Source organism: Zeus faber (genome assembly GCF_960531495.2).
Source record: "Zeus faber genome assembly, chromosome: 16".
NCBI lineage: Eukaryota > Metazoa > Chordata > Actinopteri > Zeiformes > Zeidae > Zeus > Zeus faber.
This window is the reverse complement of record NC_137202.1, coordinates 15,728,565-15,799,811: the sequence shown is the minus strand read 5'-3', so window position 1 is coordinate 15,799,811 and position 71,247 is coordinate 15,728,565. Positions and strand designations below refer to the sequence as shown.

Genomic DNA, 71,247 nt, shown 5'->3' with positions numbered 1-71,247 from the left:
TGGGATTGGAGGTATCGATATACCGGGATCAGAAATATAGATACTTCGGGGAGGGAAGTATCGATATACCGGGATCTGAAATATTGATACATCGGGATCAGAAATATTGATACCTCTGGATCGGAAATATCGATACTTCGGTCTCGGAAGTATCGATATACCGGGATCAGAAATATTGATACCTTGGGATCAGAGGTATCGCTATATCAGAAATATCGATAATTCAGGATTGGAAGTATTGATACTTCGGGATCGGAAATATTGATACTTTGGGGTCGAAAGTATAGATACTTCAGGATCGGAAATGTCGATACTTCGGGGATCGGAAATATCGATACTTCGGGATCGGAGGTATCGATATACCGGGATCGGAAATATCGATATTTCAGGATTGGAAGTATAGTGACTTCGGGATCGGAAATATCAATACTTCAGGATTGGAAGTATAGTTACTTCGGGATCGGAAATATCGATACTTCAGGATTGGAAGTATAGTTACTTCGGGATCGGAAATATCGATACCTCGGGATCGGAAATATCAATACTTCGGGATCGGAAGTACTGATACTTACAGCAGCAGAAGTATCAATATTTCCGAATCTGAAATATCGCCATCTTTCTCTGGAAGGAACAAAGATGGCGCTAAAATCCACGATTCTAGCGGCTCCCGCGGCAGCTGGGCCCGGCTTAAGTGGCGAAAGTCGAATAAACTCCTCAAAATGCTTTCTTCCCGCGCCCCGTTTGTAATTAAAAACGTTCTTGTCGTTTGGAGTGCGACCTCATTTCCCGAGCAGCCATGTCTCTTGTAACCCCCCAACACTCTATAATGGAGCTGGGTAGCTTTTGAGGCAAACCCCGAGGGAATTTTACTTCTTTTTTTTTTCCGCGACTGCTACCGCCGCCGCTGCACTGATATCTTTTTGACGGCAACAGATGGAAGCAGACTTAATTCACCGTACACGGGTCGGGCCCGGTAAACAACGGTGTAACCGTGATTAGGCTTTGATTGCTTTCATCCCGTAACAGACTGAATTACACCCTGTACATCTGAAAGAACATCTGAAGGGGGGGGGGGGACATGCATTGTTTGGCCCTGAGATGAGTCACGGGCGGGATGAAACATATTTTTATTTTTCGGTCTTAAAAGACAGGGGTGAGCCGGATTCGACACTAAGACGTGTTGGAAAATGCAAATTACAAATTGCGAGGCGGGGGGGAAACGAATCGCGCCCGGCTCAGGTTCAACTGCCTTAACATGGTTTTCAAACAGAATTTCCCTTAATCTCTCGAGTCAACCCCGGCCTCAGAGCCGCGGTGGAACCGTACAGTAACCAGCTGTCATGTTTGGTTTTTGGTTTGACAAGCGAGAGGCCAACAAACCCAACAACCCCTCGCTTGATAATGGGAGACACGCAATAAATGAGACGGAGTAAAAAATAGCGCCCGGCGGAGCACAACAACGCGGAACATGACGAACACGAGACAGGACAGAAGATGCATAATAATGGGCTCCACATTATTCAAAAAAAATACTACTCAGCTAACTATAACACAGACAGAGATGCAGTTTTTTCCGCTGCGTAGTATTACATACCCTGGAAAAAAAATGGAACTGTTTTGTGTCAAAATTGAACGAGGGAGAGGGGGTGAAAGAGGGAGGGGTGAGAGAGAAAGAGGGAGGGGTGAGAGAGGAAGGGGGGGGTGAGAGAGGAAGAGGGGATGGAAGAGGAAGAGGGGGTGAACGAGGGAGAGGTGTTCAGAGATGCTTTCCGAAAGATACAGTCTGATGGTGTAATCTATCCGTTTCATCCGGGCGCGGGTTGGGGCGTGGTTAACTCTTCATGAGCCAACAATTTGTGTGTTTGGACGCGGGGAATGGATCTCGTGTCATGTCTTTCATGTTTTGAGAGTTTTGGTAACATTTTTTCTGCAAATGTAAAATGTCACTTTGGCCAACGCGTTGGAAGTTCTGGCCTGTGCGTTTAATTGTTTTGAAAAGCTGGAACAGCATTTCCCTCTCTTTCTTGCTGGAAAAAAAACACTGTTTTGACAGTTCCTTGTCACATCAAATGTTGCACAGGTATTTATGCAAGTTCTGATGAAAAAAAGCGAAGAAGACTTCCCATTTATTTGAAAGAATACATGCATATATCAATGTGGTGTGTGTGGTCTAGGTGATTGGGCCCGGAATCAGGGTGGCTGTACTCCTGTTGCTCGTCAGAGCAATCAACAAGCAACAGGTAAATCACCCATCCCCAAAACACACGCATGACCATCTGCTCCCGGCTTGTTCCACCTTGCCCGCCCTCTACAATGAACCGGTGTGTTTGCAACATCTCTGCCCCTGTCGCGGTGCTGGAGGACCCTGAAAACACCACCCGGTCGGAGGTGTTGCAGGTGGAAGTGTCACAGTCAATATTGTGCCCTTGGAAGATCACACATGTGATATGCCCCAGCGTTCCCGCCACTTTGGGGAGCAGTGCTGGAACTCCACAACAGTTATAATCACGTCTCAGGTTTCATTCTCATTTGGATTTCTATGGACGACAAGAGGGTAAATACTTTCCCATTTTTCTTCCGCCAACGATCCATCAATGGAGGAATTAGCTTCGTCCTGCGGACAAATTCAGAGCAATTTACTCCACTTTCTAACTTTCTTTCTTCTTTCCGTTTCCCTCTCGTCTGCTCATCGTCCCGGTGGGTAAACCTCGGTTCACCTCCCATCTCTCTCTCTCTCTCTCTCTCTCTCTCTCTCTCTCTACTTCTCCCCGTCCCCTCCCACAGCCCCCCCCCCCTCTTTTTTTTTTTTGCCCAAAAGATGAAATGCAAACTTGGCTCCTTGATATCATTTGTTATCTGCGCACCACACATTTCTGCCTCTTTGACGTCAATTTCTTTTTTGATCCCCCTCCGTTTGATTCGCGCCATATTCTACCTTTGTTGCCCCCGTCGCCTCGCTCCTTTTTCCCGCCTGTTTGTGTCTATCTGTGCCGCTCCCCCCTTCTTCTTTTATTTTGTGAACAACTGATCTGTTGTTTGCTTGTTTGTTTTCCCGACTCTGACAGCACACTTATCACTTTCTCTGTTTGTTTCCCCCATTTCTTGTTAGTTTTTGATTTTTTTTTTTTTTCCGGGGGTGGGGTTGACCATATCTATTTGTTGCTCTCTTTTTTCTCCCGTTCTTACTTTTATGTCTACGCTCTGCTCTCTCCCACATTCTCTCTCCCTCTCTCTCTCCCTCAGACGAATAGGCTGTTCTCTCGCTCTCCTCTGTGCCTCTGAGACTTTTCTTCTCGCCCGCCGCCACGTCTCCGACGGCTCGGGGTCAAACGTGCCGACCTGCCGCGCACGGCCGACGCCCCTCCTGAGGGGCCCCGCCCCGCCCCGCCGCAAAGTGCCTCCAAGGTCGCGTCGTCTTCATCCCCGGCGGATTCCCCGCTGTTAACATTGTTTCTGCCTGCCGACAAACACCCGCTTGGCCCCGAGCCCGAACAGCTTCCCCTGACGTGGCTGACACATCGGATCAGCCAAGTTGTCCATCAGAGGCTTCTTTAGAAGGTGGAGAAAATCACAAGGTTTAATGGTGAGTTCATCCTGATGGAGAATGTGGCGTCGTAGGTTTGATGGGTAGAGAATACGCCGAGTGGACAACACGAACAAAATGAACAAGACAAAACAAGCAAAATGAACAAAACAAACAAAACTTGAGTTGCGGCAACTGTATTATCTGACTCCCAACACTCAATGGTGACTTAACTTAAGTCACTGTCACACCATGTGTAAAAAATTTTCATGGAAAGAGATGGCTGGATGGATGGATGGATGGATGGATGGACGGATGGATGGATGGACGGCTGGATGGATGGCTGGATGGATGGATGGACAGATGGACAGATAGATAGATGGATGGATGGACGGCTGGATGGACAGACGGGTGGACAAATGGATGGATGGATGGATGGACAGATGGACGGATGGATGGATGGATGGATGGACAGATAGATAGATGGATGGACAGACGGATGGATGGACGGCTGGATGGACAGATGAGTGGACAAATGGATGGACGGATGGATGGATGGATTGATGGATGGATGGATGGTTGGATGGATGGATGGACGGACGGACGGATGGACGGACGGACGGAAGGACGGATGGATGGATGGATGGATGGATGGATGGATGGATTGACGGACGGACGGACGGGTAGATGGACAGATATATGGATGGATGGATGGATGGATGGATGAATAGATGGATGGGCGGATGGACGGATGGATGTGAATATGGATGGATGGACGGATGGATGGATGGATGGATGGATGGATGGATGGATGGATGGATGAATGGATGGATGGATGGATGGATATATGGACGGTGGATGGGCGGATGAATGGATACATAGACAGATAGATGGACGGATGGACAGATGGATGGGTGGATGGATGTACGGATGGGTGGGTGGATGGATGACGGGTGGACAGATGGATGGATGAATGGATGGTCAGATAGATGGACGGATGGATGGACGCTGGACAATGGAAGTTCCTGTTCCACTGTCCGGCTTTTCCAACTCTGCAGAATCATCTGGCGATGCCATATGACCGCGGTTCCCAACGGGCGGTTCCCGATCCGAAACTGGGTCCGGCATCCATTTTCCAGCGGACAGCGGGTGCATCCACTCTGTCAAACTTCAGCAATTAAGTGGTTTAACCAGTTATTGTTATGATTATAATATAGTTGTATTTTACTGCTTTTTGGATAAAACTGTGTTTTGGGAGCACAGGAAATTAGTTGATATTCATTTACAGTATTTGTGTTTTCATCACATTGTTGTACTATTTCTTTGTTTGCTCGTGGATCACCAAACTATATATACTTTTTATACACATTTGAATGGTTCAACTCTTACATGGTGTTGGGGTCGTGACTTCATTATCCCAAGGCCAGGCCCAGAACCACCGGAATACGACATGTTGAAGTTTGGAAAAAACGTCAAATTTGGCTCAAAAACAAATGACTGCACCTCCGTGAGGGAGTTTCCTTCTCCTTTTCCTGCAGTACCTCCCTCATTCCCTCTTGCGCCGGTCCTCTCTTCCAGTCCCTCCTCTTTTGTCTTCTTTGCTCTAATCCCCTTTCTCCTGCTCCCTCTCTCTCTCTCTCTCTCTCTCTCTCTCTCTCTCTCTCTCTCTCTCTCTCTCTCTCTCTCTCTCTCTCTCTCTCCGCCGCTCCACATTGACCATCTGAGCAGCGGCCGTGTTGCCAGGTTTGTTTCTCTCGCTCGCGCAGCTGTCATTTCAGCCAGAACGTCACGATGTCGCCGAGCGATGTTCTGCCTAATTCAGGACCAGTGCTTTTTCGGCTCGGGCGAAAAATAATAAAAAGGTTCATTCGTCAACAATTTGATTGTTTTTGACGTCGACACGATGACGGTATTAAAGAGGGAATCCACTGTTTGTGTGTTAAGCCGCTGCAACGTAGATATTTCATCGCTTTATTTCCAAGTGAGCAAACAAGACGTGTACGTCAGTCACTCTGGCACAATGAGGTCTGGGTCCACGAAATAACCCAAATAAAAGTGCTGCGTTGACAGTTATTGACACAATAAACCGATCCGAATATAGAAGAACGTCATTTCAACAACATGTTCTCTCCGAATATGCGTAGTACGAGAACTGATCAGTAGTCGCCGTAAACATGATAGTTCTCAAATGTTTAAAGCTTATGAGGGACCGGTCGCGTCGTTGCTGATTTGCTGTTGTCACTGGCCCGCCCTCGTCAGTGGGAGGTGGGCCATCTCTCTCGTCGCCCGTCTGGAAATTTTGGAAAGCAAACACCCATACTTTAAAAAGTCTTTGTCGGAGGTCCTTGTCGTTTCTCCGGTGAAAGATCCTCCGTGGCTGTTCCGTTCATCTCAGGGATCCACGTTGCGCCGTCGAGCGGCGCTCAGAGATATCGCCGGGCCCTCGCGTTCATGCGGCGCGTCCACGTGTTTGCGCATGCCTGAGTTATTCCCGCGACGCCGGTCAGATCTGGCATCGGTGACCGTCCACTGCAGTTCCGCCGGTAACCGAGCGCTTGTCTCGGCGTGCTCCGTTCGGCGTAAGCCACGCTACGCAGTTAACAAAAAATAAAAATGGATAAAAATCGGAAAACGCCTCATTCAAGAAAAACGCCGTCGCAGAAAAAAACGCCGCATCGGCGATTCACATTTATTCCCCTCGATCCCCGAGAGAGGGAACGCGGGGATCAGGAGCGGCGATGTTTTCACCCGGGTCCCCACACATGGCGCCTCTACATAGAAGATGTGAAATGATGTCAGCCCGCTTCGGTTTCGACGCCTTTCAAAGCCTTTTAATTTCGCACAATGTACTACCTGCGGCATGTCCGAGGAAATGGGAGGGCTGTATTTTTTTTCCAGTAAAAACATCAACAATTTTGGTTTCTTTGCTCATCTGCACATGTACCGTTGTCCACGAATGAGCATTTAAAACCCTCTTTATAGAGGAAACAAAATACAAGTAAAATCTGTCTTTACGTTTAATCCAAGGTGAAAGGGAATCGGCCTCCCTTCTGCTTCCCCCCCCCAGGAATCCAAACGGGATCCACGTCCGGATTTTCCGCCTGGGATGGAATGGAACCGGCTCACAACTTTGTCTTTGTGTCCCTCCAACTCCTGTCATTATATTACATTCCGTGTGAATTCTTATGTGTCGCCGTGTAAAAAAACAAGACCTTAAACCGCGCCGCTCCGGCCCCGGGGCCGACAGCGGCGGTATCCGGCCGACCCCCCGCGCTCGGACCAGATGGCGGAGCCCGGAATCCGCCCCCCTACTCGGGACGTGGCTTTGCCAAATCCACCCAAGTTTGCCACATTCCGGTCCGTGTGGAAGTTGACCTGGAGCAGTTCAGCTGCGTCACAACGGTAAAGAGAAAGGGGAATCCCACTTCTGTCGCTCCCCGAACGCAGCTCGAAGCCAAAGGGAGCTGTTCAAAGCGTTCCGAGACCACCGACTCTCCAGCTTCCCTGCACCGCCAGCGACCACCGCCCAGGGCGCTCTGCCGCTGTCTGGAGGTTCGTGCTGAACAATTTGGCTCTTTTTTTTTTTTTTTTTTTTTTTTGGGAGATTCTGCACTTTCAACGAGTGACCCTTGAGTTGTGAATGGAATCCCGCAAAGGATCCTTTCGTGTCATCCCACACCAAATTATTCATTTCGGTGGAGAGCGTGAGTGTCCAATGGCCGCCACGCATCGGTCGCCTTCCAGGCAAATGACGCCAAAACGCCTTCGGCGCTTTTTTCCCCCCGCCATTCGGCCAAATCCTCGCGAAGAGAGAGATTTCATCCTCGGCAGCGTCTGGCCGCGGCGATCGGGCGACCCCCGACCCCCGATTCATTTAAGAGATTTGTTCGGTGCAAACGACTTTTGTCCCGCACCGCCGCTGGAAATGTCACCCGGCAGCCGCGGTTCTTCTTAACTCCGTGGAGGCAGAGGGATTTGTCGAGATGGCACCTCCACCAAACGGGCTAGACCGCTGGCCGGCTGCGCGACGTGGCTAAACCGGCTAATCCGCCACGTCCAGTCAGTTTAATGTGGCTTTGTGGTGGAATTCACCTTTTAAATGCAACGCGGGAAGAGGATGAGCGTTGGTCTGGCAACCAGAGGGCTGCCATGTTTGATCAGGCAGCGAGAGGCCTGGGCCCCCTGAGGTGACGCCGGCTATCGCCATCTGCGAGCGATTCCGAATGTATATGCATGACCAGGAGAGCGGGCGAGGGATTCATTCCGGCGCACTTTGAGTGCGAGTGCCGGGAGAAAGCAATATATGCAAACTCCGCTTTCGGGTTGGGTTTCTGTCCGTAACGCCGCGTTGCATTTTACTCATCTTGGAGGCGAGAGGCAGAGCCAAATCAGACCGGTGCCGCAGCGTGTGGTGAATGATTGACCTCGCTGCCGCCACAGCGGGCGTTTTCATTAACATGCATGTGGAAAGGTTCCGCGGAAGGAGACGCTCTACTGACGTGACACCTTTAAAGTGGAGGCACCACAACTCATAGCGTCGCTAAAGGTCCCCAAACGTCTTTTACGTGAACTACAAATTAAACACGTACAACGTTTACAACGTGTTTACAACGCTCCCTGCTAGTCTGCTAGTCTGTTAGTCTGTTAGTCTGCTAGTCTGTTAGTCTGTTAGTCTGCTAGTCTGCTAGTCCGCTAGTCTAGTAGTCTGTTAGTCAGCTAGTCTACTAGTCTAGTAGTCTGCTAGTCTAGTAGTCTGCTAGTCTAGTAGTCTGCTAGTCTGCTAGTCTAGTAGTCAGCTAGTCTGGTAGTCTGGTAGTCTGTTAGTCTGTTAGTCTGCTAGTCTGTTAGTCAGCTAGTCTACTAGTCTAGTAGTCTGCTAGTCTGCTAGTCTAGTAGTCTGCTAGTCTGCTAGTCTAGTAGTCTGTTGGTCAGCTAGTCTGCTAGTCTAGTAGTCTAGTAGTCTGCTAGTCTAGTAGTCTGCTAGTCTAGTAGTCTGCTAGTCTGCTAGTCTAGTAGTCTGTTAGTCTGCTAGTCTAGTAGTCTGCTAGTCTAGTAGTCTGCTAGTCTAGTAGTCTGCTAGTCTGCTAGTCTAGTAGTCTGTTGGTCAGCTAGTCTGCTAGTCTAGTAGTCTAGTAGTCTGCTAGTCTAGTAGTCTGCTAGTCTAGTAGTCTAGTAGTCTGCTAGTCTAGTAGTCTGCTAGTCTAGTAGTCTGCTAGTCTAGTAGTCTGCTAGTCTGCTAGTCTAGTAGTCTGTTAGTCTGCTAGTCTAGTAGTCTGCTAGTCTAGTAGTCTGCTAGTCTGCTAGTCTAGTAGTCTGTTAGTCTGCTAGTCTAGTAGTCTGCTAGTCTAGTAGTCTGCTAGTCTGCTAGTCTGCTAGTCTAGTAGTCTGCTAGTCTGCTAGTCTGCTAGTCTACTAGTCTGTTAGTCTGCTAGTCTACTAGTCTAGTAGTCTGCTACTCTGCTAGTCTGTTAATCTGCTAGTCGTCTAGTAGTCTGCTAGTCTGCTAGTCTGCTAGTCTAGTAGTCTGCTAGTCTAGTAGTCTGCTAGTCTAGTAGTCTTTCTAGTCTTCTAGTTTAGTAGTCTGTTAGTCTGCTAGTCTGCTAGTCTGCTAGTCTGCTAGTCTAGTAGTCTGCTAGTCTAGTAGTCTGCTAGTCTGCTAGTCTAGTAGTCTGTTGGTCAGCTAGTCTGCTAGTCTAGTAGTCTAGTAGTCTGCTAGTCTAGTAGTCTGCTAGTCTAGTAGTCTAGTAGTCTGCTAGTCTAGTAGTCTGCTAGTCTAGTAGTCTGCTAGTCTAGTAGTCTGCTAGTCTGCTAGTCTAGTAGTCTGTTAGTCTGCTAGTCTAGTAGTCTGCTAGTCTAGTAGTCTGCTAGTCTGCTAGTCTAGTAGTCTGTTAGTCTGCTAGTCTAGTAGTCTGCTAGTCTAGTAGTCTGCTAGTCTGCTAGTCTGCTAGTCTAGTAGTCTGCTAGTCTGCTAGTCTGCTAGTCTACTAGTCTGTTAGTCTGCTAGTCTACTAGTCTAGTAGTCTGCTACTCTGCTAGTCTGTTAATCTGCTAGTCGTCTAGTAGTCTGCTAGTCTGCTAGTCTGCTAGTCTAGTAGTCTGCTAGTCTAGTAGTCTGCTAGTCTAGTAGTCTTTCTAGTCTTCTAGTTTAGTAGTCTGTTAGTCTGCTAGTCTGCTAGTCTGCTAGTCTGGTAGTCTGGTAGTCTAGTAGTCTAGTAGTCTTTCTAGTCTTCTAGTTTAGTAGTCTGCTAGTCTGCTAGTCTGTTAGTCTGTTAGTCTGTTAGTCTGTTAGTCTGCTAGTCTGCTAGTCTGGTAGTGTAAATCCTATTCGATGTGAGCAGTGGTTATTTGTCACAAACAGCCCAAAGTACAATGTAAATAGAGTTTTGATCCAGGGCTTTCTTAGCGGCTAAATTTGCTTCTATTCGACAAACAACCAAGATGGTTTATCCCCCCCGAGTACCTCTCCTACTTCATTTATTCATCCTTCATTTCACTATTAATTTGACGGTTGTTAAATATTGAATCCCGTGTCTTTATTTGCATGTATATTTCATGTAAAGCACATTGTACCTTGCAGCAGGATGAAAGGTGCTCTGTAAAGAGCGCCGCTCCGGGCGCTGACATTCATTTCTCCCGCTTAATGAAAATGAAAAAAGACCCCGCCAGCCGCCTAATGGAAGAGAGTACATTAGCTCCGTCCGAGCTCCCGCTTTGGCAAGAGCGCCGCCGCCGCGGACTCCATAGGTGCGGTTACTAGGTGGCGCTGGCGTCGTCGGGGGTGCTTCAACCCGAGCCCCCTTTCCGCCAAGAAAATGCCCCTTTCCTTAGAAATAAAGTAAATAAAAACATAGTGTTTTTATTTTGGATATTGTCGGTCATTTTATTTGAGGGTTGGGGTTCCCTCTGTTTCCTTATTGAAAGGAACAAAAAAGTACCACGCGTTATGGGAACAGACCCCCCCCCTCCAACAAAACCGAGGCCTCACTTGGGCTTAGCCCCTGATGTATTCGAAGCCTACACTGTTTTTACACCAAAATCTTTCCAAAGTGTGTAAAATTGTAGCTTGCGTACCAGGGTTTGGTTTTTTTTTTTTTTAAACGTGGGTAAAACCGCTCAAGTAGGCGGCGGTGGCCCTTCTCACCGCCAGGAGAGGTGCGGCGGGTTAGGGTTAGGGTTAGGGTCAGCGCCACGACGACGCGTTGGTGCGTCCAGCGCGATCGGGGGAAAGAAAAACAGGAGAGAGGGGGGGGGGCGGCAACCTAAGCAGACGCCGACACGACACTGTAGACTCATCGCCAAGCGAGTGAAGAGCCGCATCCAAAGAACGGGATGGTGCAGTGTGCAGTATATCTCCGCTTCGGTAAAAAAGTGAATAACTTGTGATTTTGGTGTTCGGATTCTAAACGGGATGTGAAGTGATGGAATGATACGCGGATATTCCTGTCCAGTAACGCGCCGACGACCGGAACTTCAACGCGCGTCACCTCGTGCAGGTCGTCGTTGAAAACCCGTGTCTATTGCACGGTCATTGGACCCGGGACTGAAACCCGGGTTTTTCCTTTCCCACTAATGACAAATGCCGGATGTTGGCGTTGGGTTTTGGACGCAGTGGGAAAGGGGTATTAGGAACGCCTAATCTATTATCTTTCAAGCGTTCCGCCCGGAGTTTAGAGAACGTCGTCATCGTCCCCGTCATGTCATCGCCACCACCTTCTCAACTACTTTTCTGCGTGAGACTCTTTTCAGGTCAATCCCTTTTTTAAGGAAAACTTCACTGAAACGGTTAAGCCCCAAAAAAAAAAAGGGCACTTTCAAAGTGAAACATTATGAAGGAACGTAAATAGCAAATTCTAAACAGTGTAATTCTGCCACCCAGTGGAATGATTTAACGGCGTCCATGAATGGAACGTCTCAGTTTTAAACCACAGGTTAGAAGCCAACATAGAACTGATCGTCATTATTGAACTGGCCATCATGTAATTAATATCATGATTATAGGATATGTATTATTTTATGATTTCATGAGCATAATTCGCGCCCATGTGGTTATACATAGCACAATACAAAATAAATATGTTGTTATTATTATTATTATTATTATTATTATTATTATTATTATTATTATTATTATTATTATTATTATTATTATACAAGACAGCAGAAATTTAATAATGAGAGTTATGTTATATGATCATGATAGAGGAACTACTGAAGAAATAGCATAAAAAAGCGTATAAAATTGCATATAAAATTGAAGTGTTTTATTCTACAGGTCAGTACATGCTGTGGACAACTAAGGAGCAATACTTATTTTATTATTATCATCAATTATTATTATCATCCATCACCCAGCATGGTATCACCATGAATATTGTGACACAGTATGTCTATAACATACACACATCAGCAATATGAGCTCAAATATTTCATAATATTGATATTTAGAAAAACTGCTGTAGTCGGATATTTTAGTTTCCGTAACCAAACGCTGTAGTTTGATGGAATAAACATCAGCTGGATCCTTTATGTTGAATAAACATCTATAATTATGCTTTTTTTAAATTATTATTAAATGAAACCTTTGATTCCAAACATATTGTTTGTGATATCTAAGGAGGAAGAAGAGGAAGAATCTTTATTTGTCACATGACGGATGAGTTCTGGAGGTGGCTTTACTAAATTGCGTTTTAAAGAATGACTCTGCCTGTTGTACCAGCTGGTCTTCATATTCCATACATATTGGAATATATATGGAATATTTATTGGAATATTGTGAAAACTTTAATACTTTTTTCACATCTTAAATTGAAGGATCTTAGTCGTTCTCTTTTGTTGAAACGGTCATTTACTGCCATCTGCTGGACAGAATGTGCAGGACACTTTAAAAAGGGTTTTGTTTGGGTTTTGTTTTTTTTAAATCGTTGATGGAAGAACACAAGTCATTTCTATCTCCACTGTGGAAAACAAACAGCATTAAACTAAACCAAGCTAAACTCAAGAGGCAGACGTACGCGCATAACACAAATACATTGAATGGTTGTTTCTGGGGAAAAAGTGCCAGCAAAATAAATACATGTATTGATAGGGGTAAATATATCTTTTTTTTCTTCTTTTTTTGTTTTACTTTACTTTTTCATTTGTTTCTGCCAATTGTGAAGCTCTTTGTGACAGTGCGCTTTTAAAGTGGCGTCACGCTTTTCGTACTTATTTGGTTATTTACCTAGTCTGTGTACGATCATGTCTACATTTACTTATTTCATCCGAAGTTATTGTTATAGTTGTCACCTGTAGTCACAGCAACTGTAATAAGTTGCTGATCAGTTGGAATGAGAGCTTCACAGTTATATTGCCGGTAGATTATGTGGCTAAAATCATATGGTCTGAGACAATGCCACACACACACACACACACACACACACACACACACACACACACACACACACACACACACACACACACACACACACACACACACACACACACACACACACACACACAGCCCTTCCTCACCACCCTGGGAAGGCACCAGCATGTGTCTGTGTGTCTGTGTGTGTGTGTGTGTGTGTGTGTGTGTGTGTGTGTGTGTGTGTGTGTGTGTGTGTGTGTGTGTGTGTGTGTGTGTGTGTGTGTGTCGCAGCACGTGTGGCCATGCTTCTCATTCCACCTAAGACAGCTCTCAGCTGTCTCCCACGTCTGTCTGCCCCCTATCCTCTTTCTCTCTCTCTCTCTCTCTCTCTCTCTGATACCATTCTGTCTGTCTCACACTCAGAAATAGAGTGAGCAGACTGGTTATGAAACTTTTCTAGACTTTCTACATATTTAAAAAAAATATGTACCTTTCTTTGTGTAAAAAAAAAATTTGGGCAACTTATTGGGCGTCCTGGTGGCCCGGGGTGTGTCGTGTACAAAGATGACACAGACCTCAGGCATAATGACTGTGACATTTTGGCACCGACTTCAGCCGGATATAATGGATATAATGACACTGTGTCCATGCCCTTCATTCTCACCAGCCCCCGTCCAGCCCGTGCAGCTGTCCCCCCCCCCCCCCCCACCTTTTCTGCACACACACACACATACACACACACACAACACACCTATGTGCACACACACACACACACACAAACACACACACACACCTAAGGGACATCAGGGTTCTGTTTTTGGGGTGGGGTCGTTGCCTGGCACACAGACACAGACACACACACACACACACACACACACAGGCACACACACACACACACACACACACACACACACACACACACACACACACACACACCAGGGACACCAGGGTTCTGTTTTTGGGGCTGGGTCGCTGCCACGAGAGACCGCGAGAGGAGAGTTCATTTGCCAGATCACTTAGCACAGCGCTCGGCCTCCCCTTCCCCTCACATACAGGAGACTGTGTGGGTGAGTGAGTGTGTGCGCATGGACCCATGTGCGTGTGTGTGTGTGTGTGAGTAAATTCAGTTGAAAAGCTATATCGCTAAACTGCTGAACGGTTGGATGCTGTGGTCGTTTTAGGTTTTTCAGCTTAAAGTCTCTTTGCCGGGGACATGAAACCTCACCAGGTCCCAATATCGCTGCCTCTGGTTCTGTATGCACTGGCTGGTAAGTTTTCTTGAGTGTGTGTGTGTGTGTGTGTGTGTGTGTGTGTGTGTGTGTGTGTGTGTGTGTGTGTGTGTGTGTGTGTGTGTGTGTGTGTGTGTGTGTGTGTGTGTGTGTGTGTGTGTGTGTGTGTGTGTGTGTGTGTGTGTGTGTGTTGTCGCTCTTGATATCGGTGTATACTTTGGTGTGTGTTTGACTCCCCGACAGCGGAAGGAGCTTGAAAACCATCCGAGCTCTGAGAACCAAGCTCAAGAGAAGGTCACTCGTCTCATAGGAGACTAAAACGATATCCCATAATATAAAGATCTGAAGTGGATCTGAAGCAGCTTCTTTTTTTTTACACTATTTTACTTGAGCCAAATTGTCTGAAGGCAAAGCCTGTGTGAACTGAGGGGAATTTGAAGGAGCTTTTTCAGCTGATGAGGGTTAGAGTCAACTTCATGGGTTCCAGGTTCCAGCGGTTGGTGATATATTGATATAATATCAATTTATTACTGATATCATGATGGAAGACCATCGTCTGGGTTTTTGGTTATTGTGATATCGTGATATAATAAAATGTTGTCTTCAGAAGCAGATTATTTTGCCAGGCACATTTACATATACAAGGAATTTGTCACGGTGAGGATTTCTCTACAGACGATAAGCATTTAAAAAAAAAACAAGCTTTACAGACTGATCAAATAAAAATAAATAATAACAACTAAAATATTTACATAAAAAAAGCTTTACAGTATGATAATAAAAAAAACAAAAAAAAATAAATAAAAAAGCTTTACAGTCTGATCAAATCAAAAATAAATAATACAAATAAATTTCAATAAACAAAAATGCTTTACAGTCTGATGAAATCAAAAATAAATAATAATAATAATAATAATAATAATAATAATAATAATAATAATAATAAAGTTAAATAAATAAATAAAAGTTAATAAATATTAAAAATCAAATTAAAATACATTCATATTTCTAATAGTGAATTTACAGAAATGGCCAAAACGTCTTTAAATCTGCATTAGAGTAAACCAATGCAATTTTCTGAACTTCACATACTCTTCTAGATGATCAAATATAATAATCCACGTTACTAATGATTGTTTCTCAAATATTTGTTGTGTGTATATTCTTAAGAAAGCACTGACAGTCATCCCCAAATATCATCAAATTTTCAAAAATATATTGTATGATTATCGTATATGTATATATATAGTATATTGATATTTGATTTTGTCACTGTCACCCAGAGCCAAGGTCCAGACAAGCATGGTTACCATTCATTAACTTTTTGACTTCAAGGGCTCCCTGAAAGAAACGTAAAATGTCCTTCCCCTGTAGCATTTGACTTTTCTCTCCTTCGCAGTCCATCATTTAATTCACACTTAAGGTGGAATCGAGCCGACGGCCTCAATGCAAACCGATTTACAGTGGATGCACAAAATCGTCCGGCTCAAGGACGCTTTTTGGCCGAGGGCTCGGCCAACGCGCAGCTGTTCTGTCGGGATCAAATGTGCGTCTTTGAAAGTGTGTGCGAGAAAAAAAACGGCGTCGGAGGGAGAGTAAGGAGGTTCACGTGGAGGGCAAGCGTGGTCTTGGGGTGAAAACTTCAAGAAGAGCATTTTTACACTTTTACATGGCACCGAGGCCTGTGGCTCTGGGGGGCACATGTTAAATAGGTTCTTGAACGTTTCTCTGTATTTTCTACCGGCAGCCATTGTCCTTTTTTGGCACAGCCCCGAAACCCAAGCCCTTCGCCGGCCACGTCCGGCGATGCCTCCATCACCGAAACAGTGCATTGATAACCGCGCAAGTGAGGACGACGTGCAGAAAATTATTTTTTATTAATTGTTACAGGAAGGCATCTACACTTTGTTTGGGGGACGCCTGGACCTGACACAACCGTCAACACAATTTGCCTTATCCGCTACGAGTGCCTGCATATGTTCAAACTCCACAGAATACAATATTTGTGGATATAAGCGCATGTGTTGCAAGATAAAAATTGCAATTAATTATCTAGAGCTCTAGTATCAGTTCCAGCCAGAAGAGCAGCCCCGTGTTCATCAGAACGAGTTTCCCCCTGAAAGTGACGACTAGATGCCTTTTTAACTTAGTCCTCTATGATTATTATCACTTTGTGGGTTAAAGGTTCCCTCGCTCGCATTCTCTTTGGTGACTCCCGATTCCTGAGTCATTTAAAAGATTTGTTCACGGTAAATGAATCGTTCAGGAGCCTTGCATTACTAACTGCAAGTAGGCCGTAATAATAAGCACAGTTATACCTGTTTCCGACATTTTTAGTGGATAATACTGTAGGATGGTGGTGTCGGTGCCGTGGGATTATTTATGTGATGGGTTGGACAACCAGCATTTGTCCGTAGGCAACGGATTTCTACTTTAAAAGGTATTCTGAAATGTACCCTGCTACGTGTATGGGCACCTGGCACTCACGCCGGATGGGGCGGGCCTCCCCCTTGTGCGGGGCGTGGCTGGGCCTGGGGGTCCTGCCGGCTTGCCCGTGGGGCGGGCAGCTTGGACGGTGTGTCGATCTATCGCCGCGGGGCCAGGATCCGGGCCCGCTGTCCGTGTCTTGCGCCCGTTCCCCGGGTTCTGTGCCCGCGGCTGTGTCTTGTGCCTGCACCCGGGGGTTGCTTGTATGCGTGCGCCCCTGGGGTGCAGGGTCTCCTCGTGCTCCCTGGGACTGGGTCATGCTCCTCGGGGCTGGGCTGGGGGTTGCTCCACGGCCCTCCGGCTTCTCTGGGGGCCCGGGGGTCTTCTGTGACCGCAGGGCAGGGTACTCTGGGCTTTTCTGCAGCCGTAGGGTGTCCACAGGGCTGCGGAGTTCGGGGGGCTTCAGGGCCCCTTCCGCTGCTTGGAGGCGCCGCGACGTATTACCGACCTTCTACACCAGTACCAATGGGGATAAGTCATGTACACTCGCCGTTGGACATCTTACACACACACACCACCACCACCACCACCACCACCACCACCACCACCACACCCGCTTCAAGTGCACCCCAGCACCCTCCTGGTTGCATTCCTCTCCTTTCCTCCCTCATTTGCTGCCATAACTATGACAGGAAGAGGCCACGGTACCAGTTGTAGTTCCAGTTTTCCTGGACCCAATTCATTGTTTTTCAATACATGTTGTCATCCAGTGTTCATGTTTTTGTGTACATTTTTTGTTTCTATGTTTATTTGTCTCACCGTGGTGATTCTCCCCCCCTTGGAGTACTGATCAGTTGTTAATAGATCCAAACATGATAAATAGTTCTCCAAAGAGTGGGGTTGGCGGTGGTTCTCCATAACCAGAACCTGTGCTCTTGTCATCCCGAAGATCGTCCACGAGACAGAATTATTGCAGCATTTCTTGATGATATAAGAAGGAATAAAGAGTTGCATTGCAGGTTGAGAACTTGAACTCCACTTGCACTTGCAGACAAACTCTGTCCTGAATGCAACGCCGTACAAATACTCTGTGTTGTATGCCCAGCATGCTGACAGCAGGGGTTAAAATAAAAAATTATAAATAAATAAATAAAAAGAAATTGAAATTTTTCCAGCATCAAAGTTATCGCCGCAGGTATATTTTTCACACTAATAAAATCGAAAAACTTGTTATAAGTGACACTTGTAGGTGTAGAACCAGGATGAAGTTATCTGGGAAAACAAACCCAAAAGATTGTTATTTTCTTCCCGAATTGCCGACCTCCGACTGAAATATTTAGCATGTGGTTGAAAGCAACATTTTTTTGAAGTGCTCTGGGTTTGCTATATTATTAAATGTGGATCTCATTTACAGTGCAGGTAAATGTATTTGAATTTTGATGAGAACAAGACTATTGGTGTGATACTTCCAATAATCAACCAAACATTGACATGCTGAAGACGTTATGCCGAAAAGTCGGCTGCCTCTTTTTATCCTATGAATTCAATTATCTGTCCCCGATGGTAACAATAATAACATTTTTTTTATTCATACGTTTCTATACTTTTATAGGCCGGGTTTTAAAGATTATGAGAATGGGACAATACAAAAACACAACCAGCATATTTTTTTATTGGTTATAGTCCCTATAGGGATATTGTCAATTTATAAATATAATAGTTAAGTTAGATTATTATTGTCCATAAATAAATTATTAAATGTCCATAAAAAAAATCAACTGGTACCCTTCCAGGGGACCTAGTTCCCCGGAACACCACGGTCGACCAGCTTCCTTCCCCCAGGGCGACACCAGTTTATTGTAGAGAGTGGGCCAGTTGAAATACGCCCAGGAGCGGAAAGACATGTGTCCTGACAGGGGCTCCTCTCTCCTGAGTGTGTGTGGGGATGGGGGTTTTACCTGTTGCTCGTTGGACCAACCACTGAGCAACAGGTATGGAGCCACTCTGATCCTGGATCCACCTACATCCAGGTCAGGTGTGGCTACTCAAACTACACCATCACCACACATATTATCCATAGCGTTCGCCTGCCACATCTCCATAGTGACGTAGGGATGTAGGGATGTAGTGTTAAGCTCAGAAACACCTCAATAGGGCAAGAGTTGGGTATGTTAGGGTACAAACCCTGTGCTATTCTGTACAGCCTGAAGTTGATTGATAGTCATGTGACTCTGGGTGCACAGGCATACTAATTTACTATTACTTTACTTTACTTTTTCTACTTATATTGTTATTTATCTATTTTACTAATTCTCTAATCATTGTACGTATACATCAGTTATTTAATAGGTTTAATTCCAAAAACTGGGGAAAATTGGGAATCTACGATTTAGCTTTCAGTGTAGTCGTGAATATCAGGTCAGAGCAGGAAGAGTTGAAATAAATGAAATGTCACACCTGGTCACATATTTTTCTGAATAGATCCACAGTCCTCATGCAAACACACTTCACAAAAATCACTTTTTACACGAATGAATTGTGGGCATTAGTTTTTGTTTGTTTTGCACTTTAACACGATATAAAGAACATTTTAAACTGTCATCGATGGAACATGGTGAACGTCCAGCTGAGAAAATGGCTGCTGTTGTACTGGAGAACACCGAGCTCTCCCATTTCCTATGACGTATGTTTTGATGCAAAAAATCTAGACGCAGGTACAACAGAAACCCCCAGGGTTGGGGAGTCTGGCAGTCGGATTCCGTTTTCGGATTTAGTGTGAAGCCAGCTTTACACTATTGCAAATGTGCTGCATGATGTTGTGTGTTATTTTTGCGGCTTTTCTTTACATTTTTATTCTTGTTTAATTCTCTCTGGTTTTATTTGTACAGCTATATTGCGATGCTCCTCGTGTGAAATATGTATGTCGTTTCTACTATGAAGGGTGACTTGATGGATGAGGTAATTCATCTACTGTTTACCCAATATCCACCCGGCACCCTCCTGTGAAAAATGAAGACTATTCATTTTGTTTCATTTTGTGCTCGTTGCCTTTTACGGGAAGAGGGCAAAGTTGGGAGTGGGGAGTGATTGACGGCTCCAAGTGTTGTCATTTGTCCCGTCGCTTTTCTATTTTAGTCCGGGTCCAGATCAAAGTGTGCTAGCAGGACAACAGACACACCGGCACAGAGGGGCCAAGGCGAGGCCGTGACATAAGTTCAGGGAAAAAAACATCCTTAACAAACAAACATACACGCACACACACACGCACACACACACACACACACACACGCACGCACGCACGCACGCACACACACTCACACACACACACACACACACACACACACACACACACACACACACACACACACACACGCACTGTATATACACACAGAGCTTTCATGTCAGGAGCTTGTTGATATCAAATATAAAATAATCAACTTGTGTGTGTGTGTGTGTGTGTGTGTGTGTGTGTGTGTGTGTGTGTGTGTGTGTGTGTGTGTGTGTGTGTGTGTGTGTGTGTGTGTGTGTGTGTGTGCGTGCGTGCGTGTGTGTGTGCGTGCATGCGTGTTTGTGTGTGGGCCACGCTCTGCTCAGCTGGCTAACTGAAACCAGATACCGGCCGACTCATTTAAGGCCTAGGTGTAAATAGACAGATTCCAGTCATGTCGACATGTCATACAGCCTGGCCAGTGGCCACATGCCAACCTGCTGAGTCAGAACACATTAATACCACCTGGAAGTCAGTGCTTGAGTATGACCAAGGACTTTTTTTTACACTATTTGAGATTATTTCTACTAATTCAACTCATTATATGTTGATTGCCATCATTTATAACAGCTTGACAGCTTGTCTCACTATTGAGATTAGATTGCAACATAGTCCCTGACTGTATTTTATAATGTATCGTACGCCCAAAAGAACCTGCTTGGTTTTCAGTCTAACTTCGTTTTACTTCCGAGTTGTCTGTATTTGTATCCTACTGGCGCTCTTCACGTGAGGTATTTTATCATCCTTCTTCCTCAACTCCTCCGGGTCTCTGTGATCTGCGGTTAAGTCGTGATCCTCCTTAAGGTCTCCTGCTGAAAGAAAAGTTCCTTATTGGTGTAGGCTGATAGTCAAACAGCTGAGAAACAACCTTCTGTGTGTAGAAATGGGTGCATCCCTTTGAGAGGACCGTCATTACAGGTATTGTCATTTTTCTGACGAGGTATTGGGTGGATGTGTAGAGGATACTTTGATGCGGTGTGATTATTTGCTACTTCACCACTTCAAGCCCCCTTTCAAATCGCTTGAAATTCTTCTTACCTCTCTTCTGGAGAACAGAGCATATGGAAAAGCAACATCTGGTCGCTGGTTGCGAGAGACTCTTCACATCGGCGGCAGCGGCACAGATGCCCAGGGAACAGCCACAAAATAAAGAATGTCCCCGAGCGTAAAGGTTTATGCGGCGCCGTAAAGTTTACACCTGATGTTATATGAGCATAAAAACGGCATGTTCTTTGTTTATCACGACTATTAGAAAGCTATTGACATCAGAAAGATTTGAGGACTTGGCCTACGTGTACCATTTATCTAAGTGTGTGTGTGTGTGTGTGTGTGTGTGTGTGTGTGTGTGTGTGTGTGTGCGTGCGTGCGTGCGTGTGTCCTCTTTTGACAATTCACGTCTGGGTGTGATTTACAGGCTCGTGAAGCATAGTTGGAGTTCCTATAAGACCGCCGAGCCGGAGGTATGTTTTGCATGATGAAAAGGTGTTAAAAGCAGGTCAACGCTCCTGATCCCCTCTTTGAGTTCAAGCCTCACCCCGGCAGAGCCGTCGCTCCCAAACAGACTCTCGGCGCTTTGTTTCTAAGCATGCCGCCTTAATCGCCCCCCCTTAATGGCTTAGTGCGGCAGCTTTTCACCAATATGGAGCCTTAGTCACTTGATCTCTCTCTCCCTCTCTCTTTCTCGCCATCTCTGCCTCTCTCTCGCTGACGGCCGGTCCGCTGCCGGTTCCCGAGTGACCACGTTTTCCTCCATACCTCTGTCCATGACCGCTTTTGTACCCCAACCTCGGCCGTTTGCTCTCCCTTCCTCAGAGAGCGCTTGGACCGTCCGTCGGTTTGGGTTTCGGGTTGCTAAGCTAGCGAAATGTTTGGCGCGTGCATCGCGGTTTATCACTGATAGGCCTCCGCCGCCGCTCGCTTCAGCTGTTGACTCTGGTTCTGGTGTAGAAACATTTGGGGGGTTGAATAAGATGACAGGAATCCTTGGGAAGCTTGACAGTGCAGTATTTCCTCCTTGCATTAAGATGACTCAGCACAACGGTTCCAAACAAACACGTTTACATGGTTGATACAGGCCAGGCAAAACAACAGTGTTTTTTGAGGTAAACAGGATGTAATAAAGTTGCTGGCTGGATGTGTCTGTTATTTATGGAAAGTGCCTTTTTGTCCAATGTTGATAATTGACTTGTTTCAGGCCTTTGACTTGCTTTGTTTGGGGATCCTTACTGTATGTTCCCTCACCCTACGTTTCTCTCACTCCTCTGTTCCCATCATCTCTATGTTCCCCTTATCCCTGCTGTGTTTTCCACTCATCCAAATGTTTCTTTAGCCCTATGTTCCCTCAGCCCTACACTATCGTCCATTCATCCCTACTGTATGTTCAGTCATCCCAATGTTTTTTCGGCCCTATGTTCCCCTCATCCTTATGTTCCCCTCATCCCAATGTTTTTTCAGCCCTATGTTCCCCTCATCCTTATGTTCCCCTCATCCCTCTGTTCCACTCATCCCTATGTTCCCACAGCCCTATGTTCCCCTTATCCCTATGTTCCCCTCATCCCTATGTTCCCACAGCCCTATGTTCCCCCTATCCCTATGTTCCCCTCATCTCTATGTTCCCACAGCCCTATGTTCCCCTTATCCCTATGTTCCCTTCATCTCTATGTTCCCACAGCCCTATGTTCCCCTTATCCCTATGTTCCCTTCATCTCTATGTTCCCACAGCCCTATGTTCCCCTTATCCCTATGTTCCCCTCATCCCTATGTTCCCCTCATCTCTATTTTCCCACAGCCCTATGTTCCCCTCATCCCTATGTTCCCACAGCCCGATGTTCCACTCATCTCTATGTACGACTCATCCCTATGTTCCCTCAGCCCTATGTTCTCCTTATCACTATGTTCCTACAGCCCTATGTTCCCCCCATCCCTATGTTCCACTCATCCTTATGTTCCCTCAGCCCTATGTTCCCCCCATACCTATGTTCCACTCATCCCTATGTTCCACTCATCCCTACTGTATGTTCACTCATCCCAATGTTTCTTCAATAGAAATGGAGGACCAACAGTATGTTCCCTCAACCTGTATAGTACATATAGCATTGTCCAGTGACAGCCACGCACGCATTTGACCAATAGATGTAGAAAAGTTAGTCAGTTCTTCATTGGCCCATAATAAACCCTCCGACCAAATTTGGTGCAAATTCAGGATTAACTTTTTGAGATATCATGCTGAGAGGCAAACGAAGGGAATCAGGCAAGCCCTAGTTAACGTCAGACCGTTGCGTATACTTTTAACACTGACGTTTCAACAATGATTAGTCACTGATTACATTGACTCATATAGTACCACCATCTAGGCGTTCCTAGCAGAATACAATAATGAAACAGGCATGAGGGAGCATAAGGATGACGCCCTTTGTTTGTTCACTGTTCATTTAGAAAATACACAAGACCGAGACTAAATGTCGGCCTCTGACAGCTGGATTTTGAAACACCTCCAGCTCTGGTACCTCTGGTGTCGCATGGTTGAAGACGAGAGATGAAACAATTGTTTGACAAAATGAAGACACGAAACATGTGCATGAGCAAAGTTCCCCAAAAAAAAAAAAATGATGGAACGACTCACTTCAGTTCAATAAGACACTTTATAAAGGAACGCAGACTGACTGATTGACTGATTGATTACTGTATCTTGAGCTGTATGGAGAATATTGTTCCGTGGCAAAAATTGTCCTTTAAGTACAGCCATGAATATGCACAGGGAAATTGATTTATCACTGTGTGTGTGTGTGTGTGTGTGTGTGTGCACGCGCATGGGTGCGTGCATGTGTGTGTGTGTCCCAGGCCAGGCATTATGTTCAGCCGATGAGACTCGCCTTGTGAAGAACCTGTTCACCGGTTACAACAAGATAGTGCGTCCCGTCAACCACTTCCGAGACGCCGTGGTGGTCACCGTGGGCCTGCAGCTCATCCAGCTCATCAGCGTGGTAAGAGACACTCACCCAAAAGTCTGTCGACGGTGACGTAGCTGAGAAAGTTGAGTTTAGAGATTCTTATCGTTAAGTTCAGAATAAAATCACCCTTTGAACCCGTCGATTTGTGGCTGAGAAAGGGCCTTTCCCCTCTTCCCATGCTTTCATGGCAGCATTCAACGATTTCCCCCACCCAAGGAATTGCTTTTCGAGAAAAATATATTATTGTTATATTTAAAAGAAAAATAGAAGAAAAGGCTGAAGACGTGTCTCACCAATCGTAAAAAAAACAAACTGGGATTTTCATTAAGACTCATAACACCTGCTTCTCCACAACATTCAAGCCATGGCTGCCATGGCCCCTCGGGGGCCCAAATTCAAATACATGTGAGAGGCCAACGGACAGAAAGTGAGACAACAGCGGCCTGACACTGTAACTACAACGTTTCTTTGTCAAGTTGTAAAGATCCTTTGGTGTCATCTTTTGTTGTCGCCCCGTCAGGATGAAGTCAACCAGATTGTCACCAGCAACGTCCGTCTAAAACAGGTGAGAGCTCTGGTTCGACGAGAGCCCCCGGCGCTGAGCACCGTTATATCTTGTCGTTGATATCGCCGGTGTTGTCGTTAGGTGTGGCGTCCTCGTTTTTTATTTTTATACCTTACAATCACTTCACACAGAAGTGGACGGATGTGAACCTGAAGTGGAATCCCGGTGATTATGGCGGAATTAAGAAGATCAGGGTTCCATCCACTGATATATGGAGACCTGACCTGGTGTTATATAACAAGTAAGCACACACACTCACACACACTCACACACACACACACACACACACACACACACACACACACACACACGCACAATATAGTATCTTTCTCCCTCCACGCTTGTAGGACACCCCTACACCCACAAACACGTGCATTGTCCCATGAAGACATTTATATAGATGAAGATATCACTGAGTTGACTTTGCATTACTACTATAGAAACTTTTACAGTGAATAAACACATCAAATAGGAAGGAACTCTGACGTTTACTCAACTTGTGGAATTCTCTTATTTTAGGCAGACTGACCTGCGTTTCGTGTGGCCTCAAGCATCCGCAAAAAGCATTGGTTCATCCTTCCCCGATTATACATTGTTTTGGGGGTTTTTATCAGCGTTACTATCCCTAATCCTCCTCCAATGCTCTCTTCCTATGTTTCTCCACGCACCGCAGCGCCGACGGTGACTTCGCCATCATCCACGAGACCAAGGTGTTGCTGGAGCACACGGGAATGATAACGTGGAACCCCCCGGCCATCTTCAAGAGTTACTGCGAAATCATTGTCCTGCACTTCCCCTTCGACCTGCAGAACTGCAGCATGAAGCTGGGAACCTGGACCTACGACGGGCTGCTGGTGGTCATAAACCCGGTATGTGTTTAAGGTTGTTATTCTTTTGCGTTCATGAAACATTTTTACTTCAACCCAATTGAAATGTTGATTTTTTTTTTTTCACAAGCGCACCTCATTTTCACTGTTCGTCCTTTCATGTGGCAATCCATAAGATTGTCCGTGATGGTTTACACTGGTCTTCGCTCTGAGACAGGCCCTTAAAATACATTCAAGAAATTCATTATGACCTCTTCCCATGGATTGATTTTTATTTATTTTTTCTTGGTACTTGAGGTGGTTAGGGGTTTGCCGCCACCAACAAAGCACACAGTATAAGGGGAGTACCCGCATAACAGAAACACATTGAAAGGCTGTTTCTTAAAAAAAAAAAAAAAAAAAAAAAAAAAAAAAAGCCAGTTAAAAAAAAAAGGAGCCAATGAGATTTTTTTACAAAATTATCTACAAAATAATCTTATGGATTACCACTTTAAAATATGTGTGATGTATCTCTTTGTGTGTGTATGTGTGTGTGTGTGTGTGTGTGTGTGTATGGGCCGTGTATTACATTTCATTTAGCAGACGCTTTTATCCAAAGCGACTTACAATTATTCAAACACCGACGGACACAGCCATCCGGAGCAACTAGGGGTTAAGTGTCTTGCTCAAGGACACTACAGCGTGCTAGCAGGAGGAGCCTGGGATCGAACCAGCAGCCTCTAGATCACTAGACCACCAGCTCTACCAGCTCTACCTCCTGAGCCACCATCCCCTATTAGACAGTAGATTCCGATGCTGCTAAGTGTTTTTGTTTTTCTTCCTGGGTGAAGTTGTCACCTCCGGTCCACTCACCGGTGGAACAGCGATGCTCACAACAGACTTTCACCTTTCTTTCCGTTCTGCTCTTCCTTCCTTCTCCAGGACAGCGATCGGCCGGACCTCAGCAACTTCATGGATTCGGGCGAGTGGGTCCTGAAGGACTACAGGAGCTGGAAACACTGGGTGTTCTACTCGTGCTGCTCGGACACGCCCTACCTGGACATAACCTACCACTTCCTCATGCTGCGGCTGCCGCTCTACTTCATCGTCAACGTCATCATACCCTGCATGCTCTTCTCCTTCCTCACCGGGCTGGTCTTCTACCTGCCCACCGACTCGGGTAAAGCCACGGTCACATTGTGGTTCACAGTCTGAATCAGAATCCTGGCCAAGTCTAGTCACCCGGACTTCAGTTGTGCACTCCGTTACCAAGGTTACAGCCTCTTTGTAGTCTCCTTCAAAGGACAGTTTGGCACTCGACTTGAGCCCATTACAAAGTTATGTCTTCAAAAGCTGGGTGGAGGGATATTGCTGTATGGATGGATGGATGGATGGATGGATGGATGGATGACTGGATGGGTGGATGGATGGGTGAATAGATGGATGTGTGGAGGAATGGGTAATGGATGGGTGGATAGATGATGGATGGATGGATAGATGGATAGGTGGGTGGATTTATGGATGATGGGTGGATGGATAGATGATGGATAGATGGATAGGTGGGTGGATTGATGGATGATGGATGGATAGATGATGGATGGATGGATGAATGGATGATGGATGGATGGGTGGATGGATGGATGGTTGGATGGAGAGGTGGGTGGATGGATGATAGATGGTCGAATGGGTCGATGGATGGATAGGTGGGTGGATTAATGAATGGGTGGATAGATGATGGATGAATGGATGGGTGGATAGGTGGATGGGTTGGATGGATGGGTGGATGGATGGACGAGGGATGGGTGGGTGGATGGATGCGTGGAGGGATGGGTGGATGGATGGGTGGATAGATGATGGATGGATGGATGGATAGGCGGGTGGATGGATGGATGGATGATAGACGGTGGAATGGGTCGATGGATGGCGGGGTGGGTGGATTAATGAATGGGTGGATAGATGATGGATGGGTGGATAGGTGGATGGATGATGGATGGGTGGATAGGTGGATGGATGGTTGGATGGGTGGGTGGATGACGGATGGGTGGGTGGGTGGATGGATGGATGGATGGATGGATGACAGATGGTCGAATGGGTCGATGGATGGCGGGTGGGTGAATTAATGGATGGAGGGATGGGTGAATGGATGAATGGATGGATGGATGGATGGACGTTTGGATGGAGGGATGGGTGGATGGATGGAGGGATGGGTGGGTGGATGGATGGATGGATGGATGAATGGAGGGATGGGTGGATGGATGGATGGAGGAATGGGTGGGTGGATGGATGGATGGATAGCAAACAATTTGTCTGAGAATCTTAACCATGTGTTGGAATGAAGCTTAAAATTCTTGTGCAACTTCTCCCTCTTCATCCTCTCTTCCTCCCTTCCTCTCCCCCCCCCTCCCTCCCTCTCTCTCTCTCTCCCTCAGGGGAGAAGATGACCCTGTCCATCTCTGTCCTGCTGTCCCTGACTGTCTTCCTGCTGGTCATCGTGGAGCTGATCCCCTCCACGTCCAGCGCCGTCCCGCTGATCGGGAAGTACATGCTCTTCACCATGGTCTTCGTCATCGCCTCCATCGTCATCACCGTCATCGTCATCAACACCCACCACCGCTCGCCCAGCACACACACCATGCCCGACTGGGTCCGCAAGGTAGCGCATGCGCACACACACACACACACACACACACACACACACACACACACACACACACCCTCTACCCAGCCCCGCAGCTCACCCATTCTCAATCTCTCTCTCTCTCTCTCTCTCTCTTCCCTGGTATGTATTTCGTCTCCGTCAGATCTTCATTCACACTATTCCCAACATGATGTTCTTCTCCACCATGAAGAGGCCGAGCCAGGAGCTGCAGCAGAGGAGGCTGTTCCCCATCGAGATGGACATCTCCGACATCTCGGGTGAGAAACCGGACCGCAAACCAGCCAGGGGCAGGACGACGGGAAGCTCCGGTGGGTTGGAGACAGTTTGGGAACATGGGAGCTGCTCCAGGTGATTTGAGGGCCCCCTCCCCGCGCTCCGCTAGATGCCACTCAATTGCTCCCGCAGGTATATTTCAGTTTTTCAACTGAGACATATCCCGCGAAGGAGAACCGAGGGGGGAATGCACGTAGCAAGGATTGCATGGCTTTTGCAGGTAAAATCCACCTCTACCTGTGCTGCCACGCAAATAGCATTTGGTGCTCCGGTGCTATTTGCGCATATTTAAATCAGGTATTATGCATACATTTCTGGGAAAAATAAATTGGTCCCTTTCTATGCAAATGAGCCTCACTGCATAAAACATCCAGTTCTCCAACACCAGCGCCAACAGCCACACACAGTTAGAGTGAAATGATTAGCGTCTGCAGAGAGCCGGCGGTAGCTGAAGCGCAAATGAGGGGTGTCGCGTTTGAGAGGCTGGTGAGGCACTGGGTAACATCTTTTGTTTTGTCCTCGCTTCAAATCATGCTCATCCTCTTTTACAGTCTGAAGGTGTGCGCGTCAAAAACACCGACGGCACTGGCAGACTGGGATTGCAAACCCCAAAATACCGTTTCCCTCGGTCGCGTTTAAATTCCTCGCCTGACGTTTTGGGGGAACGCCTCTGCACCTCCACGGTCAGGACTTGTAACTTGCGATCGGAAAATGTAACTTTTACTCCTTCTCTCTGCCATTTTCCCGCCTACCGTTGTTCTTGGCATAAAGCCAGAGTTTACACTTTGCCACGTGGATAACTGCAATCTGACGCAAAACAAGGGCAAATTGCACTCAGCGGCAAAACTGTTATATCATTAGCGCAATATATTTTGTTAATCGGACGTTGACGCGACGAAGACAGCGGCTGCACGTGACGCCCAGTTCGTGGCGCTATGAGCGGCCGCAATCCATTCTTTGTGAATGGATTCTCCCCGAGACTCCATGCGGAGAAAAGTGAAGTTGTTGTGAGGGGCGATTGCGGCGGGCAGCCCTTGCTGTTTCAAATGATCCGAGTAAACGCCGTCAAGTCCCCTGCTGAAGATAACTCACCCGATTTCTGGCTTTTATTTGAACAGGCAAGCCAACTCCCAACAAAGTCACCTACAACTCCCCGATCACCAAAAACCCTGAAGTGCGGAGCGCCATCGAGGGCGTGAAATACATCGCTGAGTCCATGAAGTCAGATGAGGACTCAAACAATGTGAGTAAAGCCCTCAGGGTAAGGTGCAGATCTGCGACACCAACACTTAACTAAACGAGTTATCAAAATGCCCTTCAATGCCCTGACCCCCACGCGCCGTCCGAACTTGCAGGGATGTTCGGCCGACGTTTGGGGATGAGAGTCCGTACAAAGATAAAGGGGTTTATGATCCCACAAGAGTTCACCGCTTTACGGGGCAACTAAAAGGAAAACTTAAACCTGAGATTTCAATCGTTTGGAATCAACCCGAGTGACTGGCGCCAGAATCGGCCGTGTGTAGAGCAGCGTCAATCGCAGGATGCCAAAGGGCGCGGTCGTGATTACCCCATCACCGCAACACACAACATCTAAGTCGGTGATTCCAAAGACGCCAATGCGGGGGTCTTAAGAGATCGCAGGGGGGTTGTCTCATGGCCTCGGGCAATTAGAGGTAGTGTCCTAATTGGAATTGCTCACCGAGGCAATCATGTTGCCATGGATCCCTTTCCTGCTCCTGTACCTTGAATGTACAGGAGCAACCAGATGTCCCCCTTGACATATCAATGCCTCAATATCTCTCTCTCTCTCTCCTCCCCCTCACAATCCCAAACCCCATTCCCAGGCGGCCGAGGAGTGGAAGTTCGTGGCCATGGTCTTGGATCACATCCTGCTGTGCGTGTTCATGGCCGTGTGCATCGTCGGCACGCTCGGCGTCTTCGCTGGAAGGCTGATCGAGCTCAACACGGTGTAGACGAGCGGGACGAAAGCAGGAACCTTGTACATAATTTAAATGTTAGCGTCGCACAAGCAAAAAACACGTCGGAGAAGTAAAGGAAACAACGTAGGGATGAAAGCCAAGGGGTTACGCTATAACTGTAACTATGGCAACATACCGGGAAAACAACATCACTACTACAAATAGGACAAGCTTAAGCCAAACATAACTGTACTATTTAATCTTGTAACCAACATCAGTAGGTGTCATCTGTGTATTTGGCGTCTCTGCCAGATATGCAGTAGTTAAACGTGGCGTTTAGACCGTACACACAAATCTAAATACACACACACACACACACACACACACACACACATATGGAAAATGATGACTGGTTGACATCAGCTTGGATTTTTTTTGTTCTTAAATTATGTTTTCCTGGTTATCTTCTGTATACCCTGATCAAGGCGGCGTGCAGAACCACGTTTTACAAATGAGTCTGCACCTGGTGTCTGTGGCTCGGTAATACTTGCAGTCCAAATAACAATATATAGGAATGGGTTGTACTTGTACTTGCAATTTTGTTGTCTTTTTTTTACAAGTTCAATTTTTACGCAGAGCGAGGGGTGTCTTCCTACGATAGTTTTATTGATTTCTTTCCCCTTGCTCTCCACCTTGATATACACATTTTGATTTTTATTGATCTCGTTTCGTCACTTGTCCTCGATCCTAACCTGCGTCTGCTACTGTCCATCATTGGGGTCCTTGTCGTTTATCTCACATTGATTATCTCCGACTTTCCTTTTCTGTGGGGAGTTCTCCGTACGAGGAAATAGAAATGCTCTCGCCCTGGTAGTTCCGCAGGGCCGGGGCACTTTTTGGATCTTCTAAGGTGCCTTGAGTTGGCAGATTCTGGGGGCAGCATTGGTCTTGGACGTATCCTTCAAAGGCTTCACTATACCGCAACCCTTTGCAAGGCCCTCAATAATTCCCTAAAAATGGCTTAAAGCAGTGGAATGGATTTGGTGTAATGGATGCATGGATATAAGTATGGTTGCCTGTTTTTTTTTGTTTTTTTTTACATATGTTTTGTTGGAAGTGGAAACGTGTGTATAATAAAAGATATTATCAACATATAAAATATATGTAATTTTTTTCTCTGTACCAAATGCTCCTAATGACTCATGTACGGTTGGTCAAATAACCAGAAATGGTTGTCCCACAGGATTGAATAAACAACTGACCAATGTGCATCAGTTCACACGTTGAAAGTTTATTGGGCGCACCATGGCCACACTTACAAATCCAGTACTGGCACAAATGTCGTGGCTGATAAAACTTGGCAGAGCAAAGCAGATCACACTCTGCGACACAGACCAAATAAGCATCATCGGCATTAACAGCATCATTTTGGCGACTGCTTTCGTAAAATAACTTTGAAAAAGCCATCCTATTAAAGTGAGCATACTACCCGCTACTTGCTAGATTCTGTAAATGAAATGTTGATATAAAGAAACGACTGGGCAGTGTGGAAAAAGGGACTTCAACTAGAAATTGTGTCAACAAATCTTATTTTAAGAAGGTCGAAGAGTTAAGAGTAGTGCTGTAAACACCTCACACCATATTTCATGAGCATAGTAGCCGCTATAGTTAAAGACGTAGTTCCCTTAAATACTCAGACCAACAGACTAGAACGTTTAGAGAAACCTAATAATAAATATTACTAAGATAGGCAAGGAGGTAAAACATAATGACAACTCAAATGTGAAAGTGTGAGGGCAAATAAATAAGCAAAAAAGTTCCGTTCAAGTGAAGCCAGGTGCTGGGCATAGAACAGTGCATTTGGCAATAATATTGGTAACGACAACCAAGATGGCTGATATTTCTGGCTTTAAATCTTCATTCTGCAGCCATTTGCGGCATTCCACGCAAATGCCTAAACGGCGCTAGGTTTAAATTGCCTCAGCTGCATGAACTTAAAAGTTAATATTTCTCAACGAAACCAATGCGTACCGCTAGTGAAAGCTAAGGAGTTGGCCTCTCGGTATCGGTCTCTACGAGGTATCTTCATCACGCTAATAAAAGCAATTTTAGACGTGGTGAATGAGAACAAAAATGTTGCAATGTCAACATGGACGAGTGTTAAGAAATATAAAAAGTCAACTTCTTGTGCAAGTTTATCCAAAGCATTTTACCCATATTTCCAGTGCTCTGCCACTTCATCTGCAAGACTGTAAACAGTGTGAAAGCATGGACTAAACTATGAACTAGTGGTAATTGCCAATACACATGTATAAATATTGTTCGCACTTAAGTCACTAAACTGTACTTTGGGATCCAGGGTGGTGTAAATACAACCCGTGTCGTCGTTAAGAATAACATACAATTGAAATGCATCAAAAGCATGATACATTAACGCTGCTATCAAACTGAAACATTTTATATTGAATGCAGAAAGATTTCCTTCACCCCTTTCATCGCATCGGTACCCAAGAATATCAGACACAATGAGGAGACGACTAAAACCAAACACAAATAAAAGGATCAACTTAGGGGGTCGAATTTAACATTATAAGTAAAAGTATTACGGTAAATATTGCTTTTGGAGACTGAAAAGCTGAGTACTTCAATTCACCGGGAAAGATGACCGCACTGTCTTAACCGATTTCCAACTATAAATACACTACGATAAAACTGTGCATTAAAATCACAAATCACTATGTCAGTAAAAACTAAATCTAGTGCAGCGACGGGAGCAAACGACACTACGCAGCACAATCCGTGGCGGTAGTCGCAAATTTCAATAAACTATTCAAATCAAAAAAGGTTAAATCCATCTTTAAGGCAATGACACCGGCACATTTCGACGCGACGATACCAGCGAAACAGGAAGCTTGAATAACATCTGTGGGCAAATAATCCACTTGGTTCTTCTAGTCCTTAAGCCGTGAAGGAATGGTGCCCGAAATTTCGCTTGCACATTGCGGCACATTGTGTTTGAGGTTCGCAAATCACTACGCTGATATAAAACCACGCATCCAACGGAGCAGAATTCAAAACACATCAATTGCAAGGCTCAACGCTGACGCCAATTCCTGCCTGAATGGCTGCCATGACAACATCACAGCCCTTAAGCACATTTTGGTGACAGGTTGGTTACTACGCAGCTCATAATATAGTGGATGCACGTTGATTTATATATGTATCAGAGATGGCCGTGTCTCTAGAAGGTCGACGTACCAAATTAATTTCATCGTTTACAACACTGTTGGGCACGAGGGACAGAAGTGCGTACGGCAGAAACCATTGCTAATTTTGGTATCCCGCCGTCTTCACCGCCTCAACGCCCTTCCTGTGTATCACCGCTGGCTCTACGTCAGAACCTGTTGCTCCGGCTCTCGCCTCACTGCAGCTGAGCCGCTTCTAGTCCCGGGTCTTCACCCGAGGGGACGCTGCGACGCTCCGCCCCCTCCTCCGCCTGGACACGCTGCGCCTCCGCCCCCTCCTGGACACGCTCCGCCTCCTCCTCGTCCTCCTCCTGGACACGCTCCGCCTCCGCCTCGTCCTCCTCCTGGACACGCTCCGCCTCCGCCTCCTCCTTCTGGACACACTCCGCCTCCGCCTCCTGGACACGCCCCTCCCCGTCTGGCCGCGGCATCGTCGTCTCCGATTGGCTGTGGCTGTCCGCCTTCCCCACCAGTCCTCCGCCCTCCTCCTCAGCATCTCTTTCATCTGGAGGGGGGGTGGGGGTGACCGAGATGGGCGGGTGAGGAAAGAAAAGGAGGGAGAGAGAGAGAGAGAGAGAGAGAGAGAGAGAGAGAGAGTTGACACCAGAGGAAAACTATGAACGACTCGATCGCCGTTTGGATTTGGGGAACGACGGAGAGAGGAGAAGGAAATTAGCGGCGTACTCGCCAGAGCGGTCCCGATCAGTCAGAGCAGTCAACGGGGAGCTGATTGAACAGTCATTCGATAAAAGCCTCCTCACGAGCAGACAGAGCGGAGGGACGGAGGGGACGGCGTTCAAAGCCCCAAACCAACAGCAACACCACGTCAAATGATTCGTCACATTCATAAATCATCCCATTTTTATTTATTTATTTATTTATTTATTTATTTATTTATTTATTTATTAGTAGGGGTGGGGTGGGGGGGTGGGGGTGTACCTGTTATGCACGGTGCTGCTTTTGGAGAACAGTAAAACATTAAAATAAAAACAGATCTAAAATTAAAAAAAAAAAAAACCAATGTCCTCCATGTTCTGACAACGGCAGCGGACGGAGATCGCGGACGCATATTACAAATGGAGAGCGGGAGGGGTCCCGATGCAGACCTCATCTGAGGTCTTCTACAGCCGTGTTGCTCTCCTCCCGTGAGGCGTGAAACGTGCCTCCGCAGACTGTGCCGGGACTCTACTGTGTGCGCACCAAGCAGCCACTTTCACTTTTGTCGCGTCCGAAGTATTAATAACACGCTTAGTATTTTACAAATTAAATTTTATTTTTATTTTTTGACGAACGTGGGCGCTGATACGCAAAAAATGAACTAAATTGGTTTAACTTATATATAAAAAACAAAAACAAACAAAAAAAAATGTATGCACGAACACCGCGTAACACCGGTAACCGCGGCGACCCTACTGGACACAAAGACAATCAAATTGGTGTTAGATCTTCTCATCCGAATTTGGGTGAGATAGACCAAAAGCCAATTTGCGGGAAAAAATAAATAAAAACGCATTATTTGGAGCGTCTCTTTAGAAATAACATGTAGCTCCCAGCTCTTTGGAAGTCTCCATTGCGCCGTATCTTCCAGAGGTACGATCCATACATTAGTTGCAAACCTCAAATTAAAAATGAACTATGTTATTAGACGTTAACTACTATGGGTGATTTCAGTTGACCTGAACCTTAAAAATCAAGACACATTTCAGACACACGGCACCAACAACCCCGCACTGACAGACTCATGCCGCCACTCAGGGAGCTATTGTTCCGGTTTGAAACGGAGAGCAGGTCAGGTACACAGAGTGCACAAGCTATGGGGAACACCAGCACTTCTAATGACACAGCTTCACCGGGTGAGAGATGTCACCACCACGATCGATAAGCTAAGGAATTAACCTCAGCCGTGAATTCATGTCGAGGAATTAAGAGAAAATCTCCGGGGTAGGAAATGGTCAGCGAAAAGGTCAAAAGCAGTTACAGCGTTAAACTAAATGCAGGTACAATTAGGTTTTTATCAGCTGCCAATGTCACCCAATCAGACGGTGCAGGGGATAGGTGTGTGTGTGTGTGTGTGTGTGTGTGTAGGGCGGGGGGGGGGGGGGGGGGACCTGAGTTCCGCCGAGGCCGAGTCTGAGGCTTCTTTGTGTTGTGTTGGTTCCAGTCGCCGGTGAAACTGTGGACAGAACTCCATGGAGCCAGGGCCTTGGCTGGAGTCAGAATCACACCATTAAAGCCACGCGGAACGAGCTTGTGAAAACCAAAACCCAACGCGGCTCTCGCCCCTGCTGCTCCTGGCCTTTCCGATGCCTTGCCTGCCTTGCGTCGCTCCCGTGGGCCGGACGGTGGAATTTGATCCCGAGAAATATAAAGGGACTTTTCACATACAGGGAACCTCCAGTCGGACTTGGATCACCTCTCAAACAAGTTATCGCTGGAGTTGTGTACGGTATTTAAAGCTGTGACCAGTCATGTAGTTTCATTATCTGTTTAACAACAGCTGATTGTTTGATCAATTTCTCAGCAATTAAGCTTTCATTTTGCCACTTGGACGGTATATTTAGTCACCCACCTCACCAAAACTCTGTTGATCCAGCACTACAGAGGTGACTTAAGAGAATTAAATGGTCTAAATTTGCGTCCCAATGCGCATAAATATTCCATCGCCAACCATTTGTTAAATGAAATCCCCAAATCTCTTCTCCAAAAGTACTTCTTCTCCTGCAAATATTTCACTTTCTTGAATGACTGCTAGCTACATGCGTGATGATAGGCAGACATTTAAAAAGCCAAAAATAATGGTTACCAGCTGCTTATGGGCGAGCAAAATAAAAGGAATACGTTCGTTAGACAAAACACAACTCTTTCTAAAGATTCTAAAAATCAAATGCATACATCCCATGCTCGGCCTGGTCATCTTGTCAGGAGACATTTGTGACCATTTATACAAAAAGATCTCAACATGATTTAAGTTCCGAGAAAAGGAAATGAGTTGAAGCGTACGCGCGCCGTCGAGAAACGTCTGGTGTCTGGTGTGGTGAACACGCTGGTCTTAAGGTTGTACTTTGCAAAACTCTCAGCCTCCGCCGCTAACCGTTTAGGATCAGGTTTACATAGCTGAGGACGCGACCAAACAATCAAGCACAGACAAGTCAAAAATGTTAAACAAAGCACACTGCACTCGGAAGCAACATGGCTGGTTAAGTTACATTGGTGGAGACAGGCAGTGTCAGCGTATCGGGGGGAACTATTATCTACAATTGTCATCGCCTTGTCCCCCCGTCAGTTTCTCTCCACCCACACCCACCCACTTTGGCTTCACATTTGGACAAGTGAAGGCATCTGCTTGCTGCCTGAGCGCATCAGCGCACACACACACACACACACACACACACACACACACACACACACACACACACACACACACACACACACACACACACACACACACACACACACACACACACACACACACACCTGACGGAAACCAACAAGAATATTATTAAGGAATTCAGTTTCAGCTTTATTTGCTTCAGTCACCTGTTTAGCAATATTTAGCATTTCTAGTCAGCTATGTTTGGCAAATCTGCCCTGAGACCAGAGCAAAAGATGTCCAATTCAAACTGAAATGAACAGATAAACATTCTAGAGCAACGGTCTGTCTATAATTATAAAAAAAAAAATCTTAATGGACTACGTTAGGAGTGATTAGATTAGATTAAGACTTTGTATTGCCGCGTGTCAGTACCTCCAGAGGGCGGTGCACTCTCATCCGCGTAAGGGGGCGGCGGTCCTGGGGAAGGCGAGTCCGCCCTCAGCCTCCTTTCGTAGCTGAACTGCGGAAGCCTGGGAGCCTGGGGGCGCATCTTCCGGGCCGGGTTCAAGAAGTAACAGTACGCACAACGGAACGCTGTGGGAAGGAAAGAAAAAAAAAAAAAATAGAAATGAAAAAAAAAAAGCTAGTTACAAATGGCAAAAACATCATAATTCTCGACACTAATGCTCAACTTTGCCCGAGTTTTCCCATCTAATAAGTCATAAAGAGGAAGAAAAGTTGTTTATTAGAGAGACATAAGAATACGTTCAATGCTCTGTGCGTTCACTTAACGCAAAATGACAACAAGCAATAGGACTGGAAACACCTCCAGATCATAACATTTGTGGCAATAACATCAGTGTACGTAGAGCACGTGCGAGCTCTTACCTAGATATTCAAACTCCTCCTTCAGAGCCATCCCATTATGAGAGGAACACTGCTGGCAGATGAGCGCATATCTGAATGGACAGAAACAAGGAAGCAGGAGAGTTAAAGGTTGGAAAAAATCTAAATAAACAAGGGCAATTTTCTTACAAAATTAAATGAAAAATTATTTGTAGAAACTGTAAGAAATGGTTATACCTCAACGTTTTATAATATCATTTGTTGTTTCTTTTCCCCCCACGCATTTAATGCCGAAAAAAGGAATAAAGAACGCCTCGTCTGCAGCCAAATATCTGTACTGTGTGGTGAGAGCACTAGTGGAACGTGTTGGTACATTATCCGTAGATTGAAAAGTTGACCAAACCCCCGATGGGAGGCGGAAAAAAAATAAAAAAAAATAAAAAGGCTCATTCCACTCATCCTCACCTGTTCTGCGGGCCGTCTCCCACCAGGTACTCTATGACTCTGTCCACGGTCCCTCGGTCTCGGGGCAGGATGGGCCTGGCCAGCGGGGGTCCTGGGGGGTGCATGCCTGGAACACATAGACACAACAAACAGAACATCACCGACGTATCCAGTGGAATGTACATTACGCATATTTCCATCTCATTCCTAATTTGGGGTGATTTATAGTTTTAATTCATAATATTGCCAAATCAGGCATGGGCAACGGATTTAATTGTTTTGAACACTTTTTGAGTGCTGCATCCAAATAATAGAGCGGACGTTTGTGTCCCAAATAGTGAAAGTCACCGCTTCAGAGTGTTTCCTCACACATGCATTTGAAGTGCTTTTTTTTGAGATTTCAAGGAGTGTTCCCTGGACACGCAGGCAGACAGGAAGGACTTTCACACGGCACACATCTTTCTTTGTACAGAGTCGAATGAAGGTCGTAAATAAACCAAATTGCATATACAGGAAGCAGCTCGGCCCTCCCACTTCACGGGGAAACAACATTTGGAAAAGCAGCCATATCAGGGTATCTTGCAGGTATCAGAGTGAAATTCAATACTTTCAAGAGCTTTTTAAGACACATTTTAGCAGTTTTAACAAGTTTAGGGCTGATTTTGAGACGTCAACTCTCAGGTATTAGGTTTAAAGGTAGGACTTAGAGATATATAACATTATAAATGTTGCCTCGAAATTTACTAATTTTGACAAAAAGAGATAAATGGATAAATAAAAATCTGATAAAATGTTCATGTTGAAATTAACACAAATTCAAGTTAAAGACTGTTTCATGACTTAAAACATAATATAAGTAAAAATGGATTCAAGATATTTAAAATACATTTTAAGGACACCCTGTTCATACAAGGGTCATACCAACCCACCTAAGCCTGGTATCGGGGAGCAAGGGGTTCTGGGCAGCGCCCCCTGGTGGACAGGTGTAGACATGGCCAATCTCTCAGGCGGCCCCCCCGGAGCTGAGAGAGGAACAGCACCTAGAGGAAGCAAGAGCGAGCGGAGATTGACCCTTTTTCGTGTTACTGTGATGTAACGAGATGGCTCCAATTAAAGAGGAATAAACATTTTTATAAAACGAGCTATAACTCACCGGTAATTACACCCACCCCCAAACGAGCTCCGACAGAGAGAGGAGACGGCGGAGAAAGAAAAGTGTGGAAAGAAAAAAAAAAGGAGACACTGAATGTGCAAGCGTTTGGATTGGTTGTCGTGGTGCGCGGCGACGACAACAACGAGCACCTCGTGGAAAGTCAGGGCTGCTGCGGCGCTCTTGGTCAGAAAAGAATTTCTAATCGCAGGGAATCGGCAAATCATACTGTTTTCGTATATGAATTCAAAATGCCATGTTAAAGAACCCCACTTTCATTACGTTATCATTCAAATTCCTCTATAATGAGTGTTTATTACGCAAAGTTTTGTTTTTTGTTTTTTATAAATGTGATAATCATGATAATAGCTCTTTTATGTGTACTTTTATGACTCAAAACTTGCTAAAAGCAGGACCCGGCTTTAGCCACAGCCGACTGGCTGAGGCGGCTCGGGCATTAAGTATTGGGTAGAGCACTGGGAATGGAAGACAGATAATGCAGTTAAATGAATATGGAGAGAGTGGCCACATTCTGCCTCCACAGTTTTGTGCATGTGATATTTGGAAACAAGGGGTCAAATACCACGTACTGGTATGTTTTCATTTAGTTTCCCATTTGTTTAGGTATAACTGCATGCGTCTGTTTTCGACTTATGGAAAAAGCAGTAATATCTGCTCTGTGCGTTCAGCAGTCTAAAATGTAATCACCATGATTTGACGCGGGGACACTAGTAGCGGCTACGTAGCGTCCAGCAGCCAGGAAAGAAATGCATAAGGCAGAGATGTCGCTCAAGATGGTTATTGATTTGAATTGGACGCAGACGTCATGATCAATGCAAGATTCACGGTGACAAAATGCGAAGGAACACATAGCGTAGAAAAAGAAGACGACGCTCGGTTGTAAATACAAGATTTTGCATACTATATACTTCTGAAGCTTTTTTTCTGTTTATATCTTTCCAGACTACAACACTGCCTTCTATGATATGTTTTTTTATACCAGATCTCTCAGCTCAATAGTAGTTCCTAAATAACCTGGATGCACTTTCCTTTCATATTTACACAGATTTAACCCATAGAGTTTGTGACTAACTTTACTCTAATACAAACAAACGACGCTGGTTTTTTTTTTGCCATTTTATTTTCAACATTTCCATTGTCCCTGATATTAAAAACAGTGTGTGTGTGTGTGTGTGTGTGTGTGTCTATACCCCTTACCCACAGGTGTGCCCCCTGGTCCCATCAGGGGTCTGGCTCCAGGGGAAGGGCTCATCGCCATGCCAGGGGGGATGCCCATCATCATGGGCTTCATGGCGACGCCTCTCTGTCTGAGCTCTGGAGAGGAAGGACGTGAGAGATGATCCCTCAGAACAGGGAAGAGGAATAATACAAGAGGAATAATGCGGAAGTCACAGATCACCCCTGTACTAACAGGTTCTCTTTTAGAAAGTTGCATGGGAATTTAAACACTAAAAGGAAATTCAGCCTCGTCTTATTTTACCTAGTCAGCACACACATTTTATACACTGACTGTTTCACACTTTTTGATTTTCTCTGTTTAGATTTCCTGGATTGTCTCTGTGGTGTGGGGGTGGTGTGGTTTAAGCAGCCACACCTGTCTTGGATCTAGGTAATTGGGCCCGGGATCAGTGGGGCTGTACGCCTGTTGCTTGTTAGAGTAATCAATGTGCAACACACACACACACACACACACACACACACACACACACACACACACACACACACACACACACACACACACACACACACACACACACACACACACACACACACACACACACACACACACAAGCCCTTGTCATGACTTGTTTTCCATCTGCTCCGGGCATGTTCCACCTTGCCCACTCTCTACAATAAAACTGGTACTCTTCAACACCCATCGCTTGTGTCACTGTGTCGGAGGGCCCTGGAAACGCCACTCGGATGGCGGCCGAATTGGCACAGTATTTTCGGGGTTTGGAAAAATTCAACGATATGGTGAAAAACCTTAAAATGATCTCCCGGCCCTGCTGAAAACAGTGGGAACACCTATCTTCGCCAAAGTGACTTCAGTTTGCTGCATTTTGCATTTGCTTGAAGCAATAGCACTTTCACCCTTTTCGAATGAAAAAGATAATAAATAAAACCCCCCAAAAAAAAAGAATCCAGTGGAAACACCAAATTGTGTGCGTTAATGTACCTTGTCCTGGTCTGGGAGTCATCTGAGTATGCACTGGGGTTGACTCCAACTCCTAAATAATGACAAGGAAAATGCCAAAAATTCACCAGAATATATGAACAACTTTGGGGCTGCTGTTGCAAAGACAATTACGAGAGCTCTCTCTCTCCCCCCCAACACATCTGTCATCAATGTCAATCACAATCAATGGTGTCGATCGCCAACTAGACCATTTAATGGTAAATCTGCCCAAGCCTACTACAGCTATAGTAGATAAGATATATAAGGTACAGCCACAGGAAAACATACTCACAGCTTTCTTCTTGGCCTCTGTATCGAAGCGCTCAAGGATGAGTTTGGCATTCTTGTATGTCTCCGTTTCCATCACATCCTCCAGCTGAAAACCAGTCAGGACGAGTTCACACACACACACACACACACACACACACACACACACACACACACACACACACACACACACACACACACACACACACACACACACACACACACACACACACACACACACCTTACAAATGCCCGTACTAACGTACCGATTGAATAAAGCATATTGTTTAAAATAATAATAATAGAGTTGCATACAATGTTTAGTACTAATAAAGGGGCGGACTACTTTGTGAAACACTAAACAATCTGCGTGATTTCGGCGGTTCGTCAGCCTGAAGGGAGAAAACAACGCCATGCCGCCGTAGTCGCTCTCTCTCTCTCTCTCTCTCTCTCTCTCTCTCTAATTTATAAATAATGTACTGTACTTACATTCATTATCATATCAAAGATGTTTTAGGTACAATATAAACAATATGTTTAGACAAACATTTGACTAATTGACACTAGGTATGTAACTGTTCCGACTTATTTACAAATTAGACTCACAGACAGACTTAAAAGTTTCTAGATACTTACGATCTTTCTTTTGGCAGCTTTCATATCTTCTAATTTATCGTCTGCAAATAAAAGATTTTAATGAACGAGCACAGAAGGACTCAAATTCCAAAGACGTCAATTCACTTCTTTGTTTCTGATGGTTTGATTCAATTTCTATTGCTGAAATTTAGGGTTATTAAATCTACTGGTATTGTGTGTTGTTGTGATAATGTTTAAAACATTGCAAAACTCTCAGCTGAGATGCAATACAATCGGCATTAGAAATGATGCAATTCAAAAAAATGATATCAAGCGCTAAATCAAACATAAATTAATAAATGATATTATAGGAACAAATATTAAAGAAAAGACATGCTTGATAATATGTTATTCGCAATGTTCATAATGTCTAATGGCGAACCGTTCAGTGAAAGTAATGGATCAGATCAATACTGTAAACAACATAAATAGATAGTTACAGAAAGATAAAAGGGTAGGATAAAAAGGAGATAAACAATAGACAGGCAGACAGAGGAATAAACAGTAACAGAAGAACACAGAAAGTCTTACTGTTTCTTTCTGTGCGTTTAGAGAAGAGGAACACCAGTAGTTTTCGGGTGAACCACACCCTGATGGGGAGTGGGGGCGTCGAGAGAGAGAGAGAGAGAGAGCGAGAGAGAGAAAATCCAAGACAGATCAGTAGAAACCAGTCAACCCGCAAAAGTGGAAAAAGTTGGAACCAAATTAAAGGAATTTGAAACTTAATAACTATACATCTATTAATTTCCCTCTCTGCAGGTGTATGAGTCTAATGAGTCCAAGCAGAACATATTTACTGTTTGTTACCACTCAAGAACCACTTAACTTTGGTGAGAGTGAGTGATGGGTCAAGATGGGTTAAACGTAGAGCACTACCCTTAATTATCATTATTACTTGGAATTATCTATCTGTTTTATCTGTTATCATTTCACCTCTGCATGTGGAACAACTGCATGTCAGTGCTTAGTAGAAGGGAAGATAAATGGAGAAATGTATTTTTAATTAAAAATTATTTCCCAAGTATTTCCGAGCTCAAAACGAGAGAATCTTACACAGCGCTCCTTTAAAATGTATTCAGTAACAGACGCCGTGGGTCAAAGTGGCGAAACCCAACGGACATTTATGAACCCCTGGGTGCTACGGTTGAGAAGACTCTTTGACTATTTCAGCGGAGATACTCACAGCACGGGGAAGAGGAAGAAGGGCAGGGCCATGAAGAGTCTCTGGCTCCACAGTTCGGGGAGGTAGAGGCAGTAGACGGTCAGACAGGTGATGAGGTAGAGGACCGAGGAGTAGAACAGCAGCCATCCCACCCACAGCTGAGGAGAGCAGCGCACGCTCACTTAGATAGCGCTAAGCGAGCTTTGAAGGTTAAAAGTTAGAAACGTAAACAAACTAGAGTTCTTCACCTTCAACAGACGCTGATTCTTGGCTCTGAACTCTTCCAGCTCTTTGATTTCCTAGATATAAAAACAGAAAAAGAAACTGGTCGATACAAGAAGATGCTGGATTTAGAAGATGTTGTAGTCTGGTTTGAAGGCTTGGGGTTGGGTTTTAAGGACTATGGGAGTGTCTAGTCAATTGGATATAAGTTCCATAGAATTTTGTCCTTGTGTATACCTTGTCCAAGTTTTCCAGCTGCTCAACCGTGGTGGGCTTTGTCTAGATAGAAAAGGGAATAAAGATGGATGATCAATTGACTTCCCCTGCCCTCACTGGAAGACACCTTCAGATCACGCTGCCACCGCAAAGCCAGCAGTATTCTGAAGGATGCAACTCATCCCCATCATCATCTCTTCCCCCTGTTGCAGATCTGGAAGGCGCTGCAAGGTCTCAAAGACCTGAACTTCCTGGCCCTAATCAAGCTTTTACCCCAGAGCCATCATTGAACTGAAATCCACAAAACACCATCCCCTTATCACCACCCACCCACAATCATCACAACAATCCACACCACAGGACTAACAACAGGAAAAGTATTTCCATACAATGACGAAATGTGCAATAACATCTGTAAATATCTGTATATAATGTGGAATAATATTTTCACAAGGTTCAATAGCATTTGGTACAATGTACAATATAACACCCCCGCCCCTCCCCCAACCGGTCTTAAAATAGATTTTGGTGTCATTACAGCCCGGGCGGAGAGGTTTGATATTTTAACTGCGAGAACACAGGTTTCTCATTCTAGTATCCTGCTCCAATAAAGCTCCCTTTGCAAAGGCGAACATCGGAGCTGTTTTTCAAAAAGGTTTCCAGTACAAATCTCAGCAAAAACTAAATAATCTATACAACAAACTTTCTTTCTCCCTTTCTACACACACAGAATATATCAAACATGGGTATGACTATGCATATCCTCCTACCTTCCACCGTGATAAGACAGCCCCCATGTCTCCTCTCCTTGGTTGCCGTTGGTGCACTAGGACACAAATAGTCTGGGTTACTGGAAATACTTCATTTCGAAGATTGCAGACCGTTACAAGAGCTCTGGCCAAAACCACTGACCTCACATGAAACACTTTTCTAGTGAACGGTGTGTGTGTGACAGCTACCAAGTTTACATTGTGGGTGTTGAATAACACATGCAAGCCATGCATTACATGTACTCAGCACTTACATCATTGCTGGATTTAACAAACTGGCTGCAGAAATACAGGACTCGACGGTAATTGTTGTTGTGGAAGACCCAGTTGTGTTTTGACTCATGGTTACTTATATGGCCTAAAGCAGTGATTTTCATCCGTACCAAGAACCCTCAATCAAATTCAATTGTCTCCCGGAGCCCAATCTGAGAACATTTTATGGTTAGATAAATATTTTATTACATTTATATTATATATTATATATTTATTATATTTATATATATTATATTTTATTATTTATATTTTATTGATATTAAAATCGACTCTCTATCTCTTGTTCCTACCAAGGCTGCAAGGAATCTTGGTGTCATTATTGATGACCAACTGACATTCTCGGACCATGTTGCCGCAGTCTCCCGGTCCTGCCGCTTCGCACTACTCAACATCCGAGAAGTCAGGCCTTACCTGACCCAATATGCCACTCAACTGCTGGTACAAACCTTGGTGATGTCCCGTCTCGACTACTGCAATGCCCTCTTAACAGGCTTGCCGGCCTGTGCGGTGAAGCCACTTCAGATGATACAGAATGCGGCGGCGCGACTGGTGTTCAACCAGCCAAAGAGGGCACATGTCACTCCGCTGCTCATCGAGCTCCACTGGTTACCTGTAGCCGCCCGCATCAAGTTCAAGTCTCTTATGCTGGCCTACAGAGTGATTGTTGGGAATGCTCCCGCCTACTTAAATGCTCTTGTAAGAGCACATGTTGCCCCCCGGATGCTGCGCTCGTCAAATGAGCGTCGCCTGGCTCTGCCCGCCATACAGCCACGGCAATCCAGGCTATTCTCATTTGTAGTTCCACGTTGGTGGAACGAGCTGCCAAAAATGACCAGAGCGGGGACCTCCCTCTCTGTCTTTAAGAAGCACCTGAAGACCCAGCTCTTCAGTGAGTACCTCCTGTCCTAATCTACAATTACTTAGCACCACCTTGCAGTATTTATTGTTACACCAATGTTGTTGTTACACTAATCTCTGTCGCAATGTAGCTGAATGTTATTCTCCCTTGTAAGTCGCTTTGGATAAAAGCGTCTGCCAAATGACTAAATGTAAATGTAAATGTAGATATGACTTTGTCCAAACCTACACACCCATCTTCACTGCATTTAAAGAGATAACAACGAAACTAATGTATGATCCAAGCACCAACACTCATTGTTGTACATTCTCTAAGAGTGCCAACATCTTGTAAATTAAATAAGTTTATGCAGTAATCATGGTACTGGAGCCCTCTTAAGAGACCCCCGGGTGGGACGTCCCTGGAAGCACTGCAACAAAGTACCAACATCTGAGTAGATCTCCTGGTCATAACTTCAGTGACCAAAAAAAAATCGTAGTAGACGTATTATATGATGAATGTGGACAATACACAGACTGTGTGGCTTGGTGCCAGAGAAGTTGGTTTTCAACCCTGTTTGGCATCATTGGTCTATATCAAGACGATAGCGTTTATAACCAGAGCTAGCTACCGCTCATAGTTCATAGCATCTATTCGGAGCAGATTAGATATGCGTCATTTTATTCTAGCACCGTCTCTGATAAACTCCCAGTGTGTCGAGGGTGAGGATTAATTACAAATAAATCACACATCAAGTTGATGAGCTATGCTTCTTGGTTCTTGGACTATTTCACCAGGCAGGAAAAACTTTTGTTTATATCTCCTCCCTTCAGTTGGGCCTTCGCTATGTTACGGCTCTGTACGTCGAACAGCGTTTGCAGAATAAATAAATTAAAAAAAAAAAAAAAACCGACGGTCAAATACTTACATCGGTGGGTTTTTCAGTGTTTTACTGATAGTCAGTCACGGACGAGAAGCAGGCGGAGCTCATGCGGCGGCCCCGTCCATTCAACTGAGGTGACGGCAGCTAGCCCACCTGGTAAGCAGCCAGTCAGAGCGGAAGCCGCGTTGTCGCCTTCAGAGTAAAGGCCTCGATGGTTTCCGTTCCATGATTCCGAGTGCTGCAGGGTCACAGTCGCCGAGGGTCACAGTGTAATGTCACAAAAAGCGAAATAATAATAATAATAATAATAATAATAATAATAATAATAATAATAATAATAATAATAATAATAATAATAGTATTTATAAACCACTTTTCAAAACAACAGTTCAAAAGGTGTGCAGATGTGATACAAAAAAAAAAAAAGAGGCACAACCTAAAATAATAGAAAATCAGATCAAATATAAGAAATACAATGCAATGCAACACAATACAATGCGATACAATACAATAAGCATGGCATTAAAGCCTCACCGCAAAAGCTTGCTCCCCGTGTGTCCTGAGCATAGACGGTGGAACAGCCGAGAGGACTGCACAGTGGCTCATAGGGGTGCACAGATTATAGTAAAAATGATGTGGTCATCTAAAACATGTTGGGGAATAAAACACTTTTCAAATGGTTGTTTTTTTTGGGGTTGTTTTTTTTGTCTTTGCTTAAATGGGGTACATCTTTTCATTTTTAGAAAGGTTGTATTTTTATGCAATATATACATGTATAATTATTCCATTTCAGACCAACAAATCCTGCCATATGCACCTCCTCGCCACCATACTCGTTCCTGTTTCCAGAGTATATTTGTCATGATTTGTGTTTGACATTTTGCGTCGCTACAATGGATTGTTTCTTATGAATTATGTATTTATTCAAATATTTCTAATATAGTTTTCCTTGAATGTTTTTCCATGCTGAGTAGCGTGAGAAATAGGCCTAATATCATTTTTTTGGGGGGGGGACATACGTGAGCGGGTCCTTCTCTTAATTTCTCTAGCAGGGGTCTTAAATGCCCCTGCTCTATATATACCGTAGGTCAGTGAGTGCTACCGAACCCGAGGGTGCACTGCACATCAACAATAAACCGGACTTGACAGGTCTTGTCTTCATGCAATTTTAAAGCAAATACACAACAGACTGCCCTACACATGTGACAGGTAGCGCCACATTTTTTGCCTTTTGCACTTTGACTTTTGTACTATGGGATGAAAGCAAGGCAAGAGATACCAGCAGTATCAACCAGCTTGCCAAAGTCTGGGTCTGTGCTAGGACGGGCCTCAAACGTTGACCTTAAGGACAATAAGATCTATACAACTTTGATAGCTTATCGCTTCCTCACAGACCAGCAGGTTCCATGTTGTTACAGCCAGTGCACACCAGCTTTTCGAAAAGGGAAATGAACATAGTGGTGTGTTGACCAATGAGTAATGTCCAATGTCAATTCATTCAGTTAAATGTAACTGACTATGCTGTGTGCAGTGAAATTTCAACTCTGGCTTTAAATGCTGAATTGTATTGTAAATAATAACACGATTAACTAGTGTCTCAGATTTTGTGTGTGTGTGTGTGTGTGTGTGTGTGTCTGTGTGCAGTTAATTTTTTGGAAACCTCAAATAAATATAAAAACATTACATCTATGACGTAATAATACCGGAGAAACAAAAATGAGTCTCTTCAAGTGTACACGTTTCTTTTCCCGACGGGACTTTTTATTTGTATTACTGACATTAATAGTAATTGAATTGGGCACAAAATAAACACAAATGTAAAAAATAAATACATAAAAATATCGATTGCCTTTATTATTATTTATTACAGTGAATTTCGTTCAGTTATAAAATGGAGGAAGAGTGGGCCGGGAATTGAAAAAAATATGTTTTTTTTATACATATATATAAAATGAAGAAATTAGTGAAGAATTTTTAAGGGTTTATTGAATGTGTTATTATTATAATAAATACGAGTTAATAACGGGATTCAGACAGGAACAGGTTAAAACGTGTCATCAAACGGCCGCGGCTACGGAGCCCAACACACGTCGTGACGTCGTATATCTGCGACGGTGGAGGGAAGTTTGTACCGAGCCGTTCCGTCCAACGAAGACAGTAAGTTAAACAAATCCCGATGGCGGTTTTTCCTTAAACGTCTTGACAGTTTGCACAATAAAATCGCATTGTTACCTTTGTGTAATTATCCTAGAATGACACAATTATTTAAAATGTCAAAATAAAAATAAAAATGTTCACAATTATAACATCTCAAAGGTCCAGGCCGATACTCTACGCTGTAACACCTGCATCACCCGCATCACCTGGGACACTTCCCTTGTTCTTTCTTATGAATTAAGAATCGTTCGGGTCCACTTTATTCGGGGTGATAACGGGTTTTAAGAAAATGTGCAGTTGACAGACAAATGGCCTTGATTTGTTATCATTTGGACATGTATCCCCCCCCCCCCCCCCCCCCCATTTCTCCAGAGAAATGAGTGGAGAGGAATCCGGGAGAGGGTCGTGGCGAGGTGGGAACAGGGGATGGCGAGGACGTGGAGGCGGTGGTTGGAGAGGTGGAGGATGGAGAGGGAATGGTTGGAGAGGAGGAGGAGGAGGAGGATGGAAGGGAAGACCATGGCGAGGAGGAGGGGCAAGTGAAAGCGGAGATGTAGGAGGAAAAGGAGTCGGCACTCAGAGGAGTGAGTTGTGCTTTTAATTTTAGAAGTTAAAATCAAATATTATATTCTTTCCATGTTTCTGTCTTAACTCTCCCTCTGCCAATCTCTTTCTCTAGATCTCACTCAGACCACTTTGGATCGATTGTGTCCTTATAAAGGTTGGGAGCTCTATTTTACTGAAGGTAGGAGCTCGTGTTCAGTGGAATGTCTTAGCTATTAATCACCTGCATTTTTTCTCACAACCATATACATGTATGATGAGAATGCTCTGCATGGGTGGGTGTGTCTCTGTGTGCACGCAGGCTTCATTGAGAGCTCACCCTGTGTGGAGAGGATCAAGGTGTTTGAAAAGTACTTCACCTCCAAGATTCACCTTTACGATAAGGTCTGTCTCTACTTGTAATAACACGGATGTACAATCGAACAGTAAACAATTCTGCCTCCCCTCCTACACCATTTTGTTATGAAATATAATACATTAGAAATGAAACAGAAATACACCTTCCGACTTTTATCGCTTGTTTTTTCTTGGTTTCATTGCATGTACGATTATAGGGATTAACCAATTCTACTTTAAACTGCTGAAAAAACATCTAAGTATTGGCTGATACGTACTGGTTGGATCTATACATTAAAAAAAATCTTTATTTACATATTTGTTATAGTTCTCAAGATGAAATTTTTGTGTTGGGGATATTCTTGGATATTTTGCCGGATATTGGACTGATCCCATAACTGTACCCCTAGTCACAGAAGGAGTAGTAGTAGCAGCTGCATTACATGAGCATTAAATTTGAATGAATGTGTGTGGATGCAGGATGAAATTGAGCGTCAGGGCAGCGTGCTCGTGGACTATTCAGACCTTATTGGGAACAGTGTGGTGTGTGACGCGCTTCCTGAACTAGTCACACAGCTGAGGGAACAGCCAGAGGTCATCCTCAACTGTGTGGGGCTGGCTATACACCAGGTACACACACGTGTTTACAACTACTATTACCAATTATGTGTTTCGATCTTGAAGAGTCCGCACAATTATACCCATTTATAAAAATGTCAGCACTTCTCCTGTATGTGTAATATTTTGGTCGTTGTGGATTCTGGTTGTGTTCAGGTCTTGACAGCAGACCTGGAGAAACAGGCTGCAGAACTGCAGGGGGCGGAGCTTCATGTAGCCACGCCCATCATCAGCATCCCTCACATCAGTGCTCGGTAAACACACTAGAAACTTACCTAAAAGACCAATTACAGTCTAAAGTGCAGGCTTTGGATGGTATATTAGCATTGTTTCATTCATTATCCAGCATATTAAATGTGAAAGAAAAAATAATGTTTCGTGGAATAATAGTGGAAATCTGGAGAAATTAATATATACACTTCAAGCCCTGATAAGTTTTATTGTAAATTAAATCAGACTTCAACGAATCAATTCAACTTGTACCTTCTGTATATCACACATAAAGTGTTGCACTGACAGTCTATCTTAGAAGATGCAAGCCACAATGATGTCATCAGCTATTATTGTAACTTCCTAGATTAAGAGTGAATAAAAAGGCCTGACTTTTCCAGCTAATTCCTCATTTCAATTTGACACAAAAAAATGTATAAAACGAAAGAGTCTCTTGCCGTTGAGGGTTAGGAGATGGACCAGGAGACAGGTAAATGGAAAACCAGTTTTTGCTGGGCGTTTATTTACGCAAACAGTTACCACGGTTGTCTTTGCAGACAAACATATGAATAATACTTGTGGTGTGCAGCCTGAATTAGGAGACCAGCCTCGCTGCCAGGGGTGAGGCTGGTAAAAACACAGCAGCATTTAAACCCTCTGCTCATTGGCTCAATCACCTGCAGGTACATCCCCTTTGGGTTGCCAGTGCTGACTCTCTCCACCTGCAGATGCCGCCAAAAAAACACTCCCCACATCCTTCAAAGTCTATCCCCTAGTATTCACTCATTCATTCGTTCATCGATAATCTTTATTGAAAGCCTTGGAAAACACAGTGAGGGAAAGATAATTTGCTGGAACTGGCTTAACGGAAACAAAGAGGTTGTTTCAAGGGTGTGTCGTGGTTTGTGCGGTGTACACAGGCCACTAAAGTAAAATGGTGCAAGGGACGCCGCTGAAGTGCTGGAGTCAGTCCGCATCCCCTCTGTCCAGGTTGTATAACTACGAGCCTCTGACCGCCCTGCGCACGCTGCGGGCCAGTGTGTTCGGCCGCTTGGTCTGCATGAGGGGAACGGTGGTGCGGGTGAGCAACATCAAGCCTCAGTGCAGCAGGCTGGCCTTCAGGTGCCAGGGCTGCTCCCACACACTTTCCCTGCCGCTGCTACACGGGCGATTCACCGCACCGACCAAGGTACATAAGCAACCATTCTTTCATTTTGTGGACTCCAGGAAGGAGCTAACGGGGATAAATAATAATAAATATCAACGAATAAACCTCCAAATTAGTACAACCTTCAAGTAATGTACTCTTATCATGCAGTATTTGATGAGGTGAAGACACAAACACACACACACACACACACACACACACGTAACGTTCAATACACCTGTTAGGATAGGAACATATACAACCTGTAAAATTCAGTATTAGTATTGCTGTTGTTATTATGAAGTCACATTGTTTCATATTTTATACTTACTAGTTAGCAGAGCACACAAGTGCTAATTCCTCTTTATGGATTATATTTTATTTGTTTTTTCATTTTAACTTTAAGATACGTTATGTTACCTTACAAACACTATGATCCAACGCATCCACAAAATAATTAAAACACTCGTATACCTCACATTTAAATGTAGGTCTCTGAGTGAGTGTGTTTTCTCTATCAGTGTTCCCAGCCTGAGTGCCGGAGCCGCTCCTTCTTGCCAAACAGAAGCTCCCCTCTCACGCACACCGTGGACTGGCAGACCATCAAGTAGGTGCACGCTTCATATCCACTGCCAGAAATAGTAAATCTGCTCCAGCGATCCTCAATACAAGCCGCTAGGATATTTCTCCCCCCTCCCTCCCCAGCCAGATAAACACAAAGAAAAGATAAAAGTAGCGGCACTGACACGGCGTTGGTCCGACTCAAACCCAGACTGATGCTTTAATCAGTCACACTTCTGATTGGCTGTCTTTGAAAGAAGTCGCTTTGCCAGGCATAACGCCGAGAAATAAAATTCCCAGTCGTGTTCTTGCTCGACCCAAAATATCAAAGATCCATCTGTCTTAATTGACTCGGCTAACTGGATCCGAATATCCCAGCATTAATTTTGTCAACGTTGTTGGAAGCCTGTCATAGTTAACCAAAAGCACAACTTCCAATTCACTTTTAAGTCGCTCTTTCCTCACCAGGGTGCAGGAGCTGATTGGTGGCGAGCAGCGAGAGGCCGGTCGGATCCCGCGCACCGTAGAGTGTCACCTGACCTCCGACCTCTGTGACAGCTGCGTCCCCGGAGACACCGTCACCGTCACAGGGATCGTCAGGGTCGCCAGTGATGGTAAACACAGACAAGCACGCACACATTCCTGCTACCAGGCTTGAGGCTGCGACCAAGTTTTTTTTTTATGACGGAAACTACCGCTTCTTGCTTTATTGCGTTTGACCAATAAACTTTGCAACATATATACACATTCTAATCAAAATGGGAATTTAATATTAGGTCATTAAAGTGGAAATCCATAAGATCGTCTCTGTTGGGTGGTTTAAAGCATAAGATTCCATTTGAAACTGCAACATTCTTTTTTTCAACCTTTGCACATGCATAATACGTATTTTATTATAGCGCTTATTTTCAAGTGCCAGCTAAAACAAATGAACAAATTCGGGATATTTTTTGACAAATCTCATGGATTACCACTTTAAACTTTATGCTGGCTTGACACTTTGGGTGGAGTAATGGCTAATATTAGGTATGTTAAGTCTATATTAAGTGTATGAATACAAATTGTTTGCAGTTGCGTTGAAGAAATCTTAAAAGGCTACTGAATTAAAAAATTTACACCAATTGTGTCTCGATTTGCTGCTGTTGGTGTGATAAAAGATGTTGCCACCTTGAGATGGCACTCTGGAGCCATTCTTCAGTCTATAAAACATGGTGTGTGTGTGTGTGTGTGTGTGTGTGTGTGTGTGTGTGTGTGTGTGTGTGTGTGTGTGTGTGTGTGTGTGTGTGTGTGTGTGTGTGTGTGTGTGTGTGTGTGTGTGTGTGTGTGTGTGTGGTGCAGGTGGCACCAAGGGGAAACAGGACCAGTGCATGTTCCTGCTTTATATCGAAGCCAACTCGGTCAGCAACACCAAAGGTGTGTGATCTCTCTCCTCCTTATGCTTTTGTTTTCTCCGTCTGCACTTCCTCTCCTATGTTCTCTCCTCCTTTTTTTTTTTTTTTCACTCATCTCTTTTCCCTCTCGCTTGTCTTACCTAGTCCATCTTGCTTTTTTATTCAGGACAGCGCTCTGATGCCGGCGGCCAGGACTCGCGTGGGAGTTGTGGAGGAGAAGAGTTTAGTCTGAAAGAGCTGTACGCCATCCAGGAGATCCAGTCCCAGCCGGACCTGCTGAGGCTCATAGTGCAGTAAGATCCTACATCCTGGTCCTACCGAGACGCATACTATGCATCATAATATTATTATGATGATAGGTTCGGTGGGGCAGATCCAAATACACACAGATTCATCTGACGGAATAGAAGGTCACATATTACCACTGCAACTAACAACGTTGTTTCCAATGATTTACGTTGTTGCTTGAGCACCAACTTTTTAGATAATTCAAATACATATGTTATCTATCTATAGTTATATATGTAAAGTAAGTAGAATGTCACTCAACACATTCCTCTTCTCTCTCCACCTTTCCAGCTCCCTGTGTCCTGCCATCTATGGCCACCTGGTGAGTAAGGTCATACATTTAGGGATACTATGATGCCAAAGCATCTTATTTCTGTATCTGCGTGGTTCTCTTTTGGTATTAATATACTGTATTTGTGTGTGCATGTGTGCCCGCAGCTGGTGAAGGCGGGCCTGGCTCTGACCTTGTTCGGCGGTAGACAGAAGCAGACGGAGAGGAACAGCATCCCTGTCCGAGGAGATCCTCACATACTGGTGGTGGGAGACCCTGGACTGGGCAAGAGTCAGATGTTACAGGTAAAATCTGCTCAAATCTCCACCACATAGTGGAGTAAGTGGATATACACTCACTGGCAACTTGATTAGGAACACTGTACTAATACAGGGTAGGGCCTCCCTTTGCTCTCAGAACAGCCTCAGTTCTTCTTGGCATGGATTCCACAAGATGTGTGAAACATTCCTTTGAGATTCTGATCCACGTTGACATGATTGCATCACGCTATTAAATTCCTGCAGATTTGTCAGCTGCACATTCATGCTGCGAATCTCCCGTTCAATCACATCCCTAAGGTGTTAGATTCAGATCTGGTGACTGGGAAGGAAATTGAAGAACAGCGAGCTCATTGTCGTGGTCATGAAATGGATGCACGTGGTCAGCAACAATACTCAAATAGGCTGTGGCATTCAAGCGATGATTGATTGGTATTAACAACCGCAAAGTGTGGAAAAAAAAATTCCCCACACCATCACACCACCGCCACCAGCCTGGACTGTTGACACAAGGCAGTATGGGGCCATGGATTTATGCCGTTGATTACAAATTCTGACCCTACCATCTGTGTGCCTCAGCGGAAATGGAGTTTCATCAGACCAGGCTACATTTTTCCAGTCTTCAACTATCAGGTTTTGGTGAGCCTGTGCCCACTGCAGCCTCAGCTTTCTGTTCTTGGCTGACACACGATTGGCCGATTAGATAATTGCATGAATAAGTAGGTGTACAGGTGTTCCTAATAAAGTTATTGCTGTCCCACTCTATTATACTGTGTATAATACTGTGTATAAACAGGATGTGTGTGTGTGTGTGTGTGTGTGTGTGTGTGTGTGTGTGTGTGTGTGTGTGTGTGTGTGTGTGTGTGTGTGTGTGTGTGTGTGTGTGTGTGTGTGTGTGTGTGTGTGTGTGTGTGTGTGTGTGTGTGTGTGTGCGCGCGTGTGTGCATAAACACACACTATATATACAGGTACTCCTCACTTAACAACCAAGTTCCATTCTTAGGACCAGGTCGTTAAGCGAATTGGTCGATAAGCGAGGACCTGTGGCTGGTATATATAGTATATATAGTGTATATAGTGTTATTTCACCGTAAGGGGGCGTGGCCATTGCAGACGGTAGTGTAGTGAATACTGACAGACTGCGAATGGTGATGAGATGAGATGTATAGAGAGTGTATATAGTGTATTTGGTATATATAGTGTATATAGTATATGAAGGGTGACGCGCGAGGATGTGCTTGATGCACACACAGTGTGCACGCCACGGTATTGTACACAGCGTATAATACTGACTGGTCAGAGAGCTGGTCTTAAGTCCGAACGGTCGTTAAACAGGTAGGTCGTTAAGTGAGGAGTATCTGTGTGTGTATATGTATGTGTGTGTGTGTGTGTGTATATATGTATATATGTATGTATATATATATATATGTACACGCACAGTATATATGGGTTCCTTTGAGACACATGTCCTCACAACCACTGCCAATGTTGCTTGGCTGCATTGTTGTTGCAATTATTAATACTGTTGTATATTAAAGTGTGTGTGTGTGTGTGTGTGTGTGTGTGTGTGTGTGTGTAGGCTGTATGCAATGTGGCTCCTAGGGGAATCTACGTGTGTGGCAACAGTACCAGCACTTCAGGCAAGTCACATAGTCTAAAATAGTCTTCTGTTACTTTGTAAAAGTCACAGATAATTGTTTCTGTGCCTTCCAGAATAGCTCTGGTTCTGAGTTTTGATTGGAGCTAATTATATCCATCCCTCCCGTCACACAGCACCTATTGTTCTCCCTGTCTAGTGAGTATCACAGCTCCAACAGGACAGGACACCCGGGTAGACACGCTAATTTTGACCCCTTTACCGGCGCGATGCGACACGTGTTGGAGTTTGTGACGCTGGCGCGTTTATAGACGGGAATATCCGTATTTTTTACAGCGGGGGGGACCCTGAAATGTAGTTAGTGGAGGGATCGCACCGTGGGGAGCGCAGCAGAGAACCCCCACGCTCCCCAGCAGGGAGCATCCATGCCTTCGGTGCTCCATGCTGCTTCTACTGCAGTGTTGGGTCGTTCATGAGCCATCCGATTATTTTTGAACCGCTCAAAATACTTTATTTTTTTCCCAAGTTTTACAGTTTTATGTTGTTGTTTGTTTAAGTTGCTGTCTCCTCTACTGTTTCATTCCCAATCACACTGGCACCATGACACGCCCCTTTTCTGACATGTTCACGACGTCAAACGAGAAGCAGCAGAAATAAATGGCATTTCTCCTGGCGATGGGAAAGCGGCACTAATTTTGGTGTGAAAACGGTAAAAGTGGCACAGTCATAAAACAAGTTAGTTTGTCAAATGTATTCCCTGCTCAAGCAGCCCTGGTCCGTTGTACAAGCTTTCTTGTAAATTTATTATGTAAAGGGGCATGTAAGCTGTGACATGACATCGTGATTTAAAGGAAGGGGTGTGGTTTTGTGTTTAGGACTTACCGTGAGTCTGTCAAGAGACCCAGGATCGGGAGACTACGCTCTGGAGGCTGGAGCCCTGGTCCTGGCTGACCAAGGTACTTCGGTTCATCATTTCCTTGGTCTTTTTATCTCTTGCTTCCGTTATCTTTTTATTCATTCCGTCGCCTCTCTCTCTCCCTGTTGTCTCGGGGCAGGTCTGTGTTGTATCGATGAGTTTGACAAGCTGGGGAACCAGCAGCAGGCTCTGCTGGAAGCCATGGAGCAGCAGTCGGTGAGCCTGGCCAAGGCTGGGATCGTGTCCTGCCTTCCCGCCAGAACCTCGGTCGTAGCTGCCGCCAACCCCACCGGAGGACACTACAACCGAGCAAAGACCGTGTCAGAAAACCTAAAGTAAATAGGGGGTCTATAACCTGGAGCCGTATAACCTATTGCACTGAGGACTAAAATAGGACTGTACTGCCCAGTGCCAAACAACAATTTGAAGCGTGGTTATCCGTCTTTAAGGTCTGCTCATCACAAAAACCTGTGTGTGTCCAGAATGGGCTCGGCTCTCCTCTCCCGCTTCGACGTGGTCTTCCTCCTCTTGGACGTCCCAGAGGAGTCGCACGACCGCCACCTGTCGGAGCACGTCATGGCCACCAGGACAGGAAGGGGCGGGGCCAGCAGCGCCACGGTGACCAGGGCGAGCCGCAGTGAGCTGGAGGGCTCCGTCCTGCTGGAGAGCTCCGACTCACCCCTGTCCCAGCGACTGCAGGTTGAAGGCTGGAGACACCAGAATGTGTCGTTTCGCTGTGCTGTGAACCTCAGCGCTTCCCCGAATTGATATTGTTTGTGTTTTTCTGAGCTGTTATTTGAAAGATATAGTAAACACCAAAACTGAGCTGCGTCCGACCCCGTTTGGTCACCCGTCAGGCTTGGGCGATCGTGCAAGAGTCCAATAGCCGATTGCTGGGCGGCAGTGATGGGCGATATACGATTTTATCGGGGGTGTGCGGTGGGGTTGGCGCTCGCATAGAACGTAATGCAATGGGGTAAATGTGGTCTCCCCGTTCCAGAAGTGCAGGATTTATCATTAACAGGTAAAGTATTTACACAAAAACATTCAGTTTTTACTAAATTTAATCCCATAGCAATGCAGACGTGCATCCCGACAGTGGGCAACAAATGAAAAGGAATACATCTAAAATAAAAAGACGGGCACAGGAGCCGGCGCGCACCTCTGTCTGGAGGAGAAACAAATAAAACTCTGTTCCAGTTCTCTGAGTTCGGTTTATCTTTTTCACTTTCTATACAATATAAATCAAAAAATTTCTCTATGGGATAACATTATATATTGCTCTATTATAATCACAAGACTTGCATATCGAGCGGCAGGTACGTGCAGGGGAGCACGTGGACCCCACGGTGCCCTTCTTATCAGGCGCACTTTTTAATTTATTTTTTTAAATGAATGGGCATCGAGATAGCTGATTGCCTGGACAAGATATATTCACGAGGAATTCCTCATGAACTTCGAACCTCGGTGCACCTGCGATGTGCGCACAGCGGAGGGCAGATCACGGGCGCCCCCATGGGGCGTCTCCTCCCAGTGATCAGCGGCTCTGTTTGACCAGAGCAGCAAAATGCCTAGAACCGGAGCTGGGGGTCCACCTGCCTTTTCTTTTTTTTCGAGCGCCTGCCCCTCAAAGTCTCTGTACGGGACTGTAGAGGGGAAGTGAGACCCGGTCACCAGTGGTTACTGGACAGCTCTGTGCGGAGAGGAGGAGAGCCTCTGCCCCCTCTCTCCCTCCTCTCCCTGTCTCTCTCTCCCTCCCCGCTCCACTTTCAGAACATGATAAACTGCACCTACACCGTTTCAATTCTCTTTGATTTTTCCTGGCGGATAAAAAAACAACAAAAAAAAACGTCTGTCATCAATGCCAATCAACGATCAACGGAGTCGATGACGATGACAGAGTCGATCGCCGATAGACGATTCAATCATAATTCGGCCCAAGCCTATCATTCGTTCAGAACTCAGTCACAACACACCAGACCATTTACGTATCGCTTTTATTTATGTTGTACTAGGGATCCGCAATAATCCACATTGTACACATGAAACACACTTTAGGTTTCATCATTACGCATTGGTTTTCAATTCTGGTCCTCGGGGCTTAAGTTCTGCTCCTTTTCAGCCGTGTACAGGTGAATGGGATCAACTAGACAAGAGAGATACCCCAAGTAGTACCTCGTTAAACAGCTGTTTTAAAAAAAAAAAAAAAAAGCCTATTTCCTTCAAGCCTTATTTACTCTCTCTATCCAGATCCCTGCAGGAGAGTCTGTGGACGTGATCCCAGTGTGCCTGTTGAGGAAGTACGTCAGCTACGCCCGTCAGTACGTGCACCCGTCGCTCTCCAGCGACGCGGCGCACACCCTGCAGGAGTTCTACCTTTCTCTGAGGAAACAGGCCCAGTCTGCAGACGCCACACCCATCACCACCCGGCAGCTGGAGTCCTTGATACGGCTCACCGAGGTGAGAGCTGTTTTTTACTAGTGGGTAGTTAGTATTTAGTTGGCGTTGTATGTCATGCCTACTTATGAAGATGTGCATCGGGGGAAACCGTTCCTGTAGGACATTTCTAATTGAACATAGGGGGCCCCAGGCTGCTTCAGGGGAGGCACTGAGATGTGTTGCGGAAAAGCTTTTTTTGTACGATTGTCTTTTTTCAGGAAGTTGGAAAGCAAAAATTCTGAACAAAAATTTTAATACATTCTGTAACAAACAACAAAAATAATATATTTTTTATTTTTTATTTACCCTTCCCTGTTTAGGCTGCTTTGTCCACTGTGGGAGACGTCTGGTGGCGGGGGTGCTTTTAAAATGATGTGGCACTTTCATATCCTCCTTCCTTTCCTCTACTGTTCTGTGTGTGTGTGTAGGCTCGAGCCAGGCTGGAGCTCAGAGAGACAGCGTCCAGGAGTGATGCTGAGGATGTGGTGGAAATCATGAAACACAGGTATCTGATTAATCATTGATCTTATGATTAATCAGTGATTGATCAAAAAATATTTTGAATATTTTGCAAAACATAAAGTCAGACCAGTGGCTGAGCAAATGGCTTCTACTGTACTAAAGGCTTCTACTGCTTCTATGACAGACAGGCAGAGAGAGCGTCTTGTTTTTTAATGCATTGTCGATGCATCGTTTACCTCCATGACCTTTTTACTATAAATAATTGTTGGTTTTTATCCGGTTTACTCACATGTTTATATTTTAATGTATATCCGCCCACTCCTCGCCATTGTTTGCTGCATCATTTTCGCTCAAGGCTTTTTCCCTTCTGGTTTTTTGGAAGTTTTCCTCGTCCATCTGAAAGCCTTAGTGAAGTCAAACTGTCCTTGCATGTGGTTTTGTCAAGCCCTTTGAGATTTTAACTGGGATAAAGGCTAAACAAATAAAAAAAGCTGCTCCCTCCCCAGTCTAGCTGACACTTACTCCGACGGTCTGGGCGGCCTGGACTTCCAGCGCTCCCAGCTGGGTTCGGGGATGAGCCAGCGGAGCTCCGCCAAGCGGCTGATCACCGCGCTGCACGCGCTCGCCCAGAGAACTAATCAGAATCTGTTCGACCTGCAGCAGCTGCGAGCGCTTGCCGAGAAGATGGGCATACAGGTAGAAACACTCGAAAACACATAAGATTCCTGGTAAATATGCAAAGAGCACAGCGCTGCTGTGATTTGACGGACGAGGGAGGTAGAGTGCCTGCGAGGATCGGTGTCGTAGCCGGAATCTTTTATTATTTAGAACTTGAGAGAGACATGTTGTATTTGGGACGATATTTTACTATGCGCACGAAAACGAAGAAAAGAGTCCGGTGTAAAGCAGCAGCATGACGGAGAATTTGCATTGCAGCATACCTTGTACAGTTGTATCTGTGTTAATTTATCCATAGTTTTTGTTTTTTTGTTTTTTCCCTTTTATTCCAGGTGATGGACTTTGAGGGCCTGGTCAGTTCTCTGAATGAGCAGGGTTTCCTTCTGAAGAGAGGAGCCAAGTTATACCAGTTGCAGACTGTCTAGCCCTACTACTACAACGCTACTACATGCACAGTAGACAAGGCAATCCAGCTGTAGTCCAGAGCCTTCTGTCTGTTTTGTTTCTCATGCAGCTTATTTCATGTTTACTGTGTTTGGCTATAAGGCCTTTACCTTGCACTATGTGTCACTTGTAAATTGACTCGACTCACAGTCCTATGATTTCTGACGAGCATGATGCCGTCACCCCTATGACTAACAAACCACCACTCAAACAGTGTCATATTTCAGAATATAGGGGTTCCATTTGTTTTAATGGAAACATAATGAGGGAAGAAAAAAACATGTATTGTAAAAACAATGAAAACTAAAATAGTGGATAGACTGAGTATACAGTTCTCAAACACACACGCACACACGCAGTGTGCTCACTGGAGGTGGTTTTCAGGTGTTGTTGGATAGCCTTTGTTTGTGGCTCGTGGAATGTTGACTTTTCTGGATGACAAATATATAGTTGAATGGTGTTTTGTGGTTAGTGTATGTTTTGTACATGAACGCTTTCAAAATATTGCCTGAATAAAATGCCTGCACAGAGGTCAAACAACTGTCATGTTTTCCAGCTGTTTGTCCGGCCTTTCGAATAAATGTTTTCCCTGGTACCAAATGGGTACAATATTTGGAGGAAACCATTACAACCGGGATCACAGCCTGTTTATTGGGTCAAGTACGTCTGCGTCACGGAACAGTCAGCTCTCCGCGCCGGGTGAAGGAAAAATGAACGTACAAAGTCGGCGATGCGAGGGGCTTGAGCGGCAGTTAGGACGCGGTGGCACGATTACGAATACATTTGTTTGTTTGTTTGTTTGTTTGTTTGTTTTACATGACGAAGGGAGAACGCACGCATCGCCCCGCCCCGCTCAGCAGCGGCCAGCGCCGTCAAGCCGAGCGCGCCGCCCACACCCGACGCGGGCTCTCCGACGGTTTTGCGACGTCGCCAACCCTGCGCCCCGCCGCCTCGGAATACGGCAGCGTGGCGGCCTGCTAAGCGGCAGCCGGAGCGGACGGCGTGGCGCGAGGGAGCGACGCGCGCGCGGCCCGGTGAGCGTCGCCTCGGATGCTGCTGCTGTGCGTCCGCGGGAGCCACGCGCTCTTCGGCGCGCGCGCCACCGTCCGCCGCGCGACCGCGTGTCGGACCGGGACCGGGCCGCGGTTCGGGTGCGCGAGGTGGAGGCACGCCGCGCCGCCCGGCCCGTGGGGCCCCGCGGCGGACCGGCCGGGTCCCGGAGGTTGCGGCGGCGGGTGGGCGGCGGCGCGCGTCAGGCCGCCGCTGTCGCCGCCCGCGCCGCGGGGACTGTGCAGCGGGAGCCCCGGCCCCCGGCGGCGGCCTCCAGCGGACCCCGGTGAGGGCAGGGAGGGCTCGGTCCATGTCCCGGGTCACGGACTGTTCAAGTTCAAAGAGCTGGTGGGTGGAACACTCCCGCTACGGTTTAGCATCGTTATTGTCGTTACTAACCTGTTCACCTATTAGCCTTTGTACGTCAGACAGTCTATCGCGATCACAACGTCAGACAGACTATAACAATCGCAACGTCAGCCAGTCTGTCGCGATCACAACGTCAGAGACTATAACAATCGCAACGTCAGACAGTCTATAACAATCGCAACGTCAGCCAGTCCATCGCGATCACAACGTCAGACAGAGACTATAACAATCGCAACGTCAGACAGTCTATAACAATCGCAACGTCAGCCAGTCTATCGCGTTCACAACGTCAGAGACTATAACAATCGCAACGTCAGACAGTCTATAACAATCGCAACGTCAGACAGTCTATCGCGATCACAAAGTCAGACAGAGACTATAACAATCGCAACGTCAGACAGTCTATAACAATCGCAACGTCAGACAGTCTATCGCGATCACAACGTCAGACAGAGACTATAACAATCGCAACGTCAGACAGTCTATAACAATCGCAACGTCAGCCAGTCTATCGCGATCACAACGTCAGAGTCTATAACAATCGCAACGTCAGACAGTCTATCGCGATCACAACGTCAGACAGAGACTATAACAATCGCAACGTCAGACAGTCTATAACAATCGCAACGTCAGACAGTCTATCGCGATCACAACGTCAGACAGACTATAACAATCGCAACGTCAGACAGAGACTATAACAATCGCAACGTCAGACAGTCTATAACGGGGGGGGGTTCAATTCCAATCTGTGATCGCCATCAGCGAGGCGTTTACAACAACCCCGTCCTTGAAATGACCCGTGGAATGTCAAGGTAACATAACACTGTTCGTGTTCGATAATGGCGGCTGTGAGGCCGGTGACAATGGCAACAGGGACATACGCTGACCGATAAGTTCACCTGGAACACCTGTACACCTACTTATTCGTGTCATTATCCAATCAGCCCGTCACGCGGCGGCCTTCGATTTCATTTTCCTGATTGTTGGCGCCAGAGTTTGAGTGTTCGTTTCACTCTAAAGTTCAATTTGAGACAATTCTGCTCAGTGGAGACTGGCCAGACTGGTGGGAGCAGACGGACCGGCTGCGGCAACTCACGCGTCTCAGGTTTCGGATTTGGAATCGATCGAAATGAGCATTCGGTTACAAACTTCAGATTCACAAGCAGGTTTTAGCAATTCTCCCCCATGTTTTTGCGGGTAATATTGTCCGCTGTCCAGCATCGCTCAGGGCTCGACATTGGCGCTCGCCCGGGGCAAGTAAGCTCTCTGCTGGGGCAAGTGGAAGGCCTCGTGCGGTTGTCCGATCGGGCGAGTGCAAAAATGAACGCGATCTCTAATTTAAGGTTATCCGAAAATAAAGTGCGTACGAACTCGCTGAAGCGGAGTTTTTCCCCAGCTGACGGACAACAACCGCAGAAGATCGCGTCGGGTTCCGCCTGTGCAGAAAGGTCTCATTTTTATTTTTATTTTATTTTTTGTCAAGTTTTACAGGTTATGTTGTGTTGTTTGTTTAAGCTGCCGTCTGAAAAGGAGCGCACCCACTGTCACGTCAGGTTCACAAAGCCCACACACGCACTGGTCTGACTGTGAGGTTTTATTTCGATAAGTTATTTTACGATTATTAATTCCTATATTATTATTTTTATTATTTTCTCAGATTTAGTTTATCCTTGTTTCTTTTTGTAAGACATTGCCAAGATCTTCGGCTTCACAGTCAACATTTCCAACGTTAAAACCCCTCAGTATTAGGTTCAGTGGTAGGATCAACTGGGACCGTCACGCTCATGACGTTTAAATTGGTGATTAATCGCCGTACAAATTGTGATTAACAATTTAATTGTCTTTTATGTTAATTTTATGTCACTGTAATGGAGTAACAGCACACATCCACCCCCTGGCTCTGGTTTACAGTGGCTTGTCCGTCTTGTTGCTCATGGAGCGGTCATGTCTTGACGTGATATTTTCTGCCGCTCGTTTCCCCCAGTACGAGAACCCGTGGACGGTCCCCAACCTGCTGTGCGTGTGTCGGATCGTGCTGGCTCCCTTCCTGGGCTACCTCATCATCCAGGAGCACTTTGGCCTCAGTCTGGCCCTCTTCACACTGGCCGGAGCCACCGACTTGGTAACCAGGCAGACAACCAAACGCAGGATCCTTCAATATCAGCTCGACACTAGAGCGATGGAGGGGAAAGCTGCACGACAGCAACTAATTTGATAGGACGGGACGTAGCTGTCGTCTTTGTTTTCCTGGGCACGTACCAATCTCCAAGCAGCAGCAGGAGCAGCGAATGTGTTTTTATTATAAAGTTGACTAAAGTAGACTCTTTCAGTGTATATAGATAGATAGACGCTTCATTCATCGTCGGAAGGGAAACTGCGGCGTCACAGCGACTCGCATTAAAAACAGGCAATTATGATAACGCACGGAAAAAAAAGAAATGGCAATGTGCAATAAACCTAAGAAATGGCTGAAAATTATGTTTGCATTGCAGTTTGCTTTGGCAATAAAGACCAAAAAAAACCAAAAAACAATAAACAATACAAATAAACAATATTACTAAAAAGAATGCTGGTTTAAAAACTCCATTTGACACGTAACTAACATTTCAGCTTCGTGGAGGAGAGGCCCCAAAGGAAATGTGCCTTTTTTAGTTACCACTGTTTAGAATGAGCCTCCGCATTGCGACGCTCCCTAACTCTCCCCGCTCGCCCTCCGTCAGCTGGACGGCTACATTGCCCGGACGTGGCCCACCCAGAAGTCGGCGCTGGGCAGCGCTCTGGATCCGCTGGCCGACAAGATCCTGATCAGCATCCTGTACGTCAGTCTCACCTACGCTCAGCTCATACCAGGTAGGACCGGCCGCACGGCAACTCGGACGCCGGTTTCAAGAGCCGAAAACAAAGACTCGGATCGCGAATTGAAAGTTGGTTGTTTCCTGTTGTTGCTGCTTTTCCGTGCGAAGCCCGGAAGGGCCCCAGCGTAGTTTTAGCTACAATTTTGCTTGTTTTGTGTTGTACAATTTTGTGTACAATTTACTGGGTGTTGTTTAAAAATGGATTTCAAAAAATAACTTCTTGAAATAATTTTAATTGATACCCTGATCGATACATTGACTTAATTGCCGGTCCCTAAACACTACGTGTCTTAATAAAAAAAATATATATATATATATATATATATATATATATATTTTACTTGATTAATTTTTTTATTATTTATTTATTTTTTATAAAAAATAAAAAAAACAATTCTTAAGTAAAAAAAAAAAAAAAAAAAAGTTAATGGTTAAAGGTGGTATCGAAGGCATTCAAAAATTCCCTTTAACAAGATCTAAATGGCAGGACACATTTCCCGGCTCACGGACTCTTAAGATATCAACATCAAGCTGTTAAGATTTCACACTGAATACAACAGTTTTGATAATAGTATCGATGCAAGAGGGGAAATTTAGGTGCTACAGAAGGGCACATCAATATGATACGGTAAAATATGAAATAAAAGAAATGGAGAAAATAGAAACAAAGCTGGCAATAAACAAAAAATACAGGACAAAATGGCAATGTAAAAATAAAAACAGCAAAACCTGTAAACCTGGAAGTGTCGGAGCAGGAAGATGAAACTCTCCTCCTCTTCCTTCAGCTCCCCTCACCGCTCTGGTGATCTGCAGAGACATTGGTCTGATCGCAGCCGTCTTCTGGGTTCGATACAAGACCGTACCTCCGCCGGTGAGACCACGCCCATGAGGACTCGGTTTAAATGAACACACATACACACACACACACACACACACGTGGTGATGTGCTATCGTTTCCAAAAAATATATATATATTCTTTTATCATCTTTCGCTCTCCTTCTCTTCCTCCCCCGGCAGGTGACCCTGAGTAAATTTTTTAATCCCTGTTATACCACGGCCCAGCTCAAACCTACGCTCTTCAGCAAGGTGAGTGCGCACACACACACACACACACACACACACACACACACACACACACACACACACACACACACACACACTCGTACTGTGGACTTTGAACATCGTAGTGTTGAGTACGAGAGTGGATTTGGAGCAGCAATGGGGAGCTGCGTAGAGAAACTCCTTTTAGTTTTAGGTGAATTTCATCCAAATAGCAGTGAAATGGCGTATGGAATTGGTATTTTGAATAAAAAGTATATAAACATAAATAACCTAAAAACAAAATTGCGAAAAAAATAAAAACCCAGTGTAACATGGTGGGAAAAGAGAGGAAAGAACTACAAAGTGACCAGAACCTAGTAGAGCAAATACTGTATGTAATATGTACATGTATTTGTATGTTGTGTACTGTATATACATACACACTGCTGCTCCATAATAACTCTGTGGATCGTATGTGTACGTATGTTACTTTTATCTTCCATTATATTTTATTATGTTATTTAAATTTTCATCTTAGATTTTATTTGTTATCTCCATCTTACTTCTTCACATGCGCTCTCTTTTTCTGCTGTGACACCCGTATTTCCCCACAGGGATCAATAAAGTTTTAGCTTGTCCAATTTTTTTTTTACGACAAATATTGCAAATATTTATGTGTCTGATATAGACATATTATGCAAATTTTTTTCCAGGGCCTTCAGAGTTTTGCCCTGTGCCCATTTCACTGCATGAAGTGCTTGAATTTCGTCCTCAGAATTTGAAGTACCAGATTACTTTGTGTGCTGTGCTGAAGTGCTTGAAAAGTCCTTGAAAAAAATGTGATCGTTTGAAAACCTTTGAAATATACTGGTTTCGTTGTTAAAATTGTAACGTGATTAAAAATAAAAATCCCAGAATCGCCTTTAACATAGATTATGCCAGAGAAATAAACATTTTCGTCATTGAAAATTGAAAAAAAAATGGTGCTTCAGAGAATACTTGAAAGTCCTTGAACTGCCAGAATGAACCCTGGCAGATAGAATTAGTGATGTGAATTTAAAAGATTTTGACACTATAATTAAAAAGGCACTATTTCGGCGCTCTCAACACTTGGATCAGCGGAGGAAAGTGACCTCTGGCTCGTCTGATGGGCTCATGATCGGAGCTAAAGGGGACCCGGAGAACGGGCGCGAAATCATTCCTTGGCTTCGTGGACGGTGTGAGAGTAGACTCGCGCTGATTTTTATTTTTATTTTTTTTCATTGAATGTGTGTATTGTGTGTGTTGGTGTCGTAGGTAAACACAGCCATCCAGCTCCTCCTCGTCGCCGCCTCCCTGGCTGCTCCGGTCTTCGACTACACGGACAGCCTGCTGCTGCAGTCGCTATGGTAACACACCCAGAATGTACAGCGCGCGCAATTACAGCGACTCACACACCAGACCTCAATTAGGGGCTGTCACCATCAATAAAATGTAGTCGATGATACGTGTCGTACAAATTATTGCGATTTGATCATTTAATTGTCTTTTTGTATAATAATGCATAACAATACTTTGTGTTATAATAACCTAATAATGCACGTCTGTCTAGTGCATCGATTGACATTGAACATTGGAACATTAAAATTTGCGTTGACATAACGGCAACAGTTATTCCCACAACAACAATTCATTCCAGCCCATAATTCATATTTCTTTTGACTCGAGCCGCCTCGTGGAAACACGCGTTCATCGCCGCGCTCCTGACAGGGATGGGAAATCCCCTCAAACAGTCGCGTCGCGTCGCGTCATGAGTCTGGAATCGTAACGATTTGACCAGGCGGTCGCCGTCGGCTCGGATGATTGCGGTCGGGCTATGTTGTAATAAATGCGCCGGCTCTGTCCTCAAACACACAGGCGTAAACAAGCGGGCGCTGTATCAACTTCAACTGACATTACGTTGAGGGACATCCTTTTGCGACGCTTGTATCTCCTTCGACCAGTGCGCGCACGTTCAAAATTTGACGGCCTTCAAAGACGTTTGAGTGGCACAGTTTAACAAAACGTGGAAGCTGGGACTGCCAGTTAAAGTCACACACCGGGGAACGACGCCCTTTGTGACTCAGCGGCAGAGGAATGAAATCAAACTCAGTGGCAGGCGTTTGTTGACAGAACCCGTATTTCCTCAAATAGTGACGGGGGCTTTTATTTACCTCAGCTGCCGTCTGGGTGCCGCGCTCCTCAGAATAACTACATCTAAAATAAACGTGGCGGGACGCGCAGCCCGCCCGAGGTCCCTGCCTCGCAATGCACCGTCCCGAGCCAAGGAACTTCCCCCGCTTTAAAATGTTTGTATCATACAAGTAGGAACTAATGAAAACAATCGATTTTTTAAAACAAAAACCCGCACACGCTGACCCAGATTCAGCCTCGTTCGCCAGTTTGTATTTGAGGAAATGACCCGGAAAGGGAGCTCGAGGTCCCGCCGCCGCGTCGCAGCAGCGTTTGGAGGCGTCGCCACGAGGGGGGGGGGGGGGGGGCTCCCGCAGCAGCCGAAACACCGAAGACTCGAGTTCGCCTCAGGGGCTTGAGCCCAGAACAAGAACCCAGATCTCTCTAACTGCGCCGTAGACGGTTGTGGAAGTTAAAAATGAATCACGTCTTACTGTAAAAATCTTCTCAGATCGGGGGTCCCAGAGACAGCATCTATCAAATGGGATTTGTGGCCTCGTGCATATTAATCCAAACCGTCAACCAGAGCTGGAGCATCACTTTGACCAATCAAAAAGCTTGATTTTATTTTTATTCCCCCCCCAGTCGTTGAATCCGGTGCGTTGTGTTGCAGGTACATTACAGCGGTGACCACCGGCACGTCAGGATACAGCTACTGGCACTACGGACGCAAGACCGTCCAAGTGCTCAACACCAAATCGCCGTGACACCCAGGAACCGGGATCATCCTCGGGAACGACGCCAGGGTGGAGGGGCTGGGGGGGTCGGAGGCGCCTGCTGAAAGAAAGGGACGCATAGGCCGACGCGGCGAACGCGCAAGCCTTCCGAGCTGTGACACTAAGTTGCCGTGACAACCGCACCGCGCCGTAATGACAGTCGTCTCCCGGGGCAACGGGGTGCATCCCATAGCACTACAGGACAAGCCGGCCTGGCTTGGGTCTAGAGAAACGCACCTAGAAATAAATGCGTATAGAACGTTACACACGTTTGTTTAGTGATCCGGCAAGACCCTTCCTTGATTTCTTCTCTTCCTTTTCCAATCCAGAATGGTTTCCGCGGTCACCCAACACATTGTCAAATGAGTGTTAGTTTTGTAAAAAACTCATTTACGATTAAAAAAAAAACCAAACAAACTCACAAAAAAGTCTGCATTGGTTTCTGTGTGTGTGGGTGAGGATGGATCCAGCGTGCCACGGCCCCCAAATTACACTTAAAAAATAATAATAATAATGGAAATGAGCTCTTGTGATGAGTGTTGAGTGTTGCAATATCAAAATGTCAAGGCTGCCCTCCACTCCATCCAGGATACCAGCACGTTTCATTGAAAGTGAACTATAAGTAGTGACGACAGGTCAGTCTCTTTCTTGGGACTGCCCAGTCGGAGGACTCGCTCCGTTTTCCATCTCTGCGTTCGTTGGATTTGGTCGGTGAAACGCCCGGCGAGCGAGCGAGCGAGGGAGGGAGGACTTTGAACCGGGAGGGTCTGGTGAGTCGGTTAATTTGGTCCTGGGTAATTGTTTTCCGCTCGCCCACTCTTGCCGGAGTGACCCCTGACCTCCGAGTCACTCAGAAGACTCGTTCGTTTTAAGCCCGGCGCCCCACGGCGCTGAGCTTTTTTTCTTCCCGACCCTCTCATCGGCTAAGCTCCCCGGTTGCCCCTTTGACCCGAGAAGCAGGATGGGGCCGTTTCCTGGACGGAACACCCTCGTGCCTCGGCCACGCGCGACTCTCCGCTGTCGTTTTGGAGGTTGACGCACGAGAGCCGCCGGTTTGATGGGGTTTGCCTGCCGACGCACCGATTCGCCGCCGGCCCCAGAGATGGGATGAGCGCTCGCGATGGCAGCAATACGAGCTTTTCCTCCGAGTCCCGGAATTATTATTTCCTGACCAAGGCCAAGCCTCCAGGGCTCTACATCGTTTCAAATTAAAGACGTTTCCAGAGACCTGGACCTATTATTTTTAAGATTTTCCACCATATAAGGACCGTAATCATTTTACTTTTGAAATTGATGGTGGAGAATAGGTTTGTTTGGAGGTTGCCGTCTTGGTTCAGGCAATAGCGATAGTGTCAATGAGAAACAAAATAGGCATTTTTCTTGCTCCTGTATGTCGTGATGTTGAGGGAAATTCGCTAAAATCAGTCAAGTTTTGCTTAAACCACTGTTCATGAAAAGGTTTTGGTCCAGGCTCCTCCCATCCCATCACATGTTAAGTGTCAGGTTGGTGCTTTGCCGTCAAGAGTGGAACGTCTGAAATAGGACCAGCTCCTACACGAGACACGTCTACCTGTAAACGAACAAAACCAAAGCTGATCCTTAGGAGAGACATTTGCCGAAACATGGCTATCTATAACCTTTTTTTTTTTTTTTTTGAGATTTCGGCGACGGCGCAGCAGGAGTTGATGGCGGAGAATCTCGAGTGCGGCGTCTATTCAGCCGTCCGCGGTGTTTAAAAGCCTTACTTCAAACTTGACTGGTTACGAAACACCGTGAATCAGAGTCCTAATGGAGAGAGGATCCCCGAGCGCACACACCCCACCCACCCCCCCCACACACACACACACACACACACACACACACACACACACAAATCCATATGGATACAATAACCACATAGACTTGCTCACAGACACACACACACATTTTCAGATCTAGTCCCGAAATAGCTTTTTGCCTCCCACTCTCCCTTATATAAGCTCCCAGCGTGGTGATCTGGTGGATTGGGGTGTGTCTTTTTGTGTGTGTGTGTGTGTGTGTGTGTGTCTGTTTGAGTGTGTGTGTGTGCGTGTGCGTGTGCATACGCATGTGCCTGGCCGTGTTTGCGCACGCGTGTCTTCCTGTCTGTCAGTGTGATGGCCAATGTGTGGGCAGTAGGAGTATCTTTCTTGGTGTGTGTGTTTCCCACAATGTTCCCGAGTCCCGACGCAATCCCTG

At 45.4% G+C, this 71,247-nt stretch overlaps 4 protein-coding genes across 6 annotated transcripts; 3 read left to right on the top strand and 1 right to left on the bottom strand.

Annotated features, from left to right (window-relative positions):
- The first annotated feature begins 13,918 nt into the window (after window positions 1-13,918).
- Window positions 13,919-31,234, top strand: LOC307242367 (acetylcholine receptor subunit alpha-like). Of its 2 annotated transcripts, none has more exons than XM_080016808.1 (10): window positions 13,919-14,137; window positions 23,634-23,776; window positions 24,264-24,308; window positions 24,440-24,549; window positions 24,982-25,177; window positions 26,057-26,294; window positions 27,544-27,767; window positions 27,964-28,030; window positions 29,165-29,289; window positions 29,891-31,234. In XM_080016808.1, the coding sequence occupies exons 1-10, from the start codon at window positions 14,083-14,085 to the stop codon at window positions 30,017-30,019; spliced, it is 1,332 nt and encodes a 443-aa protein (XP_079872934.1). In that variant the 5' UTR covers window positions 13,919-14,082; the 3' UTR covers window positions 30,020-31,234. The 2 variants fall into 2 exon arrangements, with proteins under 2 accessions (XP_079872934.1, XP_079872933.1); XM_080016807.1 differs by having other exon boundaries at window positions 27,916-28,030.
- An 8-nt stretch (window positions 31,235-31,242) lies between these two features.
- On the bottom strand, window positions 31,243-46,580 carry lnpk (lunapark, ER junction formation factor). Of its 2 annotated transcripts, none has more exons than XM_080016805.1 (15): window positions 46,476-46,580; window positions 44,437-44,492; window positions 43,688-43,729; window positions 43,477-43,527; window positions 43,250-43,386; window positions 42,598-42,656; window positions 42,067-42,107; window positions 41,456-41,539; window positions 41,164-41,215; window positions 40,182-40,298; window positions 38,743-38,853; window positions 37,835-37,940; window positions 37,412-37,482; window positions 36,956-37,117; window positions 31,243-33,715 (listed from the first exon to the last, which is right to left on the bottom strand). In XM_080016805.1, exons 2-15 carry the CDS (start codon window positions 44,461-44,463, stop codon window positions 33,387-33,389), a joined length of 1,389 nt encoding a protein of 462 aa, XP_079872931.1. In that variant the 5' UTR covers window positions 44,464-44,492; window positions 46,476-46,580; the 3' UTR covers window positions 31,243-33,386. The 2 variants fall into 2 exon arrangements, with proteins under 2 accessions (XP_079872931.1, XP_079872932.1); XM_080016806.1 differs by having other exon boundaries at window positions 38,743-38,835.
- Window positions 46,581-48,963: 2,383 nt separating this feature from the next.
- Window positions 48,964-61,274, top strand: mcm8 (minichromosome maintenance 8 homologous recombination repair factor; the record flags this gene model as incomplete). Its single annotated transcript, XM_080017197.1, has 20 exons — window positions 48,964-49,171; window positions 49,267-49,332; window positions 49,453-49,535; window positions 49,968-50,117; window positions 50,262-50,359; window positions 51,306-51,504; window positions 51,984-52,069; window positions 52,492-52,637; window positions 53,362-53,436; window positions 53,581-53,707; window positions 53,994-54,024; window positions 54,141-54,278; window positions 55,831-55,891; window positions 56,724-56,804; window positions 56,904-57,099; window positions 57,247-57,463; window positions 59,015-59,224; window positions 59,632-59,708; window positions 60,172-60,361; window positions 60,676-61,274. 20 exons carry the CDS (start codon window positions 48,964-48,966, stop codon window positions 60,766-60,768), a joined length of 2,532 nt encoding a protein of 843 aa, XP_079873323.1. The 3' UTR covers window positions 60,769-61,274.
- A 453-nt stretch (window positions 61,275-61,727) lies between these two features.
- crls1 (cardiolipin synthase 1) lies at window positions 61,728-69,447 on the top strand. Its single transcript, XM_080016165.1, has 7 exons — window positions 61,728-62,185; window positions 64,191-64,328; window positions 64,927-65,056; window positions 65,847-65,932; window positions 66,080-66,148; window positions 67,400-67,491; window positions 68,928-69,447. Exons 1-7 carry the CDS (start codon window positions 61,838-61,840, stop codon window positions 69,019-69,021), a joined length of 957 nt encoding a protein of 318 aa, XP_079872291.1. The 5' UTR covers window positions 61,728-61,837; the 3' UTR covers window positions 69,022-69,447.
- Window positions 69,448-71,247: the final 1,800 nt, after the last annotated feature.

Bases quoted from the DNA above. Each gene is read 5' to 3' on its own strand.
- LOC307242367 (XM_080016807.1), top strand. From the start codon at position 14,083: ATGAAACCTCACCAGGTCCCAATATCGCTGCCTCTGGTTCTGTATGCA. The intron at 23,777-24,263 runs GTAAGAGACACT...TCGCCCCGTCAG, and splicing joins TCATCCAGCTCATCAGCGTG to GATGAAGTCAACCAGATTGT. The intron at 28,031-29,164 runs GTGAGAAACCGG...TTATTTGAACAG, and splicing joins GGACATCTCCGACATCTCGG to GCAAGCCAACTCCCAACAAA.
- crls1 (XM_080016165.1), top strand. From the start codon at position 61,838: ATGCTGCTGCTGTGCGTCCGCGGGAGCCACGCGCTCTTCGGCGCGCGC. The intron at 66,149-67,399 runs GTGAGTGCGCAC...TTGGTGTCGTAG, and splicing joins AACCTACGCTCTTCAGCAAG to GTAAACACAGCCATCCAGCT. The intron at 67,492-68,927 runs GTAACACACCCA...GTTGTGTTGCAG, and splicing joins CTGCTGCTGCAGTCGCTATG to GTACATTACAGCGGTGACCA.
- lnpk (XM_080016805.1), bottom strand. From the start codon at position 44,463: ATGGGGGCTGTCTTATCACGGTGGAAG. The intron at 41,540-42,066 runs GTAAGTATCTAG...ACTGGTTTTCAG, and splicing joins AAGCTGCCAAAAGAAAGATC to CTGGAGGATGTGATGGAAAC. The intron at 41,216-41,455 runs GTGAGTATGTTT...GTCATTATTTAG, and splicing joins CAGAGGCCAAGAAGAAAGCT to GAGTTGGAGTCAACCCCAGT.